The sequence below is a fragment of the Telmatherina bonti genome (assembly GCF_933228915.1).
Source record: "Telmatherina bonti genome assembly, chromosome: 19".
NCBI classification, from domain to species: domain Eukaryota; kingdom Metazoa; phylum Chordata; class Actinopteri; order Atheriniformes; family Telmatherinidae; genus Telmatherina; species Telmatherina bonti.
In genome coordinates this window covers 9,369,832-9,434,013 of record NC_136617.1, presented here as the reverse complement: position 1 = coordinate 9,434,013, position 64,182 = coordinate 9,369,832, and the positions used below count along the sequence as shown (strand labels likewise).

The window sequence follows — 64,182 nt, the reverse complement described above, 5'->3', positions numbered from 1 at the left end:
TTACATTCAGTTTTGCCTTAAATTTTAATTTAGATGAACGCATCAAATTTGTTAGCAGGCTAGATTAATATAAAACCAGCTGCAGCTCAGCTTGTCCTAAAATCTTGGTAGAAATTAATTTTAGAAAGGTCTTCAATTTGAACATATTACCTGTAATAAAAAAAAAAGACTGTTTTTGGAAACAGATAAATATGGACAAGTATTTATTACATGGTACCATTTGGGGAGGAAGACAATGCCCCCTTTGTCTGAAGTATCCACAAATCATTTCCGTCCAACCTTTGCAGGGACAATGAGACGACTCTTGCAGTTGGTACCTTTGAAGGCCAGTTTCTAAAATACACACGCTGAAATTCAGTTTAGGTTAATGCAAAGTTATTTTTAATGTGTGTTTCCTTGATTTAGACAGAAACATGCTGCTATATGGATATTTAAGGTTCTTTATAGATTTTTTTTTAGCATTTACTATCAGCATGTACCTTCTGTACAATTTTTTTTTTATTTACTTTATATTGAGAAATCTTTAGTCAGGCTAAGAAAGAAATTATACATTTATATTTACATTGTATTGGTAAGAAAAGTCTTCAAATATAACGTATCCAAGAGGAGCTGATAATCATGAGGTGATCACAATTTGGTTCTTTAGTTGCATAAATACACCGGAATGACAGATTGAGTCAGGTCATGATGAGGTTAAAAAATGTTTTTCCAGTCACTTAAGTTCATTCAACACAGCTGCTTTTTCCCTCCCAAGTGTGAAATTACTTAAAACAGAGTAAGTGTGTATTGAGCCCACATAATCTTGCAGTGCTAATAAACAGCCACTAGATGGAGCAATATGTGCATGATTGTAGAACATGGTGTCTGAAAAGTCTGGAGGAAACGAGAGGAAATTAATTTAGACAATAAACGGTTCATAAAACTAATATTAAAAACAAGTGCTGTCAAAATGTTATTCTCTTTTCACTGTCAGTATATACACACTACTGTTTAGTGCTTTTTATTCTTTACATGTATGATACCCAATGTACATATATGGCATGTACCTCTGTGAACTTCCAGTGTGCAGCTACTTTTCCTGATTTATGGGTCTGCCAAATTAATATCCAGGCAAAACACTGGGAATGACATTTTTACAAGTGATTTTCTCTACATTTACAAGCTCCAGTGGAAGTTAGGTTGGTGACTTTAGCTCATGTAAATGTCAAAAATCATGTTTAATAGACATGTATTACACTGTTGAGGTTAAATCTGCTTAACCACACAGATAAACCTGGCTATTACACTCATTTTTATGTGTCAGAATATATATTGCAGCGGGGTCCTGTATAATTACACCCTACACAAGCTGTAAGCAAGCCAAGAAATTATGTCATTGTGCTTTGATTAAAAACACTGTTCGGAAAATTAGAACCATTGCAGACGAGTAAAAAAAACAAAACATGCAAAGTGTGAGAAAATGATATTTTTATACAAAACTGTGCTATAAATAAATATCTAGATGCTTTCTAAAAGTAAAAACAACCCCATTTTACAAATCACACAATAGTTTAATAGGAAAAGACAAAAATAAAGATGTGTCACACCATAAACGACCAAATTTATACCCACATATAGTTTGCATAACTACTACGAGGAAGTAAACACGATCTTTAATCGATCCTTCAGAAGTCAAAACAATAAACAAACGTCCCAATTGGCCTCTCACGCGGCAATTGCATGGGGAAGCCTGTGGGCGGAGACTATGACCTAATTTAGACCAATAGGAGGCCGAGAACGAGGGAGAGTGACCTATATTGAGCCAATCGCAGCGCAGCTCAGTTGCCGGTAGGCAACGGACGGCGCGTGCAGCGGACATGTGCCGCACAGAGCTCGAGAGGCGAGTGGAATAGTGTGTAGGGCGATCTGCAGTTTTTTTCAGCAGCTTTTGTGTGATTAAACCGAATTTAAAGACATTTTGTGCCTTTCAGCTGCACATTTATAGGCAACACTCTTAGGGTGTATAAGTAAAAATACTAAGAAAAGGTTCAGTTCTGTAGTTTTTATCAGCCGTTCATTAAAAATTAGCCAAATAAACTGTATGCAGTCATGTGAGCGCGTGAAGTCTGTCTGTTTGAGTCTTTGTGGATAAATATATTCACACCCCCTTTGCTTTGATGATTTAGAGGAAGTAAAGCAGTAGCTGGCATCCGGATATCTCGATACCGTGAATTGTATTTAATTCTTTGCCTCGCCTTTGGTCTTTTAATGTTTACATGACAGCGTGAGAGAAGACAAGAGGGCGGGGTGTGTTCAAGGTCCATCCAGGAAGGAGATAAGATTGGAGGACTGTGATTTGCTGCGCAAACATCCCAGCATTTACTTGCTATTGGCTAAAACGGTTGAGAGGCGTGGCTTCTTATGTTAATAACGTTATGTTCATGGAAACGTCGGAGAAAACCTTAGATAATATTTCATACAAGCAAGTGAGCTTTTAGTATGTAATAAGTTTCCCATTTTTTGTAGACGGAAGTTTAAGATAATTTCTTGTGTAAGAAGAATTTAGAAATATTAAGTTATATGATGTTAATGAAAGACTTAATTCTGACAATATGTTAATGTTAATTAACATGACAATGTTAATATAATGGGTGGGCAACTCCATTCCACATGGACCGAAGTCCTGCAAGCGTCCTGCTGCTTCAACACACCTGACACACATCACACTTAATTAGCAGACTTGTGCAGAGCTTGACATCAAACTGCACTAGTTTGCTAATTATCCATTGTTTTTAGTCAGCAATATTGCTGCAGGGAAACTCCTAACACTTGCAGGACTGCAGCCTATGAGGACTGGAGTTTCCTACCCCTGTTGTACGTTTTTATTAACAATTTTGTTTTTACTTTTTCTTTTACCAAACCTTCTTCCTTTCCGTAATATTTTACATGTGTGAAAATTACTTTAAAGATTTCAAAGATTAGCAAACAAGTCTTGTTGTCTAGAAAACATGTTGATATTTTTATTTTATGTTGTGATATATTAATCAGAAAATGCAAAATACTGTAAATCTGCAACTAAGCTTAACATGAAACATTTCCAAAGTTTGTATACACAGATAAAGAGTGGTCCAAGTAGTCCTCCTCCTCAAACTTATTATTTATTTTATATATTTATTTATTTATGAAATTACATTAAATGAAAAATACTTTATTAATCTCCAAAGGGAAATTCAGTATTGTAGCATATAATTAACTTGAGGAGGTCTTGTTCCAGAGGCTGATGGCTGCTGGTAGGAATGATCTTCTGTATCTTTCAGTCTTACATCAGACCTGCACAAGCCTCTCACTGAACACACTTTGTTGTTTCTTCACTGTGTTGTGGAGAGGGTGTGAAGAATCCTCCATCATATCATATATATATATATATATATATATATATATATATATATATATATATATATATATATATATATATAAATATATGTATGTATATATATATGTATGTATATATACACATATACATACATATATATATATGTATATATGTATGTATATATATATATATATATATATATATATATATATATATATATACATATACATACATATATATATATGTATATATGTATGTATATATGTATGTATATATATATATATATATATATATATATATATATATTTATATATATGTATGTACATATATATGTATAAGACACACAATATATTATATTGTGATATTATATATTATATATTATATATTTTATTTCGATGATTTATATATTTATTTATATTATATATTATATACAATGTAATTATACGTCTTGTTCTAAAACCAATTTAAATTGTCCGAAGAAAAGTTAGAATTAGGTAAAAGTTAAATAGATTTGTTGTCCTTCCAGGATGAAAGCTCACATTTACCACAATTTCCATGTACCATGAAAGTAACAACGTCGATGTGGGACTGGAAGGGGGCGTGTTCGTGTTGAATAATGGGCGTGGTCGCCTATGCAAATACTCACGCCCCAAGCGCCTTTCCCCCGTGAGTGGTGACGTCACGCGAGCGGCCCGTGTTGGTTCCAGCTGACAGGCAGGGAGAGAGAAACAGAGAGCAACGAAAATAGAGAGCAGTGTGTGAGTTTGCGTGTGCGCGCGTGTGTGTGTGAAGGAGCGAGAGAGGGAGGGAGAGCGAGAGAGGGAGGAAAATAAGAGCCATTATCTATCTGACTCTCATACCACTGGATTTTATTATTTTTTCAGGGGGAATCTCTTTTTTTCTTCTTTCATCTGCTATCATTTCACTCTTATTCAGCCTCTGTTTTTTCGGTCTTGGAGACTTCCCACCGCCGCCTCTCGACTCTCTTCTGCTCTCTCTAATCCTCTTCATTTTTTCTCCCCCATCAGACTCCTGACAGTCGCCTTTATTTCTGCATTGATTGCCATTGATTTGGTTTGTTGCTCCCCCTGGAGTGACATCCTCGCCTGAACAAGCGACCGCCAGACCTGACCCGACGGTGAACCATCGTTTCATTCCCACGATCTCAAGCGATTGATTCGGTTCCTAATTGTCCTCCTGTTCGTGTTGCATTAAGTGCAGAGTTGAGTTTGTTTAGAGAGGGAAGCGGTGACAACAACTCCTGAAGGCTCAGACTGTCTGAAAGGATGAATTAGACCCAGTCAACATGCTGACATTTCGGAGATAAATCCCCCTCCCAGCCCTTTCTTTTTGCTTTTTTCCCCCCCTTTGGTTTAGTTCTTAGTTCATTTTCCTGCATGGGACGAGTGGAAAGCGGACCATCAGGTGGAGATCTCGAGCTCACGCACGCGTCACCTGTCCGCGCACCTTTTGACGGCGCGCCTGTCTGCTACCATCACTAAGTGGATTATTTTGATCTTGAACTTGCACTCTGCAGGTTGTTCCACTCCACCTCCCCTCACCTCCCCCTTTCCTCCTTCCTAGAAGTTATGTCAAGGCCTCTCACCCAGCTCCTGCCGCCGGATCTCCCTGCCGGGGCCACCAGCCCGCAATTTGGGGCCAGCAACCCAGCTGGAACCGGGCCCCAAAGTGGACATTTGACCTCTATGACCAACTTGAAGTCTCTGCTACAGCTGCCAATCAAGGCCGACCAGAGAAGCCCCAAGGACTGTTGCGAGATGAAGGGTGAGTGTGTGCACGTGTGCATGTGTCCATGTGTGTGTGAGAGAGAGAGAGAAAGGGGGGGGGGGGGGGGGGGGGGGGGGGGGGGATCCTGTTGAAACTTCTTAAAGGGAAACACCTCATTCAGGGAGTTACTGCTTGGATCTCAGGCAGAAATACTTTGAGTGCATCACACAAACATCTAAACAAGTTGTCTGTGTGATGCATTTTACTTTGGATTACATTAAAAAACACAATGCAAACACTGAAGTTCACCTTATTTCATTTAAACCATAGTTTTATGATACATTTTGCAGAAAAGCTTGACAGGCAGTTCTAACCCCGCTTGCACAGGATTGCTGCTATTCTTTTTAAAAATCAAACATTAACTAAGCATATTTGGGATGCGGGTGTATTACCTGGGTGTTTTGTGGGTTTAAGTGGGCATTTCTGATTACATTTAAAGATTTTAAACAGGGTAAAGATCCAGATTATGAGAGCAATCAGCAGTTTTAGCCTTTAGCTGAAAGACAAACAAGCAGTAATCATTACAGAGCCGTGTGTCTCACAGGAATATTACAGGGATTATTTTTGGTGTGTGTGTGTGCATGTGACTGAGTGGGTATGTGTGATTGTAAAATACAGAGAAGCTGCTTACCCAACACACTCACATGCAATGTTTTCACCTCGCTACTCCCTCCTTCCTGCATGCTGGATTATTACATTTAACACTTCCTTTTTGGATTCGGTGATGAAATAGAATAATTCTAGTGGAGAGAGAGGAAGGGAGAAGGAAAGAGTGTGTTTTTTGGGGTTTGGATGCTGGTAAAATCCAGCAGCAGCAGCAGCAGCAGCAGCAGCAGCAGCAGCAGCAGCAGCAGCAGTTGTTTATGTTGAATGTGATTCTTTGGACCGTTTCAGTAAAGGTTACTGAGTGGGATTGAATTGTTTCCCATCCACCAGCTGCCATGACAAATATTAACCAGGCTGCTTCTCCTTCCTCTCTGGCTGTGGGGATGTCATAACTCCTAGTCAGCTGCTGTCACACACACACACACACACACACACACACACACACACACACACACACACACACACACACACACACACACACACACACACACACACACACACACACACACACACACCTCAGTTCTGGTGAGATCATGAGGACACTGCATTGATTTGCATTGATTCTCTTGCAGATCTGTTTCACTTTTTTCTGTTTAAACTGTAAGACTGTCTTTTATTAAAACTATAAACCTGCCTGTAGTTAAAAATGTCCTTATAAGAAGAGTCGTCTGTCAAGAATTAGTCCTCGCAAAGGTGGATAAATTCAGCACGTACACATTCACACAGAGAAAAACAAAAGCAGTGGACAGTCCAGTTGCTCCCTGCTGGTTGGCGGCCCCTTGTGGTTTCTCAGTGACACTGCAGCTCCTTCCTTCAGCCTTTTTGAATTGTCCTTTGCGTGAGGAAGGGAAGAAAATGACGGGGAGAGCAGCTAACAGGCTCTTCAAGGAGTCAGAAAGGCTCTCAAAGGTGTCGACCAGCCTTGTTAGCACATGCGGTATTTTCCAGCTGATGGGTGAGGCATTCAGGAGGAGGACAAGATGTTTGTGTGTGATTTTCTTTGGTTTGCCTCTGGTTCTCCTTGTCTGTTCCCTTTCACTGTGCAGAGTGGATGATTCTCCCTCACTCCCCTGCTTTCTTTTTTCCTTTTCCTGGCTAGCTTTGTTTGACGCCTTCGCAAACACCCACTCCATCTCGCACATCTTTCTCTCACACATCTGAGTTTTTCCTCTCACACTTTCCTGTCTTGCTCTCTTCTTGTCAGATCACTCTGCCTCAGTCCCTCTGCTCATTTACATTTTCTAAGGCTTTTGCCTCTCTATTCTCTGTCTTCTACTGTACACTGTCATCTCTCCGGCTTCCTTCTCCAAGGCTTCATTTTTTCCCTTCTATTCTTGCATCTTTGCTTCCTAAATTTGCATGGATCATCTTTATTCCCCCGTCTCTTCTCTCTGCAACATTTCCACTTCTTTCTGCTGTGCAGCTTGCAGACACACTTTAATTAGTTGTCCACTTTAGCTGAAAGTGTCCCCATCGCTTAATTAAGCTGCATCAGCCTCGATGTATACCTGCGAATCACCCTTCCTCATTGCTTCTTTCAGTCTTCATCTGATATTGTACGATGTCGCTTGTGGTAATGCTGTCACTTTTCTTTGTAAATTGATGCTCCTGAATTGCTGCCATTCTGTTTGTCTGCAGAAGACCCCCTGCAGCTGCTTGTGGAGGTGTTTGCAACATACAACAAACTGTGTTTTGGCACTCATGTGCCAACAAAGCATTTACTGATCACAACCTCTGAGGACCACGTTATGGGCTTCTAAAGCAGATTCTATGAGGAGTGATTCATGCTCCTCATACTGTACCTTCACGCTTTGCTGCACTTTTTAAAGGGAAAAAAAAATGAGTGTGTATTATTTAAAAACCAATATATTATGCATTTATGGTAACCGTGGGAACAGCATTAAGGCTCATTTAAGCTTCAGTTGTTGGCCGTTTCCAGGTTGTTAGCCAATAAACCCACTAGAGTTCAGAGTTCATCTCAGAGTTCATATTTTAGTTTAAGACAATAACAAACAAGGAGATGATGGAGGAGATCGCTGTGGTGTACTTTCTCATACTTTGCATAGTAGGTGGTGTTCTGTGGAGACATTTAAAAGAAAAAAAATCCCCTGTCGTTTCTTTTTCTTTCTTCTTCTTGCTGGTTGAAACATCAGCTAAACTGCTCAACACTGCCCCCCACAGTTTCCAGTGGTACTACTCAGATTACTCTGTCAGAGTACTCATCCACAGTGGCCCCATAAATAGACTAAAATACGCATGTAAAACATGCAGAAGATGGACATCGTATCCATCTTTAGCTTGGAGCATACATACAGTTGTGCTCCAGAGCAGTGGTCCCCAACCTTTTCTGTACCGCGGACCGGTTTAATGTCTGACAATATTTTCACGGCCCAATCTAATGGTGAAGCTTATAAAAACTAAATAAAATGACAAGATCGGCATTAAAAACTGTTGTATTTTCTCTGTAGTAATAATAATGAACGTAAATCCACTGTGGTATCATGTGCAACTTTATTAGCGGTGTCCTCGTAACGTCACACCAACAACGAAACATCACATGAGCAACATCGTTTCTACCTGACACAATGCAACACACTCTGGTCGCTATGATGATGTTTCAACATACCTGCAAAATGAGACACAACACAAAAACAAACTTCATGATTTCGCTCGCTGTGACGTGCATAGAGTGAGACGGAGAAAAACCGAGAAAAACCCGTCACTTTTCAAAATAAAACATCATTTGCGTAAAAATAAAATATAATAATGGAAATTATTTTTTCTTTCTTTGTGGCCCGGTACCAAATGACCCACGGCCCGGTGACCTTAAAACTCCACGTTCCAGATGTGTTCGACAGTGACACCTATCAGGTGCATTTCTGGAGCCGCTGCTTCCCAGCAGCGTTCCGAGGCTGAGAAACCAATATTATACAACTTTTTCATCCAGAAAACTGCATGACGTTGCAGCAAAGTTCACATCTGAGAAAACAAATATAAACACACTGGTTGTTTTGAATGTGCACTGATTCAGCAAAGAAATGCAGTAGATAAGATAGTTTTTTGCTGGCAGGAGAGAGCTAACAGGTCAGGTAGGATGCACGCTGGATGCTGAATTAGCCTTTGTAAGGGGGCGCGTGATGGAAAATGCAGAAGTTCTGTTGTGTGGCTTTAAAGAAAAGGCAAAATTTACAATAATCACTCAAATAACTGGAGACAGAAAATAGTCATAATAAATTAAAAGTTATCAAATGATAATTTAATGAAAAGAGATGCTGCTGTGGTTGAAAGGAATGATGAAAAACATAAACTGTCCCAGACAGTTAGGAGCACTTTCCTGATGAGTGTTGGGTTATAAAACCTGCCAACAGGAGCGGAGGTGTGAATAAGAGTCACACTGACTGCAGTGATTCCCTCAAAGGGTTCCACAAAATATTAATTTCCATCATGATTATTTTAAAAAAATATTTCTGTTTAATCACAAGTCAAAAACATTGTGAATTTTTATTTATTTTCAGTGAAAGATGTATTTTGTTCCTTATTTATTTACATGACTTTACAGTCAAACCATGTCTGTGTGACGCAATGCCGGTGTGTCCAAGTTTGGTCCTCGAGATCTACTGTCCTGCAACTTTTAGATGCATCCCTTCTCCAACACACCGGAGACTGGCTCGTCCCCAGACCTCTGCAGAGCTGAATGACATGCAGACGAGGGACTTCAGCGTTGATTCTGGTGTGTTGGTAGGGCTGCAGGATGGTAGATGTTTAGAACCAGACTCGGGCGCTGCTGATGTAATGCAACATAACTGTTAATACCTGCATTGGACTTGTTTTAGTTGCTACAGTCTTCATCCTAAACAGTTTCACTGCTGAGAAAATAATGTCTCAAAACCACAAGAATAACACAAAAATGTGTAAAACAGGAATACAGAACACAACAACAACCACTCATTTTCAACTCATCTTCTTTCCTTTTTGACAGTTTTTAAGTAACTTGACTGTTTTGGTTTGTAAGGATTGTGTAGATTCGTGTAGAGATGGAAGATTTTAAACACTTTTCATCACAGTTTTCTACTGATGATAAACCCAAAGTGGAAAAAAAGAAATAGAACATAAATAACATCAGTCAGCGGGTCGGATGTCAGTCGTGATGCGTAACATCATGAGGTTGAAAATGGCGATCGCAAACCCAAGTCAAGGGTCTCAGGGTCTTCTCCACTCTGTCTAAATTCCTCTTCTAGCTTTTCCCTCGTAGAATTATTTCCTTCTGTCTTAAGAAGACAAATAACTAAATAATGTTTGTCTCGGAACAGAATGAAACCACCGATCAAAGGCTGGACATTCATGAGGATCATTCAGGCTATGGAGGACACTTTTAGCCTCCTAAATGCTTTATTTTTCTATCTCTGTGAGGACCTGAACTCCTGTAGACATGGTATCCAATAGAAAAGCACATCAGTTATTTGGTTTGTCGTGGTGGATACAGCTTTGCCTCTCAGTTGAACTGTGTTTCAACCCCTCATGTTGCCAGAAAGCTGGAGCAAGAGCCCAGCTGAGCACGTTACATTCTGTTTCTGACTGGTTCGTTTAGGGACAGATAATGGTTTGGGTCGTCTGGCACAACTGGGAACATGATGATTGAACTTGAATTTAGCAGTACTTTAAATGTACTATATAATACTGTTGTCTAATATCAACATTAACCAGAATTTTTAAGAAATTTGCTTTGTTTTATCTAAAATCTGCGACTACGAAACTCAGCTGGCAGGTGAAAATGATGCTGCTGGAGAGCGATTACCACACGCATGAATTCATGGCGCTCCTTTCCACTCCACTCTGCTCCTCCCTCCCCTGACCCCTCTCTGTATCCCACCACAGCTGGTTTCCTGCTGTAATCTCTCATGTGTTTATATTCTTTACTTTCAGGCCTCTCTGATAATCTTCCAGTCTCTTTAGCTTGCTCCATCACTCTCAAGCTGCCATTCAGTCAGATATTCTCTTTCATTACTCAGCGTGCTGTTGATTTGCCACTCGCTTTTGGCACGGTAATTTTTCAGAATAATATCACCGACCGACCGACCGACCAGGGTGTGAAACAGTCGCTGCAGCTCTTTCCTGTTTAATCTGCTTAGTTTTTGTGGGGATGCTTTATTGATGCCACAGGTCCATATCTATCTTTCCATTGGACTTGCTGCCTTGCTGTGAGGTCAGAGTAGGTCAACTTAACTTTATTTATAGATGCTTTTCAATGATTACAGCTAAGCACTTCACAGAAAGATAAAGACACATGTGACCAGAGAGCAGCACAGACCGCAACTTGGATTTAGCTTTATCGCTTTAGATTTTCTCTCAAAGTACTTCGCCATTGTAATCTAAGTCACCATTTGAGCTCATTGGAATAACATTTATAACATGCAAATATATGCAAGAAAACATTAAAGATCTTGATGATATCCATCAGATATGAACCCAATTTAACCTCTTTCAGACTTTTAGAAAAACTGATTAAAGTTCCTTAAAAATCTTGTGCCGTGTTTCCAGGCTTATTTCTGCTTGGCAGTATTAAATACTGGTGTAATGCTTGATGTTCAACCTTTAAATGCCTTTGGAAAGCAGTCATGGTGCAAAAGTCTGCAAGTGTTACCTTTAGGTGCATGCTCAGGCTTCACTAAACCAGGCAAATTCACATGTTGGCAAAGTCTGACCTGTTTTAGAGCAGCGGGACCCAAGCCCTGATCTGCCATCCTGCAACTTGGAGACCCATTTCTTCTCCAACACACCTGAACCAAATGGCTGAAATGACTCATCAGCATGCCATTCAGGTCTGCAGAGGCCTGGAGAAGAGCTTCTCATTTGATTCAGGCGTGTTGGAGAAGCATTGCATCAAAAAGATCTCAATCCGCTCGGAGGAAATAAATCCTTCAGCTTTTAGGAAGGGAGGACTTTGATGCAACTTTGCATCTATGCATCAGAACAGTAGTTCATATTCTGATATAATCTCATTTGGTAATCCTTAATCTCATATTGGGTAAGGCATTTTTTTTTTTTACGACATTTCGTAAACAAGACCATTTAAAGTGCTTTACGTGCATTACAGTGGCGCGCAGGAAGTTTTAAAACAAACTTTTAAAAGACACTAACTATGAAAATATATTTCCTGGCAAACATTGAATGGAAGCTTTAATTTAAACGATTCATTTGCGCTCAAAATTGCAATATTTATCATAAAAATCACAATCAGTTATTATTTCCAAAATCATTGAGTCCTAGTTTGAAAGGTCATACATCCTGCAGAGAAGAGCTAGCTAACACTTTTCCTTCCAGCCTTTTGGTTTTTCACACTCACCGCTCATGCAGAGGACAACAGGTTGCAGCCAAAACACCAAACAAACTGTTTTGGTTAAGGTTGAGATCCGCGATCACAAACCTGAGTCTAGAGTCTCAGGGTCTGCTCCACTTCATCCAAATTTCTGCGCTTCTTTTTCCAGTAAACCTCGCAAATTAGCAAGTCTTCCATGAAAGGAGTGTTTTGGGGGTTGATGTGAACTAGTAATGTGTAGTTAGTAGTTGTGTTTGCATTACAGTTTTTCGCAAAATAAAAGTTATATTTGTAAGTTTTGACAACAATTTGAGATTTGCAGGTGTTTCCATTGAACGGTATTTCGCACATTAGTCTCAATTCTTATAAAATCTCATCTGGTTGATGAGATATTATGAGAATTGTGGTGTATGAAAGGCAGCCACGTAGTGTTATTTTGGGGATTTCGACTTGTCGTGGAGAATTTGCCACAGCTTTTCAAAGCTTTTCTCCCTCATTTCCTTTTCTAATTCAATGCTAAACTCTGAAAATCGCTGTTTGCTTCATACGGCAACACCTACAGGAACTGAACTGGTCACATGACCTCTGGGGATACGTAAATGCAAAAACAGTGTTTCCATGACACTTTTGTGATATACTTTTATATGAAAACATCTAAAAAAAATGCATGAGAGTGTCAAAACCTTTTAAGTAATATTTGAGGTTTTTTAAGATAGGTGTTTCAAGTTGTTTTTTTTTAAAAATGGTGACAATTGGGTTTTGCGCGAAAAGTGTAATGGGAACACAGTTGGTGTCTTACCTGCAGCAGATACACGTCAGAATCAGAAAGGAATTCTGTTAAGATTTATTATTATCATTGAAAACAAGTTTTTCATTAGCTTATATACTCTTTAACTTAATTTTCTTAATTATAGAGACTATTATTTTATATATAATAATTAAAGGTTAGTAATAGCCATATAGTAATTATGTATCATTATTACTTTAGTTGTTAGTACAATTATTATTATTATTATATAAATCTACATGAAGAACATATTGATGTAAATACTGAACATTATTAGATTTTCATTATAAGAAGATGTAACAACATCAAACAGGTCAAGAAAAGAAAAACTCCACAATGCAGCTTTCATCTAAATCTTCTATCAGGTTGTTTCAGATGGAAACTTTTGCTCTTCTATTGTCCCGGTTTTGCTAGGACTCCCCCCTGATTAGCCTGAAACTTCCTCTTTAAATCTCCATCTGAAACAAAGAGAACATCCCATTTTGAAGCTCTCTGAACTCAGATATGACTGAATAATTTCAGTAATGACCAAAACAGTCCAACAAGCGGTCACAAACATGTAGCTCTACGGATGATGCGTTCAGGTTACTTACTAACAACCGGTTAATTTTTATCTTTGGACTTGATGTTCAGTTTAACCACACTTCTGGTTTTTTAATGTTTCAGGACCATGGAGAGGGTAAATAAGTGACGTGATAAGTTATTGTGTTATCTGAAATCATATTAAATCACAAACAAGAGGAACATGAACTTAAACCGACCTCTTGGCCAGCTATCATTGCATCCTGTGAATCTAAACCTGTTGGAGTCTGAAACTCTTCTTAGTTTTTACCTGATGAAGCTTATTGTCATTCAGAGTCTCACATCACAAACAGGCGTACTGATATGTTTTGGTACGTCAGGTGACATTACACGCTTGGTTTTTCCAGTAGTCTTATTTATTATCATGAAGAATTTCTAATGCTAATAGGAGCTTCCCTGCAGTGCCGCCTCTTTAAAACAGCTATTGTTGTTTTATTAAGGGCAAGATTTGTGCGTCACAATGGAAAAGCACAATCTGGTCCCATCTGGTTCCCATAGTTTGTTTATTTATCTTTATTACAAAGATGTTGAAATGCTGAGGATGTAAATGTGGAAATCTTGCTGTGTTACTTGCAAAATGAAAAAAATCCTCCTTGAATGATTGTTTACATACTTAAATGCATCATCGGTGCATATGTTAGAGAGTCATGAAGTCGTCGAGTTGAGCGAGTATGGACAGATACTGTCCATAACATCTACATTACATTACATCTACATTAGCTCGTGTTGGCTAGCACCTGCTAGCTGTTATTGGATCTAATGGAAATTAGGGATGTCTTTTTGAATAAAGGTTTTTCTTTTGCGGCACGAGGAGAGAAATTCCAGTCATGGTTTTTAAGGGTTAGTGTCCTGCAGCTTTTAATATTTCCCTTCACATCAGGCTGTTGAAGATTCATTTAATTTGAATCAGGTGTGTTGCAGCAGGGAAACATCTAAAACCTGCTGGTTACGCACCATGGAGGACTGCATTTGGAAGGTCTACATCCTTGTTGTTTTGACTTCCTCTAAGTCAGGGATCCTTAATCTTGGTCCTCAGGGTCCTGCAGGTTTTAGAAGTTTTCCTGCTGCTATGCACCTGACTCAGGCAGAGGAAAGCTCATTAGTTTTTCACAAAATAAACACAGTATTTCTGAAATTTTTACAAAGTGCATTTGATATTCACAGGTGTTTCCACTGAATCGTGTTTAGCAAATCAGCTGCAGGTTCAATTTCGGCTTGTGTCAGGAATCCATGAAGCAAAGTTTCAGGGTTTCCCGCTTCCTCTGAAGGATTTACCACAACTTTTCAAAGCCCTTCTCACACATTTCCCTTTTTAAAACTCTGGATTTTGCTGTTTGCTTCCATTATGGTGGTTATATTTTTCTTTTTAATCACTTGTGAAAAGATTAAAGTTTCTTCCTTCCAATCAATCCCATCCCTAACCAATAAATAAATGTGAAAAAGGTGTTTCCATTACACTTTTGCAAAATACTTCCATATCAAAAAGTCTGCAAAACTCATCTCATGAGGGCGTAAAAACATTTTGAGAGATTTTAATAAATGAATGTGCTTCCATCACAATTTTATTTGTTGTGACGTTTAAGTTTTGCACAATTTTACCGGTAAAAGAAACGGCTATTGGTTTGAGTCAGGTGGGTTGCAGCAGGGAAACTTCTAAAGCCTGCAGGACTTAGCTCTTGAAGTCCAAGATTAAGGATCCATGCTTTAGGCTTTCCTTATGCATGAACAGGATAATCTGTCAAATATGGCTAATCTTGAATGTGATTGATATGAATTGATCAAAATTTTGACTACATAAAGCAGAGGTGTCCAGCTCTGGTCCATGAGGACCTGGAGGTTTTATGTCTCCCTGTTCCAACACACCAGACTAAAATTAATGAGTCATGCAAAGATCACCATAGGCTGATGGATCCATTTATGTATTTATTTATTTATTTATTTTTTTCAATGGATCCATTTAATGTGAGTCAGGTGTATTGGAGCAGGGATAAATTGAAAACTTGCAGGATTGTGGCCCTTGAGGAACAGATTTGGGCACCCCTAAAGAGTAATTTAACAGGCTGAGTGATACCATTGCTTATGTACAGCAGAAATATTTATTTTGTCAGTCAAAAGGGTAAAAGTTTCCGTTTAACTTGCAGTGAAAGCATCAAACTGAGCAGCGCTGTGTGGTGGTGTGAATGTGTTGATGGTTGTGAATGATGTTGTTAACACAGATCAGCAAAACTGATGAAGAAAGTCCTATAATGTGTCCTCACTGTGTCTGTGTCTCTCCTTTTGCCTTCCAACGCAAATACGTCTGAAAGAGCCTGAACCAGTTTCATTTAGCACATTTAACATCAAAAGCATTTCCAGCATCATCACGTAGGATCTGTGTTTCTCTTCTGCATTTCTAGACAAAGATAAGCCCCTGGATTCAGATGAAGACTCCTTAGGTGTCAACGCTGGAGGGCCGGGCGGGGTTGGAGGAACCCCAGGCTCTGGCTCGATGCGACCCAACTCCCAGTCAGCCTTCTTGGGCCCACTGCTGTGGGAAAGGACCCTGCCATGTGATGGAGGCCTGTTCCAGCTGCAGTACATGGACCTGGAGGAGTTTCTGACTGAGAATGGGATGGGGATGCACAGCAACGGACCCAGCTCAGCCAGTGCCCAGATCCCCTCCCAGGTACTGCTGCTTGAAACCGAAACTCACTGTTTTATAAACTTAGTCTACATTGAAAGTTGAAATAATTCTTGTTTGACATGTTAGTTTGAAACACAGATTAAATCAGATGATTTTTTGGTATATTTATATACAAAAATGTTTACAAGAAAAACAATTGTTAGACATATTTTTTTTTATTATGTCAGGTTTATATTTTATCCTTTCAGTCATTTGCATGTGCCTGTTTCTTAAAATTAATTCAATTTCATGTTAAAACTACATTTTTGTATAAGCAACTCACATTCACACCTTTTTATGTTTGTTAAAACATAACAAACAACAATAATAAGCTTGAAATTGTGACTAAAAGTGTCTCATTCAGACTACATGTTAACCCACAAGTAACTATGGAGGCATTCACAGGCTGCTGCTCTGACAATACCACAATGTCATACCCGCATTATCATTTGACAAAATTCTCTGAAAACAACCTACAAGCCATGAGTCCGGCTTTATTTACAGGCACAACAATCAGTGTTCAGCTTATGCAGGGCTTATTGTGTCCGGCGTTTTCATTTGCACGGAGCACAGCAAAGTGCACGGTTGCAAAAATGTTGCTGAATTTTTCCCACAAGAAGCTTTACTCATAAACATTCGTCTGAAAATTCACCAATCTCTGCAACCAAGTTCCAAATTCATGGTAATTCCAAGTAAAGGTGCTCCGATGTGCGCTAACTACTAGCAAGCCGCTAACTAGCTTACCTCAAGCCTTTAGCAGCATAAAATGTAGAAGTTTATATTCACAATCTTTCTGTGATTAAAACAGCAGCTAGCTACAAAGCAAGTTACATAAAGTGTTTCATTCTCACACTCTCTGCTATTATTGGAGAATTTTAAAAAAAATTTTTTTTTTAAATTTTTATTATTATTTGCTCATTTCTTTTAGCATAAAACTGTTTTGGAAGATTGTTAGCATTTCACTGTTTTTTTCACACAACTAAAGGAAAATTATCACTGAATATGTCTTTAAATGATTGAAAATCTCATATTTAATTAAGAGTAAGATGTGGATTTAACTCGCATTTTAATATACCTATCAGTGTGAAGTTTGTGTGAAAGTGAAGCTATTATGTTGGCTCTACTAAATTCCTGTGGTATTGGAGGCACAGCTGTCATATCTAAAGCACAGCAGGTTCAAATCCCATGTGGCATAATAATGTTTCCATATCACTGCTACAGCTTCCCTCAGCACATTCAGGCCGAGCAGCTGTTCACAGACAACATCCTCTGTAGCGCCACATCATCATACCTTTCTGCTGTTTTTCCAGAGCATTCAGCTAAACCTGCAGCAGTGTTTTAACTGGACTGCGCTCCACTTCCACTTCTAAGATATATAAAATATTTTGAGCTTTTACAAGCACCACATAAGTCGAATTGTTAAGCACAGAAATATGTTATATAATTAAGCTTCTTTCAGCTGCATAATAACATCAATAACCCAGAGGCTATCACAGCATGGATTGATGGCTAGCTAATTTGTGGGCCAACATTGTTTACAAACTGGAGATTTCAGGATTGATAGATGACATTAAACTGTTTCCAACTAGCTCTTCTGTTGACGCTCTGTTATACAGGGAAGATTTGTTTTTAATTAATTATATATATTTCTATATATACTCCTAAAAAGATGCAACATCCATGTTTGTCTTATAAGTTTCCATGGTCAGCTGCTGTACTGAAGTGTGTCAACGCTGTGATCTAAAGTGGGATTTAAATACGATGTTTTTGCTAATTAAATGTAAATGAATTTTCTTGGTTAATATAGATCTGTAGATGGGGTTAAATTGTTTTTTCTATCTTGTTTTTCTTCAGAGTTCTCAGTCTGCTGTTCCCAACCAGAGTTCCCAGTGTCCTCCTGCATCACCTCCACCCTGTTCCTCCTCTTCATCCTCCATGTCCTCTTCGTCCTCCTCTTCTTCGCTTCTCGGATTGGAGACCGTCCAGCCCCCGCCACCTCAACAGCAGCAGAACATGATGGGAGGACCCGAGTGTCTACATGGTGAGTGATTGTGGCTAATTTGCCATCATTTTTGTATAATTTTAGTCATTTACTTAGTTTGTCTGGATTTTATTTTTTTACATTGATGGTAAACAACAGAATTTATAGCCAGACAATGTTTTTAGTCCAAGAGTCTGCTCTGGTTTTCAGGAAGAAATATTTGCTGATGTGCTGATGCGCCACTGAAAGAACAATGAAATAACAGACATAATCGTTCTATCTCTTTGTGCAGTTATTTTATTTATTTTCTCCCATTAAAAGGATTGAGTTCACTGACCAGACCTTTATGCAGCAGTTATTGTCTCTTTCAGCTGTTTTATTTGTGGCCAGCGGTGGCCTGGCCCCGGTCCTCAGGAGCCGCAGTCCTGCACGTGTTAGTAGTTTCAACACGGCTGACTCAGATCAATGGCTAATTAGCAGACTAGTGCAGAGCTTGACGTCAGACTCTGCACTAGTCTGCTAATTAAGTCTGATGTGTGTCAGGTGTGTTGCAGCAGGGAAACTCTCAACACGTGCAGGACTGCGGCTCCTGAGAACCGGAGGTGGCCGCCCCTGCTCACCTCGGGGTCCCCCAGTTGGGGAACTATTGGGAGCAAATGGCTAAACTGACAAAATGGCTTTTTGTGGAGCTTACCTGAAGCATCTGTACTGAAACCTCTATTATTTAGTTTCTCTTGACTTTATCCAAATTGATTTTTGCGGAGATAAGCCTGCTCCATCCTCCACGAGAAGCAGGAATTTATTCTTGTTCTCAAGGCCCAGAGAACAAAAATTACATCATTTTGTTCTCGCGGACGTGGTTAAAGACGGTTCTTGACACATTGGTTTGGCAGAACTCTCTTCTTGTTAGGCTTTGAGAAGTACCGTGTGACTGGTGGGACATCTGAGGTGTGCATGGTTAACACGGAAAAGCATGAAGCGAACATTTTTGCTGAATTAGATTAAAAGGATAGTTTCAATAAAACAGATCAAGGTGATGAGAAAGAAAGAAAAAGTTGTAGCATTTAAACACATGGACCCAGCTGTGTGCACAACCCGCACTGCCACAGATAAAGTTTCTCATTAAATATGAAATAACCAACTTTATTGCACATGAAAGCACAGATTTCACCGCCATGTTGCAGGTGAAGCTTCTTATGGAGAATGAATTGACCAGAAGAAAAAGAAAGCCAGAACAAAGTTCTTTCGTCTCGTGGGGGATGTAGCATCCTATAATGTTCACACATTGTGCTATAATTAAAGGTTTAGAGCTACCTAAAAGTGTTTTCTATACGAGCCTGAGACTTTTTTTTACTTGTGCTATGTGCCATCTTCAGTTTTTCTTCACCAGTAACACATGGACTGATGTTTACACATCTTCACGTGTTTCCTTTGGTGCTCCAAAAGCATTCAAATGAACCTTGTGACTGCAGAAATATCCTCATTTCATTTCATTATGATTGTGCAATCTTCAAGCAGAGGTCTAAAAAAAATAGACACAAGGCTCAAAAGGTTGAAGACGGAAAGGATTTTTCTTTGTAGCTTCTCAGAGATTAACGGTAAGATTAAATGTGATGCATTCGTGTTGGACCAGAACGTTTCTTCATTAGCTGAACGTGCAGAGGGCATGATGCGATCTGGCACTAATGAGGACTCAGACCCATGATGCATTATATGAACTAATGCAATTCAACCATTCAGTGCCTCTAACAATAACCAGGCTAGGATTTTCTCTAATTATATCTCTGTGTGATAAATGGCTAACACCCTGTCCTCCGACCCTCCTCGACTCTCATTAACATGCTGTTTTCAGTCATTATTTATTCATAATTTACTGTTTCCTCTCTGCTGCTCATGAAACAAACCAGAACATCTGAAAGCTTTTCTTTTTCACTTCCTTTTATTTATTTATTTTGTCTTAAAACAGATTTCACAAATCTGAAAACCTCCAGTTCTGACGAACAGAAAGCAAGAAGCCATTCTTTGTTTTTGCTTGTTCTTTCCTCTGTGAGGCACAACGTAACTCATCATCGCTCATGTCATGATGCTTTTGTTTGCTGTTGATAGATTGTCGTGTGCATTTTTTAATGACTGGTGGATGTTTACACGGTTAAAAATAAGCTGAGTGGATGAATGCATAAAGTGAATGAATGAAATGTTTGGAATTTGAATTGTTTTAACATTTTTGACTGTTCTGGCTTTTTTGGGGAGCCAGCAAAGAGTCCATGCATCAATTTTAAAGCATTTGAAGTCATTCCCTTTGAAACATGGACAAGAGTCTTTCCTTGTTATTTATTAACTTCATGAAAGGCCGTGGAGTTATTGTAGGGAAGTGAAACAAGCTATAAACACAACTGTCACTTGTTATTAACTTAATAATAACATTTTTTCTTTTTATATTTAGGACTTATTTAGAGAATTGCCGTTAATTTGAAGCCGTTTTTGTGGCTTTTGATGAATGTAATTCCAGTTTCAGCTAAATGTGTAATAACTGGGAACAACACATGAGCGGGTATCATGACAAATAGTTAAACGTAGAGGTAAATGTTAAGAAAAGAGATCATGTGACCCAAAAATATGATCGTTTCCCGAACTGGACAAGTTGTTGAAGCGTCGATAATGACGAGTAAATGCAGAATAGTTTTAGAATCGCCTCCAACCTCTGCTGGGTGAAAGTCAAGCGTCTCTCTCCTCCACTCTGCAGGATGTTTTTTTTTCTTTATTCCAATGATAAAATATGTATGTTAAAATATAAATGCAAGGTTCTTCTGTACCGACTTGCTGACTCTGGTGAGTCTTTCCAGAACCAGAATTTGCAGGTTTTCCATGCTCTGCATTTGTGCGATGGTTTCGTTAAACGTTTTCAAGCTGTGTTTTTTTTTTTTTCAGCTCCTATCTTGTAGGTAGATTTAGAAAATGTAACAAAATGACTGAAAATGAGCCTCATAATATATATTAAACACTAGATAACGAGACGAAGGTGCAACGGTCTCATTCAGGAACTGAACCAGGTCTTGTGTTTCCGCTGTAATACAACCGCTCACCGACCTTCCATTTTGCCCTGTTTCCATGGTGATACTACCTTAAGTGGTAATTTCCCTTATTATCAGGGAGTTTTTTCTGTTTCAGAGAAGGTAACTTGATTTTTATGTCGTGTAAATGCAGTCCAGATGAAAACATTAGCGTGGTATTTCTGGTTTGTGTTGCGAAGCAGCTCTGCTGGAACAGCGACAACAAAAGAAAAGCTCTGAACAGAAAAGAGAAAAACGTTACTATATATTGAAAGAGTAAATGAAATTAAGTGCAGCAGGAACAGTTTGGGTCAAAGTTGAATGAAAAAACTCTTCAAAAATAATCTCCATTTCCATAGTTCACTGTGCTCTTTGTCACCAGACTCAGAGCACTTTTCATTTGTTCAAGGTTTGTTTCCCTTCATTTTCGTCTCTTTTAGTGATATTATCTTGTTGCTCCGTCTTTTTTTACAGTTCTGGCTGGAGAATTGCTGCCACCTGCTTATCTCACTGAACCAGATTTTAATAACAGTCGACAAATGGATTGAAAACGAGAAAATGTTTCCTGCATTTTTATATTTTCCAAAGATTCTGACAGTTTTTTAGACACTTTGATATAAACTGAGGTGTTTTGAGAGTAATCTGTTTCATTTTGGCATTTTCCTACAGAGGAAATATCTGCCTGCTACACTTCGCTCTCTGAACCAAGTCTTTCAGAGTTTCCTTGCTATTATAAAAACAGGAATGATAACTGGATCAGTCTTGCTGGAAAACCAAAACAAGAAGTTGAAAGTTTCTAAAACCCCTGCAAGCAATAAACAATCCACATGATCAACATCTTTTTGTATCAAACACAGTACATTGATTTGTGCAGATGGAAAACACTTGCTAGCTAATCATGCACATCAGTAGATGTAAGACATGACAGAGGTGGGGGGGAAAATCTGCTTATGTGTGCTGAAGTTTGAGAACCACTAAGACAGATGTATTGCTGTTTCTTGCATATTATTGTGATAGCTGAACACATGAGGCATCATGAGGTGTGATGTGAAAGTGTCCAAACAAGCAAACTGGCTCGATGCTTTGCATGAAACACACAGATCAGGCAGTGCTCGGTGCAAACATCAGTACGTCTGCTTCATCTGATGGAGGCAAATCTGGCAGCTCGTTGCACAGATTCCCCAAACATTGTGATTGTCCCAGCTCTTTAAGAATTAAAAAGTATTGAATTTGTGATGATGGATCCGTCCATGAGCACTGAGTTGTGTAGAGACGGTTGGTTTGTCAAACCTTTGAGTGTGTACCATGTGAAGGTCTGGAGACAGAGAGCGAGTGAGAGAGAAAGGAGAAGGAGAGTTGTGCCCAACAGGATCAGATTTTGAGAAACCTGGCTCGGACAATGTGTTTGTCTTTTAATTCTGAGTCATAAATGAGGAAAAACAACCGGAAAGTTGTGTTAAGATGAACACATTAGTAAAGAGATACAGAGAAAGAGAGATGCATGGAAGAAAGCAGCAGAGGTTCTGTCAGGATAGAGCTGCTGCAACTCTACAAGGAGAGTCTATGAATATACTCCATCAGTGTGTGTTTGTGTGCATGCATGCCTTTATGAATACTTGTTAGTGATTTTTGTCTGTGTGTGTGTGTGTGTGTGTGTGTTTGTGTGCACCGTGTAGAAGTTTGTGCATATGAGTGTCCTCTTTGTTTCGGCATTTGCATGCAACCATGTAGGCTTTAATGGGAACATGCTTTCATCTTTCTGTGTGTGTGTTTGTGTGTGTGCGTGTGCGCTTTTTATTCTGAATTATAAACACGTGACTGGGTTGAGCTTGATGCATCCAGCCAGAAATCCCTCAGGTCGTTGTGGAGCTGAAGTGTTACTACAGAGCTGCAGAGAGAGAGAGAGAGAGATTCAACCAGAGAAATAGATGGAAAATAGACTGGAAATAATAATCTCATCCACATGCACATGTCTTACTTTGATTTTAATTTATGCTTGGCAAAATAGAGAGCAGCTCAGAGGGAGGGAAAGCACAAAAAACAAGGATGCAGCTGTGGTTTTATAAAGAGCTCGGCTGATATTTTTAAGAAATAGTCGCATTTGCAAAGACAGAAACTGGGGTTTGGATTGCAAACGGAGGGATATTTTACATGGTGATCTGGTGATAAATGCCCTTCTGTTTATGCCAAATCCACACTAAACACCACAATATCCATTTTTGCCACGAGATGCAAGGCCGACAAACATCCAAAGAGAATCAGCTGAGCCTCAGAAATAGAAGCCAGCATGGCTCAAATGTCTCTTATTGTCTCTGAAACCAATAAAACCTTTTGGAAAAAAAACCATCATGTTGAGATTAACCGTCTTTTATGCCCCCATAAATCCCCTCTGCTGCACCAATCCTCATCCCCACACTTCACAATAAATGCAATCAGCAGTTAGAGAGAAATTATCCAGTCCCCAACGTAGTATCATGTGTTCCACAAATGGAGAATAAATTTCAGTTTCTGTGTTTAAAAATCACAGTTCAAGTTTTTATACGAAACACAGTTTTTCTGATGGCGGAGCACATTTCTTGGATCAGGATTGTTCAATTTTCCTAAAATTGTGCACTTAAGTTATTTCTATAAAAGAATAATGTTCATGTCTTTCATTATTCACTGACATGGAAAGGAGTCCTTTGAATATTTTAATCTGACACATTTCAAATCTCTGCTTGCCATCAAATGGGAAGTTACTGTAGGGGCAAAAGATAGCTGTGAGGAAGCCAGTGGGAGCAACCCATGTGGAGAATCATGTGGGCAGAATCATGATGGATAGCTCCAACTAGCTCCATTTTGCTCCATCCGACTGACTTTCACACAGTACTCACTCATTCAGCCAAGAGAGCAGACAAAGTCTACATCTGATGCAGTGTTCACTAGTAGATGCTAATTAACTAGCTTGAAAATGCTAAGCTGTGAAAGTGGCTTCCAATGAATGAAGCTAAATAAAAAGTCATGCATTTCCATTTTTACCATTTTCATTTTGATGCCACTTGCTTAACCTGTATTACCCCCATAGCTCTTCCATAACTGGCAGTGTTACAGAAGCTGCTGAGCATGACATGACTTTTACTGCAAAAGCTGGAAAAAATTCCACCAAAATGGCTGTTTTTTTTTTTTTTTGTTGTTTTTTTTTTAGATTTGTTTATCATCTTATTCTCTGTTATTTTAAATCACAGAAATTTATGTGCATGCTTTATATGAATGCTTTATGTCTTATTCAGATTTTAGCTGTGTGTTTGTTGTGGCATTCTACAGTGTTTTCATTGGTTTTGTGTAACATAAACATTTAGTGAAATGGTTCCATCTTTTTTTTTTTTTTTTTTGGACTGAAAATCTTCCAGTTTCCAGTTATTAGTCAGCACTATCTAGTTTGTGGTAACTATTTCATGCAGTGTATGCAAATTAGTTGCACAACTCTATGCTTGTAGCACAGTTAATCCCTCCAGTGTCCTACGTGGAAACTTAAGGTTATCCAGCGTGTTTTAGAGTAGAAGTGGAGATCTTCTGCCATAGTAATGACAGCTGATTTTGCACGATATGACTTGTAACCCTTGTAACAAATGATGGTCGTGTTAATAATGTTAAAAACGTGAGTTTTAAAGGAATAACTGAGTAGAAGTCGGAAATAAACAGCATGTAACATTTTCTCTGCAAGAAACTGAGGAGCTACAGCAAATAAGATGGTAGTTGTTTCCTTAACCTCAGAACTTTATCATTAATCACATCTACACAAAGGCTGCAGCTAATATACATCCTGGTCATGTAATTTAGTCTGAAACATCCCAAATGAAAAACTGATTTTTATCATCAGATTTCCCCTGAGCAGCATGCTGGAGAATGCATGCACTCATTAAACTGCCATGAGACAACATGCGCTGCTCAGATATTTCTGTTATTACCAAGACATTCTTCAGTCATGACAAAATGTGAAACCAGAGGACGCAAACATGCTAACTCACTGACAAAAAATAACATGTAATCTACTCAGTTGTTGTCATTTTGTCACACCTGACAGTTTGACAGGTGAAACGAGGTACTTGAGGCTCCTGGGAAGAATTCTGAAATCCAAATCTGAATAAAAAAACAAAAACTGTATTTATTCAGCTGTTGTTTCGCTTGAGGCTGATCTGTTCAGCAACCTCCATGGGAATTTATTTCATTTTAAAACGTGCTGACAAGACATGCTGAGGCCTTCAGACAGCTTGACAGAGTGGTGACACTCCAGTCAGGGAGCAGCTAAAACAAACATTAGAATTTGCCTCTTATAATTATATTTGAAAACCAAACAGGCAAATAGAATAGTTTCACTCCAGGGTAAAGGGAATGGTTTACAAACAGATCCTTTGTCTGCAGCGTTAGGACATAGTCACAGCAGCCTTTTCGATTCTAACCCTGGTCGGTAAGTCTGCTGCGTTTGAGTTTGTGTATTCACATTTCCCCAATCTGATTCAGATCCAGAAAGTGAACTCAGGTCTGTTTCAAGTGGACCAAATGCAGGAAGCAGACTACACAACAATGTGATTTATGTATATATAATATATAAACATCACTGAAACCAATGAGCTGATATACAGTGCGGCAACAGTGATCCTGGAGAAGCTTGGCCAACATAACATCAAGGGCAAGAAGGAGGCACCATGGAAGAGCAGGTTAGAAACCAAGATCAAGGCAAGTCGAAGAGAAGTTAGTCAACTGTCAGAACTCCAGAAGAGTATAACAATGAAAAGGGTGCAAGAGAAGTTCAGCCAGATGTCCATATCTGAGGCCCTGGAAACTGCCAAACAAAGACTCCAAGCATTGGCTGTGCGACTGAAGAGATACACAAGAGAAGTTGAGGCCAGAAGATTAAACTGACTCTTCTCAACTAACCCAGCTAAACCCAGTGGCAGGGTAATACTACACAAGCTGACTCACCAAGGCTTGAGAAGGAACAATACTGGATAGGCATATGGGAGAAGAAAGCATCACATAACCAGCACAGACTCTCAGGTATAAAGAACTGGTCAGCGCCTGACCCTGACATGTTCCATGCCTACTGACTTCACTTCATGAACGCTTGACAGCACAAATGAACCAACTCCTGAGGGATGGGACTCACCCTGAATGACTGACCAAGAGACAAACAGTCCTGATGCTCAAAGACCCCCATAAGGGATCAGTACCATCCAACTACCGGCCAATAACCTGCCTCTCCACGACATGAAAGCTCCTGTCAGGCATCATAGCGGTTAAGGTAAGTGGGCGGAGACACAGAAAGGCATTGGCAAAGGAGGAGCCAAACACCAACTGCTGGTTGACAGAACAGTCACCCGAGACTGCAAAACCAGACAGACAAACCTGTGCACTGCCTGGATAGAATACCGGAAAGCCTACAACTCAATGCCATACACATGGATCCTGAAGCTGTACAAGATCAACAGCAATAGCACAATTCTCCATTAAATGTGGCATATATCAAGGAGATGCCCTATGCCTGCTGCTGTTCTGTATAGGCCTGAACCCCCTCAGCCAACTAATCAACAAGACTGCTTATGGATACTGACTTAAGAATGGGACCACCATCAGTTAACTCCTGTACATGGAAGACATCAAGCTGTACGCTAAGAGTGAGTGGGACATCGACTTACTGGTCTACACCACCAGGCTCTACAGCAGAAATGTGGAGAAACAAAGAGAGGGAAGGTAATCCATATGGAGGGCATTGCACTACCGGAGGGCAGGATAACAGATGTAGAGGAAAGCTACAAGTACCTGTGCATACCACAGGCGAATGGATAACAAGAAGAAGCCACAAGGAAAGCTGCCACAGCTAAATACTTGCAACTATTGAGGCAAGTACCGAGAAGTCAGCTAAATAACAAGAAAAGAGATCGCCCTGCCAGTGATGAGATACCCTGCTGGGATAATAAGTTGGCCAAAGGAGGAAGCTCAGACTACGGACGTCAAAACACGGAAGCTGCTCACCATGCATGGAGGGTTGCACCCCAAGTCCAGTGTCCCGCGACTATACACTAAGTGCAAAGAAGGAGGCCGGGGACTAGTGAGCATCAAGGCCACTATCCAAGATGAAAAGTCCAAGCTCCACAAATACATCAGGAAGAGGGCACCGAGAGATGAAGCACTTTGTGAATGTCTCAGACAATGGAATCTGGAGGAACACAAGATGGAAGAACCATCATGGGAGGAAAAGCCCCTGCATGGGATGTACTACCGGCAGATCACCAAAGTGGCCAATATAAACAAGTCCTATCAATGGCTGGAGAGAGCTGGACTGAAGGACAGGACAGAGGCACTAATCATGGCAGCACAGGAGCGACCCTGAGTACCAAAGTGATCGAGGCCCACATCTACCATGCCAGGCAGGATCCCAGGTGCAGACTATCCAAAGGAGCCTTGAAACAATTCAGCACCTCACAGTAGAGTGCAAGATACTGGCAGGCAAAGAATACGTTGAGCGCCATAACCGAGTTATAGTGTACAGGAACATCTGTGCAGAATATGGACTGGAGACCGCTAAGTCCCAGTGGGAAACTCCCTACAAGGTGGTGGAGAATGAGAGGGCCAAGATCCTCTGGGACTTCCAGAACCAGACAGATAAGATGGTGGTGGCCAACCAACTGGACATAGTTGGCCACCACCATTTGCAGCATGGATAAGCAGCAGAGGAAAGCCGTAGTGATTGATGTATCCATCCCCAATGATGGAATTATCAGGATAAAGGAGCATGAGAAACTGGAGAAGTACCAAGGCCTCAAGGAAGAACTGGAGAAGGCCTTGAGGGTGAAAGCAATAGTAGTACCCATAGGGATCGGAGCACTAGGGGCCGTGTCCCCCACACTGGAGAAGTGGCTCCAACCGATATCTGGTGAAACATCAGACATCTCTATCCAGAAAGGCGCAGTCCTAGGAACACCTAAGATACTTCTTAGGACCCTCAAGCTCCTAGGACTCTGGTAGAGAACCTGAGCTTGAGAGACGAACAGCCACCCGCCCTACCCTGGGGAGATGAGAGGGGTGGGTGATAGAGGAGTTTTCATATACATACATACATATATATATACATCAGGATAATATATATATATATATATATATATATATGTATATATATATATGTATATATATATATATATATATATATATATATATATTATATATATATATATATATATATATATATGTATATGTATATATATGTATATGTATATGTATATGTGTATATATATATATATATGTATATATATATATATATATATATATATATATATATATATATATATGCATATATATATATGTGTATATATATATATATATATATATATATATATATATATATATGCATATATATATATATGCATATATATATATGTGTATATATATATATATATATATATATATATATATATATATGCATATATATATATGCGTATATATATATATGCATATATATATATATATATATATATATATATATATATATATATATATATATATATATATATATATATATATGTATATATATATATATATATATATATATATATATATATATATATATATATATAAAAATATATATGTTTGTTTTTTTAGTATAAGATGACCACTTCAGCTGTAATAAACAACTAATTATTTCTGAAAATATGGATTCTTTTTCTTTAAAAAGGGTTTTTTTTTTCATGAATTATCTATTATCCTGATGTACAGCTCCCACATAAAAAAATACTAGACTCACCTGACCTTGGTTCTGCTGCGTGTTGCTTTAATAAAAATGTAAAAAAGGTAAATATTTGTTGTCAAGCCTGTTTCAAGTCCTCATCCAGTTGAGCAAAAAAAAAAATCCAAACCATGATGGCACCACTGCCATGTTTAGATGGGAAAACTTTTTCCTGCCTCCAAAAAAAATTATCTTTTAACTAAACTCATATATGAGTATTGGATTAATTCATCCACACAACAGGGTTTATATGCTTTCTGGTTTTTCCCTAATGATTATTACCAAACTGCAGACAGGAAGTAATGTTTTTTGTGGGGAGCGATGGCTTTCTTCTTGCAGCCCCTCCATTATCAGTATCATCCTGATGATGGAGTAGAGTTGTTTAGCCATAGACCATGTTTCCTTTGCAGGAATCCGCCAGATTTGCACATAATTCTTTTCAATTTCCTCCATTTGTATACACCATTTGTCAGCGTGGCTTAGACTGGTGGAATTCAACCACTTCAGGGAGGATTTTGTAACCTCAGAAGTTTCTGAAGTTCCTGAAGCTCTTCTGCAGGATTTATTTGAAAAGATGTAACAGCAGTAGATTCAGAGGCATTTACGCAGTTTTCTGGTCTAAGTCTGTGAGTTGGGAAGCTTTCTTTCATATGGCAACTGAATTTATATGCATAAGTGAACAAAAACATCAAAGTGTCTGATATATGCATGAAATAAATGTAAAAAAAAAAACCTTAATCTGTTGTATTTTTTGTACTAACTACGATCCTGCAAATGTTAGAAAAGGTTAGCAATCCAGATTAAGTAATTTATATGGTAGAATAACTTTCTCCTGCAGATAACCAAGCTAAGCACTGATTAGATCGCTGGCTTTAGGATGATACCAAGCAGTGGGAGCTGGACTGTAAAGCATTTAGCTGCTCCACCTTAACAGATTTGATTGCTGGAATAAGAGACAAACTCAACCAGGAATTATAAAGCATACAAATGAGATATATAATAATTCAGTCCGATCTGTTTATAATAAAAGATAAATGCCGCTGGTGTGGTTGGGCAGTGAAGGAGCTGGTCTGTGTCTTTAAAAGAGGGGAGAGCAGGAAAACGCTGCTCTGAAGCATTTAACATTCAGCACTGTGATTAATCCTGGAGAGGGAAGGGTTAAACAAGACACTGACTCTGCACTCTGTAACAGCACAGACAGGGAGAGCAGCGCTGGAGGGGGGGAGATGGAGAGAGAAGGAGAGAGAGAGTAAGCTTTACATGTTTGGAAATCTCACTCGCTCACTCTCTCTCTGTCTCTCACACGCTCGGGCCATGTGCGGGCGCCACGTCACGTGCCGCTGCAGAGATCATCCGAGCGGCAAGGCAGCATGCGAGAGAGAGAGATGGAGGGGAAGGGAGGGGCTGGGGGAGGAAGAGGAAGATGGAGAGGGAAAGGAAACAGTGGAGATTACAGAACGAATAAACACTGAGCACAAAGAGAAAAGAGGAGAGAAGGGGAGCTTTAAAGGGAGATTTCAAGAAATACAGACTGATTCATTAATAATGATTATTCTTATCGGCATCTTCAAAAATAATAACTGAATTCTTCCTAGCAAAAGCTTTTAATAAAATTATTCACATGACCTTTTTATTACCACTTATGTGGTCACCCACTCTCCCCCCTTTAACAGCTATTGTTTTAGATAATTACCAAGCAGAGCTGAAGTGAGCTTGTGAAATGTTATGAAAGAGGGAGGAGAAAAAAAAGCTAGTAAACGTTTGCACTACCTGCTTTATAATGAATACATGTCTTCTCTCCGGGAGAATACAAAAGCTTGTGTACATCAGTGATACATGCTACGGGAAGGTTTGAGTGGTTTATGTAGAAGTGCGTTGTCATCACGAACCAACACGTTGAAGGAAACAGAAAAATAAAACCAGTTTTTATGAGAGAAAAAGGAAAAAAGTCTTCAGGACTTTGTCAGACTGTTTTTGTGTTGTAGCTTAATAACTTTTGTTGCAGTCTTTGTTTCTTTGTTCCGTGTTGTCCTTGTCATTTGAATTTCTGTCTTCTGTATCTTAATTTTACCTTATTTCGTTTTTTTAGACATTTTTCTTCTCCACCTGTGTTTAATTCACAGCTTTGTTCATTTTTTAGACAAAGTTTTTCCAGCTGCCACACAGCTGTGTCACATTAGTCACAACCTTCTCCAGTACATGTACCACTGCCTGATTCATTCCTGCAGTCTTCTACCTACCTACTTGTGTTTTTCATTGTTTTAATTTGTCTGCTCCCCTTAGTTTGCATTTTTTGAACAGTTTTGGTATCCTTGCCTGCCTCTAACCTGCCATCTATGTTTTTATAAATAAGTAAGTCCACCTTTATTTACACAATACCTTTTAAAGCTAAAAAAAAAAAACAACCCACAGCGCTTCACAATTAAACAAAATGAACATGGGGAAAAACCAAGTAAAATTTAGAAAAAGGCAAGTTTTTAACTGTTTTTTTCTACAGAGAACAAGTCGACGTTGTACAGCAGGGATCCTCGATCCTGGAACTGAAGGACTGGTGTCCTGCAGGTTTTTAAAGTGTCCCTTATGCAACACACCTGACTCAAACAAGCCCTGTTCTGGTAATTACACATTGATTTTAATCAAGTGTGTTGCAGCCTGCAGGACACCAGCCCTCGAGGACCAGGGTTGAGAATACCTGGTCTAGACGAAGGGAGTAGCTCTGTCACCCCTGCTTTTTAACCAATATGCTGCACAGCCAGCAGGCCCTGATCACATGTCCTCAGGGATCTGTTTAAGACATAGCTGCAAAAGTTCACTGATATATCGGGCTTAAAGAAGCAGTTTTATATGTTAAAACCATAAATCTGCAGTGTACTCTAGTGGATCGGGAGTCGGTTTAGCTGAGCTAACAGGGAGACATGAGTATTTTGAAGTTTTAGTTTGGAGCTTTGCAGCAGCGTTAATATTTCCTATTGAGGAAATATTAACGCTGGAAATAGTGATCAGAGTTTGAAGATATTAAAACATATTTGATCAATAGGAACTAGCTTAGCAATATTTTTTAAATGATAAATGAAAAGATGATGTGTAATAAATGATTAAATATCCTCCCTTATCCTCAGCATCATCACACTTCCTTTCTAGCTGGAAAATAGCTGACTTTATGGCATTCATGTGAGGTTAATGTTCTAAAAAAGGTTTCCCATTTCTGTTTACACACATTAACAAGCGACAGTTCCCGTTTCATGTGGGAAAAAAAACGTATTTATGGAATAAAGAAGCTCTTTCCATCAACCTGTTCAAAACCAATTACTCAAAATGTGGTTAAAATGAAGACAGGAATGGTACTAATGGGACCACTGAATGCTCAACCAGTTCTCAGGAAATGTCCAAAACCTCAATGAGAAGCGAATTTATGTTGACAGGTTTGATGCTTCACGTCAGCGCAGGTTGTTTCAGAGCGTTCTGACAGCTAGATGCTTCCAGAATCAGGTGTGTCAGAAAAGCACAGTTGACAGAAAACCCAAAGGCAAAACTCATCCTTTTGTTTCCACTGGACTTGACAGCATCACGTTCAGACCCTCACTGGGAATTCTTCAGAAATAACACTTCATCCAGCGTAGTATACTTCTATATCTCATCATTAACCCTTAAAACCAACCAGCGGATTGATTTCTGGTTTTATGCTGTGTATTCGGTCTGTGTGATCACATGATAAACAATCCAAAGTGTGTTTTATAAATGGTCTGATTTCTCTTTGGCTATCCCGTGTCTGACTTCCAGTCCAACTCGTCTACTTTGCATTGCATTTGTCACAACGGAAAAGCTGCAAACTTTGATCAGAGCGACGAGCTGAGCTGCTTCCTGGATACCTCTGAAATGCTCTGCATCTGGTAAAAACATAGTCGTTGACCAAAGTTGTCACGATAACCTCCGGATGCATCGGTTGGTGCCAGATCAGATCCAGTTGATGGCTCACCAGCGGCATCGCGGTGGTTTACTGTGTTTCCAATCCACAATCATTGCATTTACATGGGAGTTTTAGTTCCTGTTTAATTCCGAATAAAAGTTAATTCTGCTTTAAACTGATAAAAAAAAAACAACCATGTGAACACTTAATTCCTAATGCTATTCCTAATTTTTTTTGGAATTAAACTTAATTCCGATGTAAGCGGCTCGTTTATTTGAATTTTAATTCCGAACTATTTAATTCCTCTGTCAGGTGAACCTTAATTCCGCTCTAAGTCAATTCCGGTCGTTCTGAGCATGCTCGTTACCTTGTCCTGTCCCGATCAGGCGCGTTGTTTTGCCTCCCGTGTTCGGTGGTCTATCTTTCTTCTCCTTCTCAGTTCCTACCAAAAGTGACGTAGTATGCTCGTGTTGAGCTGGTACTTCAAAATTTTTAATGAAAATAGCGGCAAAACTGGTACTTATTATGTAGTTTTTACAAGTTACGACTGAAAAGACGAGAAGCGGGGAGCCAACTTATTTTCCGGTATACGTCATACGTCACGTCAGAACCCTTCCCAACCCACCGCTCTAAAGAGGAAGTAAGTAAGAATGTGTTTAAACATTTATTCGGAATTATTATCTTTATGTAAACTCGTAAGAGAATTAAGTTAATTCCGAATTATTTAATTCCGAATTAAAAAAAACACCATGTAACTCTACCCACTGTGTCATCATTGTCTTTATCCTATATTCCTCCCTGTTAGAGGACTGTAGCCCTCAATACAAACCAAGATTTTTGTCTTAACAAAGTTCTTTCTGGATTTTTAGTGTTATGAAGCTGTTTCGCTTCTTGTGTCACCATGGCAACATATGCTGGATCCATGATAAAAAGCTCCGCCTCCAAACCAATAAACTCTCTTAGAAATTGGAAATAAAGAGTGTGGACAGCCAGTGAACTTCTGGAAATCTCTGATTCTGACTGGAATCCTTTCAGATATTCACTCAGAGCGATTTTTACATGTGTCAGCAGGACGTTAGTATCGCTGAGTACTTTAAAGAAAGGAGGGATTACGCTCTTGTTTCCGTTCACTTTTAAGATTTGGTTCTAATAATATTAACGGATTTCATGCATCAAAGTCTTCACTGAAGTATGAAAGATTTCCTTGCTTTGTTCTAAAACAGTTAAACCATTCAGCACATCAAGTTTGCTAAAAGACAAAACCCTATTTTTTTTTTCCTAGTTTTTCCATTTAGATGACAGAAAATGATCTCAGACATTTAAAATAAACCCAGGTAATGGTTTTAATGGTTTCTCGTCCCGTTCTTAAAAAGGGAATTTAGACCAGCCAGTGTGTTTTATGACTAAATTAGACTTAATACTTCTGATGTGTTTAAGGTTTCACCAGCATTGCATGCATCTTTAGATTTTCTCGGGCTTTGATGGTATGATGATATAAATCAGCTTATTATCTGATCCATTCACATTGACTGGAGCAGACTTTGTAAAAAAGGAATGCTAACTGCATACCTTTTCCTTTTGTCATCTTTTCTTCCTGCTTTGGCTGTGCAGCTCTTTCAGCCTGTAAAGAATCTCTGGTTGTGATTCGCCTTCTGATGCTGAATTCACTCATCTTACCTAAATGCACACATTTGTAGAACAAGAAAAACTGTGTTGTTAACCAGCATCATTGTCCCGCTTAGCAAGATTTACATTGTTATGATTCACTCAGCCAGATTACCCAAAGAGTCCCCGGATATGTTGAACTTGCTTCATGAAGCAGACTCCTGGAGGGGAGTTAAATGTTGCACGGTCACAACGTAGCTTCAAAATGCTTGGCAGCTTTATTTGACTTCATGTACAAGACAACTCAAAGCGTGTTACATAAAGCATTAAAACATTTCTGCTTGGTGAGAAAAAATTAAATTAAAATCTACAAAAAGAAAATGGAAACAGAGTAAGAGGAACAGACTCCGTGTTTAGTTTTAACTCTCAGGGATATAAAGCAAACTTGACCCAGATGACATGAGAAGTCTCCATGGCTCATATGGCATCAGCAAAACTTTATTATGAATTATTTGGCACACAGGAAGCCAGAATAAAGATCTGAGAACTGGAGTGGGACTCTCCCAGCTTTTGGTCTCTGTGAGGACATGAGCAGCAACACTGTGGATAAATAAAAGTTGACTACAAATGACACCAAGATTTCTGGCTTTATGTTGTTTTTATTGCTGACTAAAGCTTTGCACTAATCTTGTTTTGTTTTTTATCTTTATTCTTCTGAAGAAAATTGTGACACCTCGATGTATTGATTAGAACGAGACACAAACCAGAATCGCCTGGTGAGACGGTAACAAAGAGCTGAGTGCTGTCAGGATAAATACAAGACATTTTGTTTGTTTCCATGATTTGAGCTTGTGGAAAATATAAATATAAATATATAAATATATATATACACATACATACATTCTGAACAACAAGGGGCCATCAATTGAACCTTGGGGAACTCCACTGGTTAGTTTAAGTAGATCCATAGTAACCAGTTGATTCATAGTTCTGGCCTTTCAAGAAGGATTCAAACCAATTCAGAACCTGAAAGTGATTCTGCTTCTGGTAAAAACAAACAAACATCAACTGTAAGGATGGTAGGATACAAACAGCAACTTCCCATTTTCACTTTAAAGATCTTTAATAGTCTTAAAGAATGTCAACTTGTTTATTATAGCGAACAGTCAGTATTTGCACAACCACCTTCTGAATATTATAGCTGTCTACAAGTACAGTCATACCTAATATATTTTTCCTTCATCTCACAGCTACATATTTACTCCACGTTCAGATGAATAAAGCACTTTAAAGTTTAGCTGACATGGGGATAGCATAAAATATATACTCCCCAGCTTGCTTCTTTTGATGCATCTGTTGTCATTGTGATTTATATATCGGCTGTATCAGAATGTGTTAGCTTTGAATAAAAGATTTGTAGTAAAAATCTTTGATCAGGAATGTGAAAAAACAACATCGTCAGAAGAAAAAGGAGGAAAAGATGCTGGTTAGAATCACCAGCAGGACTTTACGGTTACAGTAAACCCGCCACGTGGTGTCTTTTTACGCATCGAGTCATGTGGTGCGTTCAGGGGCCCAGTCAGTGTGTCATAATCTGATCCAACCACTGGCAGGGCCTCAGCGATTTGGAAAGACAGCAGTGACAGAAGGAGGGGGAGGAGGGTCACTACGATTTCCATAATGCTGTGACATAACTCGCAGTGAGTGTGTTGACTTTAGATGCACCACTCCTGGGGTGTGTCACCTGGACTGAATTGTTTCTGGTGGGTGTGTATGTGTGTGTTTAATGTGCGTGCTTCACACACTCGTGAGCATGCACGTGCTGGCTCATTTGTTTGAGTGTGCAAAGGCGAGTCAGAGCCTGCTTGGGTGTGCACATGGGAGGGTGTGTGTGTGTGTGTGTTTGGTATCTGACAGCAGCGTGAGATTACATCAAGACAGAAACCAGATGTGAGAGATTCTGTAAACTGGGATCAGATTATATCTTGATTTAATTTGAAATAACCAGGTTCTCTCATGAAAGCTCATGAAGTTTTTTGTTGTTTCTGTACAAATCTGATTGAATTCTTGTTTTTATTGAACTAAATTGTTATTTAGAAATATTTTTACAGATTTCTGGTTGTTTGAATGAATTTTATGTTTTTTTTCAGTCTCACATTTAGTTAATTAGAACAACTTTTAAACTATTCCCAAACAAATTTTAAAGCATAAATTCAGAAAAAATGGAAAAAATCTGATTTTTTTTAGAAATTTATTACAAGAAAAAGAAATTAAAGGTACACGTGTGAGAATTACTGATGTCTAGTAGTAAAGATGAGCATAGAAATGACCAAATTCTTCCTGACATAAAAATATTTTGATCTGCGAGAGGATCCAGTGTTTTCAGGTGCAGTGATGACTGCACTTCAGGTACCTACTTCCTCATTGTCTGCATTTGTACCGTCTTCTTCTGTGGTCCTTTTAAAGCCTCATTTATGCTCCCTTTATGGCTGGGGAGTCAAGCTCCAGTCCTCGAGGGGCCGGTATGAAAGCGTGACTTATCCCAAACACCCGTTGCATTAAACTGGTGCTGCAGTTTGAAAGCTCAAACAGCTGCCTGTCCGTTCAAAGACACCAGTATAAATGATGGCACAAATATGGCGGTTACAATCAGGGCTGGGCGATATGACCGAAATTTCATTTCCCAATATAGATCATTTTATTTTCCACTTAACGATACACATAACAACATAAAACTGTTTCTGTAATTTTGTGTCAGTCATCAGTTGTGTCAGATGTTGCTTGGCAACGGCAGCAGTGATCTCCTTCCATCTGGGGGAACCATAGCTGTATGACGTTTCACGCGTAAATACCTGTTTCAGCGTTTGGTCTGGAGTTTATTATGAGCTTTCGCCTCCACTTGACGCTACTTTTGCAGCTTTTGCTCATTGACTCTATTCTTTATTCTGTATTCTTTATCCTGATTCCTGCGCAGGTGATAAAATGAGTTAGTTGTGTAAGAGTCCGTTGATGGGACTATGAGCTAGTCTGTTGTCGGTTCCATGTCGGTATTTTTATATCCAAACCACATCTATGCAACAGAAATTTCCCCTTCTTTATGAACAAGCTCATCATTTTAATTGGCTGGTCATCTTTTAGTGAATTATCCTGCTCTGAAACACATCTGATACCGTCTTCCTCCATGTTTGTATAGAAATTGCAGTGTGCATGCTGTAAAGCACATCTTGACGTAAAATACTGCAGTAAAGCACCTTATTGTGGCGTAAACAATAGACCCTCATATGAAACTATAGACATTTTATATTGTCCAAACAATATATATATATCATCATATTACTCAAACCTAGTTGCAACGATGACTACCATGTGTATTTAGACCCATAAGTGGCAAGTAGATATTAATAGCTCATACTAAGCAATTAAAAAAAAAAAAACATGAGTTATTTTTCTGTCATTGAACTTTAAAGTGATCACATTTAGAAACAGAAAATGTTAAATAATCTGACATTTCTCCATAAAAACACCTAATTTATTCAGTTGTTAGAATAATTAATGCTTCATTTTGTCTTAATCAAGTTGATTTGTAAAAGAAAATGTTGTTTTCTGTGTTTTGTTGGGTTTTTATTTAAACATTTTTGGTCCTGGTATGTAGTGATGTTTCAGTTTTTTCATGTTTCAGTTCAACAAGCCAATAACTCACTAAGTGATAAACATATTCGTTAGTCTCTGCGTGTATGACTAATCCCCTCTGAATTGAGGATCTGATTCGCTTGACGTCCCAGACGTTAAACTTGGCAGCAGACACGGAGGAGGAGGGGGGGGTGCACGCCTCGAGTGTTTACGTTACAGGGAGGCGAGTCGTCTTTATGTAACTCACTTCCCATATCGCATTCCACGTCTGTATTGTATTTCCAGCTTGTGTTTGTGAATGAAAAAAACAGCTGCTGGCAGAGAACACAGTTCATCTCCATGTCATCCGTAACAGGAACAACTGAGAATCTGAGAATCTTCATCTGATTACAACTGCTGACTCTGCTGTTAATACAGCTGTTGCCACCACTGCTTATGATTCTTTTAATCCCACTCGCTGCTTCTGCCATGCTTGCTTCTGCTAGTAATCAACAAAATGATGATGACAAATCATTATAATGCCATCTCTGTAAACTTCTAAACTCCAATTTGTTCTATCTATGTTTTTTCTTTCAATTAAACTGATCACAGAGACAAATATATTACATGACACCGATAATCACGCAACTATTCTCATTATTTAGTATTTCCATGTCTACATGAACAAACAATAGAGTCTGCTGCTTTTGCTACACACCTGTTTTGCGTTCTGTGAATTACACAACGGCTCTGCTTCACCAGACGCAGCTGCTACTATCCATCATTACTCCACCAGCGTATAAATACACCCTGGTTTCTTTTCTTCTCTGCCACATAACCATGTTTCAAACCTTTCTGAAATAATTTCTTGTCACACTGAAAGCCAGAAAAGCAGTGTGAGTGTTGCTGCTGCGGTTTAAATGAAGTCCCTGAGGATAAAAAGTGCAAAAAAATCACCTCAGTTACTGTAATTTCAAGTTATGTTAATGGTTACGTCTTTCACTTGTGATTTGCATCATTACTATTCTCCTGTTAATTTATTAGCTTTCCTGTGTTGCATAGAAAAAACTGCTGAATCAAGGGAAAAAAAGGAGGAAAACTGGGTTAAGTAAAGCAGGGGAGGGTGTTAATGATGGTCTGTAATGTTAGAATATACAGAGCTGTGCAGGGAAAACTGGTGCAGTCATTTATTACAGCATGTGCAAATGGAAATAATTCAGCAGAAATGCAGCATATAAGGAAAAAAACAGTTTGAAACTCAGTGAGCAGCTTCATACTTAAACCAGTGCTGCCTTCAGGAACTGCGGGGTTTTTGTTAGGATTTTTAGGGCACGTTCACATCAGCCTTTTTGATTCAAATCTGAGTCCATTTGCTCGGAAAGTCCGCTTCGTTTGGGGGAATGTGAATGCGTCAAACTAATTCTGATTTAGACCAAAGAAGCGGACTCGGTTTGCCCACAAACACAGGTCTCGGTCCTTTTCAAGCGAACTAATACAGGAAGCGAACAACAAAAACAAAAACACTTCCATCATTTGACATAGCATTGCATTGTGGGTAAATACATAGTGATGGCGTTAAAGGTCCTCTGCCTGGTCTGGTGTTCATACTTCGTCTATTGTTGCAGTGTATTTCTGCAGGATTCTTCTTCACTTGTTCTCTCTTTAGCTAGATACCAGTGCAGCGCCACCTTCAGTGAGAATGGGGATATATTATTCTAATGGTTTGGCTTGTAGTGCAGCATGAACACGATCTCGGTCTGCATGGATACATCCCCCTACAGCTGAGCCGAGTTCCCAACCAGACCGAGTCTAGCGAACTATCTTGATGTGAATGCACCCTTAAAACCCTTTCCAAAGCTCTTTTTTTGTGGATGATGGCTGCCTTTTGCTCTGTTTTCTGTTAAGATGATCTCAGTGCTGCAGTAATGTGGAGTTCTGGGCCCTGGACCTGGATTCATCCCCCCCAACAAACCTGTTGAGATTTTCTCTGGGTCTTGTGTCATGTGGCAGACCTCAACCTTTTCCCCGCTTGTTTCCCTTCCTTAAGAAAGACAGAAAATCTTCATGGAGAGCATTTCTGATTTAAGGTGGTCTGAATCTTCTAGAAAGCTCCTATTTAAGTGTCCAGTTTCCTGAAAATGTAAGGACAAACTGCAGACCCTGCTGAGATATGCCAAGTCAGATATCAGGACTGCACTCAAAATGAGGGCGAAAAAAAGCTGCTAATATCCAAAAATAAACTTTAAAAAACCACCTGACCACCGACTTTTAAAGTTTATAAGAAAGTCTGGCTGAGTGGAAGCTGCATGAAGAAGTGCTGACTGGAGACTTTTTCCCAGGACTGCATGTATTTAAGGATGATGTGCTGTAAAATTTCATCTTACCTGCTCCACCAACTCCCACTTCAGTTTTCTTTCCAGCGCACGTTCCCCGCAACCCCTCCAGCAGCTGTGAGTTCCAGCTTGACATGTAGGTGGATCACGTGAGACTATAGTTAGATCAAACAAGAGATTAGTCAAGAGGAAGAGTTGCTCACCTGACTCTCAACCTGCCTGTTTTCTGCTGCTGTGGGCGTCTCTGCCCACGACGGCTGATTTCTCTCTCTGTGATTGGTGAAGATCAGAGCAAACTGTCAAGAGAAAAGACCGCGGTCCGATATTTGACCAAAGAAATAAAAGCTAAATGAAAGTTTTTCATCATTTCAAAGTTCCAATCAGTCAGTCGCAGTCATCAATATGGATCCTTCAGCTCCTGAGGCGAAAACCGCGACTTTAAATGATGAAGAGGTTTATTTAAGATGAAGAATTTAATTTAAAAAATCTCAGAACTTGACAGAAAAATAAACCTTTAATGTCAAGACTTCAGTCAGTCTGGAGTGCGTCGGAGTTTCAGATTTGGTGAAAAAATAACTGGATTTGATCAGATTTTTTGTCAAAATAGATTTTAAATCAAACATCGTTAAGTTTCTGTCTTTCGTTTGAGTTTACATTCATGGAAATGCTGAGGAAGATGGAGCGCTTGACAGGCAGCTTGACAAGCAGGAGGAGAAAACCGCATAATCCCAGCGAAATTAATGAAAGCAGGGGGAGAATCAGCGACTGCTTACTCCAAATGTCTCCTGCTCTCAGACAGGAAATGAAGCCAGACGAGGCCGCGTTTGGCAGCTGTTTACCCGTTAGCAGCGGAAGCCATGTTCTTGGATCACTTTCAACTTTTTGCCCAAAATGGCTGTTATTAGGATGGAGCTTTGGGTTGATTTATCCAGATCAGCCTCATCCAGACGGCATCAGATCAAAAGCATTTGGTCTGATGGAATTGCAAATGGACCACATGATGCATGAATGGATAAGGAAAGGGATTTTTGGTCGGTTTAAAGTGACCTATCATTAATGTAGATGTGTGCAGGAACATCCACGGCTTATATATAAAAAAAACCTGAGGATTAAATGCAGGACTATGATTAGATACTGATGCTATTTCTCAATATTGATGGTTGGTTCTGATTATTTATATAAACAAATGATAAAGGATCAGACCCTAAAGACCTAAAGTCAAGATTATGATTTTAGGTGGGTTTTTATTTTATGTTTTATGTTTTATTTTTTATTAAAGCAACTGCTTAAAGTGATGTGGATGAAGGAGGAGAATAAAGTTAGAATTATCAGAGGTACTGTACTTCATTTTAATGTTTTCAGTTATTCAAACATCAAGTTACTTGTCACAATAACCAGTCCTCATCCTCAACTATAGACCTGAATAATAAATATGTTTTAAATAAATGAACAAAATAAAAAAGGGAATATTTGGAATGCATTAAATAGTAAAAAATCCTTTAGATAATTATAAAGAAGATTTATTTGATTTCATACAACACAATAATGATGGAGCTTGATGTTTTATTAAAATATTAACCACTATAAATACCATGGGAACAGTTTAACAAGTTTAGCATTAGCTTAGGCCTGTAGCATTCACTACGTTTCCAACCCCAAAATTAGTTTTAATGGCAAATTGACATTCATTAGTGATGCAAAGACAAACGGAAAAGTGATCTTACTGACTTTTACTGGTCAGAGAGAGCTCAGAGAAGAGACAGGATGAAGAATTAGCTTCGTTACAGGGCAGGAAAGTGCAAAACTCTGACTAAGATCAGCAGTGCCGCTGCTGGATTTAAATAAACACAGTAAACATTAATATTAGTTTTAAATCCCCTTCAGAGTAAAAATAAAATCTTCTTTAAAATTTTTTTTTTTTTTTTTTTAAATGACCTTGTAACACTTATAACTGAATGAAAAATAACCTTATTTAATTAAATTTAAACAAATAGAGGCTGGTTTCTTTTCATTTTAAATCTGAATGAAAGAATTCTTCATTTATGTATATGTTTAATCCACTTTAAATTAATTCAGTCATTCTGTGCATTTGTTGCCTTTTCCTGTTACACATGTACCAAACTGGTCCTTCTCCAGTCCTCTTATCTCCCTTTTTTCTCCTCCTCAGTTGAAGCAAGGGAGGCAGTATGCTTGTGTTGAGCTGCTGTTTCAAACCTTTAAGTAAACCCAGAGTGACGATGGTACATATTATGTGTTTTTCCATTATTTAGCCGAGAATAAAAGTCGCTCTTTTTCCTTTTTATTTAAAATTATGCTTCTTATTTGCTAACGTTTCAGTGTCTCTGTACAGCACGTTGCATCACCCTGTTGTTGAACGGTGCCACACAAATAAACCAGCCTTGTCTTAAATGCACCATCTAACATCGTCAGATCATTCATTAAAAAGGCAAATAAAAACAAAGCCACAATATCTACAATCTCGCTAGAATCATTGGTACGTTTATGTGGAAGTACACACACTGATGCACATGTGTTGTAGGAGCAGGAAGATTTAAAACTTCTGTCTGGTGGTTTTGACTGAAAAACAAATAAAACGCCTGGCTGTTTGATGGGTTTTGTGTTTCCTTCCATGTTTGGACAAATACGCATGCTTGACGATGCATGTAAACACAAAAACCTCACAATTCAATTCAATTCAACTTTATTTATATAGCGTCAAATCACGGCAATGCCATCTCAAGACGCTTTACAGACAGAGGGGAAAACATAATGAAGGCCAATTCATAACAGCCTATATAAGGAAACCAACAGATTGAGTTGAGTCCAACTCAATCTCCCATCCTGAGCAAGCACACTGGCAACAGTGGGAAGGAAAAAACTCCCTTTTAACAGGAAGGAAACCTCCGGCAGAACCCGGCTCAGGACAGGCAGCCATCTGCCTCTGCTGTGTGGGGGGAAGAGGACAGAAAGACAACAGACAACAGGAACTGCTACTCCCGGCCAGGGAGACCTGCTGAGACAGGAGACATACATGTTAATGATGCAACACTGTTATGGGGGGGGTAAAAGAAAGAGATAAAGAGAAAAAGAAAGAAGCTCAGTGTATCAGGAAATGTCCCTCAGCAGTCTAAACCTATAGCAGCATAACTAAGGGATGCTAACCATCCCTAGCTATAGGACTTATCAAAAAGATAAGTCTTCAGCCTAGTCTTAAAGGTGGGGAGGGTGTCTGCTTCCCTAACACTAACTGGGAGCTTATTCCATAAGAGAGGGGCCTGATAACCAAAGGCTCTGCCTCCTGCTCGGCTCTTTGAGACTCTAGGAACCACAAGTAAGCCTGCAGTCTGCGAACAAAGTACTCTGCTTGGTATATAAGGAACAATGAGGTCTTTGATATATAGTGGTGCCTGGTTGTGGAGGGTTTTATATGTAAGGAGAAGGATTTTAAATTCTATTCTAGATTCAACAGGCAGCCAATGAAGAGAGGCTAAAACTGGAGAAATATGATCTCTCATGCTGGTTCTGGTCAGGACTCTGGCTGCAGAATTCTGGATCAGCTGAAGGCTTTTCAGGGCATATTTAGGACAGCCCAGTAATAGAGAGTTACAGTAATCTAGTCTCGAAGTAACAAAAGCGTGAACCAGTTTTTCTGCATCACTCTGAGACTGAACGTCCCTAATTTTGGCTATATTACGTAAATGAAAGAAGGCTGTTTTAGTAACCTGCTTAATATGTGGGCCAAAGGACAGGTCAGGGTCAAATATTACTCCAAGGTTTCTCACTGTAGCACTGGAAGCTAAAGTAATGCCATCCAGGTTCATTACAAAACGGGAAAATTTAGCTCTGAGTTTTTCAGATCCAACGAGAATTACTTCAGTCTTATCTGAGTTTAAGAGGAGAAAATTTCTAGACATCCAAGTCTTTATGTCTATGAGACAATTTTGTAGCCTATTGGGCTGATTTGTTTCATCTGGTTTAAAGGATAAGTATAGTTGAGTATCATCTGCATAACAATGAAAGTTTATTCCATGCTGTCTAATAATTTTGCCTAAAGGGAGCATATATAGCGTGAAGAGTATTGGTCCAAGTACAGAACCTTGAGGAACTCCATGACTTACTGTAGTTTGTGAGGAGGACTTGTCATTTACATGAACGAACTGAAGTCTATCAGATAAATATGATTTAAACCAGCTTAACGCTGTACCTGTAATTCCAATCACCTGTTCTAGTCTTTGTAACAGAATGTTATGATCGACTGTATCAAATGCAGCACTAAGATCAAGCAAGATAAGTACGGACACAAGTCCTTTGTCTGAGGCCATAAGAAGGTCATTAGTAACTTTCACCAATGCCGTCTCAGTGCTATGATGAGCTCTAAATCCTGACTGAAACTCCTCGCATAAATTATTTCTGCTCAGGTGGGCATGTAGCTGAGCTGAAACTATTTTCTCCAGAATTTTGGACATAAATGGGAGGTTAGATATAGGTCTATAATTTGCTATCACCTCTGGATCCAGAGATTGCTTTTTAAGTAAAGGCTTGATTACAGCAGTTTTAAATGATTGTGGTACATATCCTGTCACTAAAGACATATTGATAAGATTTAGTAGTGATGTATTAATTAAAGGGAAAATGTCCTTAAAGAGGCTCGTTGGGAGAGGGTCTAAGATACAGGTGGATGGTTTAGATGAAGCTATTATTTTAGTTAATTCAGAGGGTTGGACAGGACAGAAACTATTTAGACACAAGTCAGATCCTGGTTCTAAGGATGCTTCGGAGACCACAACAGGCTCAACATTATAGGTAGAAGGAAGAGTATTGTGAATTTGATCTCTAATAGTGTCAATTTTATTCCTGAAAAAATACATGAAATCATCACAGCTAAGTGAGAAAGGAATACATGGCTCCACAGCGCTCCGGCTCCTAGTAAGCCTAGCTACAGTGCTGAAAAGAAACCGAGGGTTGTTTTTGTTTTCCTCTATCAATGATGAATAATAAGCTGTTCTTGCCGTACGTAAGGCTTTTTTGTATACGATTAAACTTTCTTTCCAGGTTAAGTGAGACTCCTCTAGTCCTGATGAACGCCATCTGTTTTCCAAACGCCTTGATGCCTGTTTTAGAGCTCGAAGCTGGGAATTAAACCAGGGAGCCTTCATAATCTTACCTAATTTCTTCTTCTTTAGGGGAGCAACATTATCCAAGGTTGTACGCATTGAAGCTGTTATAGTATCAGCATGTTGATCAATCTGAGCAGGAGTAAGGCTTAAAGGGGGACTCTCAGTCATGCTAACACATGGTAGATGTGAAAAAATTGATTCAATTGATTGTTTAAATTTTGTAATATTATTGTCTGATAAACATCTACTATAGTAGAATTTATTTTTGGTCAGTGAGTAATCAAATAAAGTGAATTCAAAGGTTAACAAGAAGTGATCGGACAAGACAGGGTTTTGAGGAAATACTTTGAGCTTATCAGTCTCAATACCATATGTTAGAACAAGATCAAGAGTGTGGCCATGAGAGTGAGTGGCTCCATTGACATTTTGTGAAAACCCAATTGAGTTTAGAATAGAGCTAAAGGAAATGTTTAAACTATCATTTTCAACGTCAACATGAATATTAAAATCACCTAGTACAATGACCTTATCAGTAGTCAGCACTAACTCAGACAAGAGATCAGAGAATTCGGTCAGAAACTCGGAGTAAGGTCCAGGTGCACAGCAATCAATGAATGAATACATGAAAACTAATTAAAGTAAAGTAGATATATGTTGTTTTTGCAAATCTTTGGGTGGTTATTTCAGGTTTCCAGTCCTCTAAAGGAAGAGCCATCCTTCCTCTGCCGCCCGGTTAGCTGGCCGTCCGGTCGTTGATGAATCATGCTGGGTAGAGTTGTGCTTCGTATTGTGTTCTGGGAATTGTTTTCCAACACTCCACCTACCTCACTGCATTGCTCATTTGCTTAAGTCAGCTTCCAGATGGTAACAAACCATTGTATATTCCACTTTCTAGAAGCTTCAAGCAGATTCTCAGATCTGCGTAATATGAGTAAATCTGTGCATCCAGCCTGGACAGACAGAAGACACTGTCCTCTGCAATGATCTGCAGCTTTTAACTGTGATAGTACAACCTGAAGCGGGTTAAATATTCACATTAGTCACTTTTGAAAAAGATTTTTTTTTGTCTTTAAGAACTTCACAGCCGCTGTTAGAGACATTTATTTGCTGTTTGCAGAGGTCAGTTATATTGGTTTGGATACAACATTGCATTTTTTACCAAAAGATCAATTTTAATCAGGTTTTGCCCTCTGTGCCCAAATGTCAAACATTCATGCTGACAGGTCACCAAAACTCTGTTGCGCAAACACGCCAGAGTAGCTGTGGGTCCATGTGACTTTTGTTTACAAGCCCGAGAATGATTGCAACTGGGAGGGCACCATAGGCACACACACTTACCGAGTCAAGTTTTCCACTGAAGTTTGGAGCAGATTGAACAAGCTGCAAAGCAGAATAACTGTAGAGGAGCGGCGTGGTGCACGCATGTCACTGTGGGCATGAAATCCTACGTAGAAGTGTAGGCAGACGTCGAGCTTTTTGCTTTTTAAGGACCAAAACTGAGCGCAAACAGTCACAAGATTTTAAAGAGTTTCAATCCGAGAACAACCACCATTCACAAAGTTTACATATCCACTCAGGGGGTAAAGTGTTTTCAGCTGGATTCGACCTCAGTCGTCCCACCCCCTGCCTGCCAGCAGTGTCAGCCTGATTTCTGAGTCGGTGGAGGGTTTTGGTTGTGGTATTGTGGTCGACGTGCATAATAAAATGACTGACAGTGCACAGCAGCGGGCGAATAGCAACTCTGTGTCAGCTGCACTGCTCTGACTGACATTTCTAGGTTTGAAAAATGCCTCAGATGCACAAAAGACCCTCATGTCTAAAAATGTGTAGAATTTGACAGACCGTAAAGTCCTCATTTTATTTGACATAGTAAAAACAAAAACTTCAAAAGATTTACAGTCTTTAAATTCTGTTAATATTTGGAAAATATTTATGAAAATTACATTAAAATCACTATTAATATTTGCTGTTAAAATGTCATTTAAAAGCTAAAATATTTACAGTAAGGACGGCTCTTTTCTGTTGAATTTTCCAAAGATCTTTCCTGAACTGCTTTTGTTGATATTTTTCACCAGCTTTGCAGCTATTTTTAATCCGTGGCAGAGAGCCTAGAGCTCTGAAGTGTCTTACAAACGCTGCCACAATACATGTCTTACTGGTACTGGATGATTGCTCAACTAACATTTTGATTTCACTATTCCATGGGGAAAAATGTAGAAAAGGTCTAACCAGCTGGTGCAGGGATTTGGCTGAGAGTGGGCTTTCTATTTTTGCTTCCATCATGTTACACTGGAAAAAAAAAACAACAAAGCAGTGCTAATGCAGAATAGCTGCAGGGTAAAACCTTCATGGAAGAATTTTATTAGCGTTGAGTTTACTGTCAATATCCAGCCTGGGGTTTTGCTTTTCTCTGTCTTCTCATTTCTGCTTTTATTTCATGTTCAGAAGGTGTTTTTTCAGCACTGAACATTGATGTCTAAATATTTTTTTATTTGCAAATACATAAAAATATCACATTAATGAAGTCTCCTTATTAAAAGAGCATTTTTACACAAAACTAATAAAATATTCTGTATATGTACTCAGTAATAAAACATGGCTTTTTTTCTTTAATCTCCACAAAGGGTTAAAGGAAAAGCTCATCTTTCCGGATTGTAAATTCTGCTCTGCTGCTCTGCCAAGTGTTTCTGGCTCAACACTGACACATGGTGGTGAAACTGTGTCACTACATGGACAACAGCAAAAGAAAAAGAAGAGCAGAATACACCGTTTATAAGAAATAAATTAAAGGCAAATATGTATGTTTAGGCTGCTGCCCCCGCGACCCGACCCCGGATAAGCGGCTGAAGATGAAGAAGATGAAGATATGAAAGTTTAAGCCTGTAAATAAATGGTAAAAGTAACAGAAGTGGGTGAATAAATGTACTGGTTAAAAAAGAGGGTGAACACCCAGTATTTCCCCTCTAGTCCATTAGGAATTAAATGTGAACATATTGTCCATGGCCTATAGGATAATCCTCTTGATGGTCATCTCATCTCAGTGGGCCTCATTCTGGCTCGATGCTCCCTGGTTGATCTGGGAGCGAGAGAAAGAGAGAGAGAGAAAGAGAGAGAGAGAGAGAGAGAAAGTGAGTTCAGCACACGTGACTCTGCAGCCGTTCAACTCTGCATGGATTCAGCTGCAAACACTGAAGCTGAAGACTTTCACCTGCAAGGGATTTAAACACCACATCAGTCTGCTTTTTTATCCATGCAGAATGGTTTTTTTCTTGTAATAAAATAAGCGGAAATGTTTTTTCCACAATTGGAAGAAGTATAAATTAAAGGAACCTGCTTACTTGGCAGCTTTAGGAACCTACTTATTTTGCTGCTTTAAAGCACTCGATGGTGAAGCACAGACTTTTAATAACATGTGAAACCAAAAGCAGGCAAATTTAGATTTTTAAGAGTTTAAGAATTTCAATGTTTTTTTTCTCAGAAATGAATTTAAACAAATAAAACTGTGTGCAATGAAATAGGTTGTTTATGTAAAGACTAATGTAATTTGAAGAATGAAAACAACTCTGGATGTTTGGGTATCTAATTTAATTTATAATCAATTTATAAAAGCACAAAGACAGGAAAAATGTGGAAAATAAATAAAGTTGGCAAACTACTGGTTTATACCTTTAATATCCTGAGATGATGGATTTAAAAAAAAAAAAAAAAACTAAATAAAATCCAGAATGCAGTTTCTGGTGCTGAACTATGTCCTCTACTGGGATGTTTGTTGGTCTCTGCTGCTGCTCTCTGACATGTGCCTCCTCAGTGAAGGCAGATGGGCTCTAATCTGCAGTTGAACTAAAACTAGCTGATGATGATGACGATGATGATGATTGGACAGCCAGACCAGTAATTAAGTTGCTGATTGTGTGTTTATTTCATCTGTATGGAGTTTAAAGCAGATTAAACTTCAGTGAAGGAATAAAGACGATGAACAAGATTTCTTTTTTCTCTTCACTCTGTTTTTACAAAACTGCCACTAATTTTCTGTGCAAACAAAGTATAACAGAGCTTTTTGATGGTTAATGTTTGCATTTAGAATTGCAAAAAGTGGCAGCTGATTGGTTCATTCTCTGTCCTTCTACCTCTCAGGTGGACAGGCGGTGCCTCAAGACCCATTACCTTCCTCAACCTGCCCTCCAGGGCCTCCTGGACCTCCTGCGGTCGCCAACGGCAGCAGTGACATCATGGTGAACTTTGATCCGGACCCAGCAGACCTGGCGTTGTCCAGCGTGCCAGGACAGGAAGCATTTGATCCACGACGGCATCGCTTCTCCGAGGAGGAGCTGAAACCTCAACCGATGATCAAGAAGGCTCGCAAGATGCTGGTCCCCAATGAGCAGAAGGTACTACATCTCCCACAAGCCATGTCTACTCGTCATTCATGTCTTAAGGCAGAAAAGGGATTTGTACCTTTAAGCTGCTTCAGGAAAATGATTTCATTGTTTTCAAAACTATGAAAAGTCACAGACAATTTTTTTAAACATATTCTGAGTTTAAAAAAAAAAAAAAAAAAAAAAAAAATCTCTTTTATTGGGTAGGTCAATTTGATTTGCAATACATCTCCAAACAAGGATTTTCTCAAAGCAGCAGAAAGAAAAGGAGCATGAATTATTCAATTTAATTCAATTTAATTCAATTCAATTCAATTCAATTCAATTCAGTTCAGTTTTCAAAGTAGTAAACAATACATATACTTACACATAAATATTGTTGATAATAACAACAACAACAATAATAATAATAATAATAATAATAATAATAATAATAATAATAATAATAATAATAATAATAATATTAATAATAATAATAAAAATAGACACAAACCATAACAAGTCAAAACAAAATTCACATAAAAAGGTTATAAAGTCATGATCAAATATCCACGTTTGCATTTGATATGCCAAAATAGGTGTTCTTAAATACCCATAACAATGACAATGATGATTTAGGAGAAGGATAAATAAATAAATAAATAAATAAATGAATAAATAAATATGCTATAATAATATGCTGGAATTATTCTCTTGGAACTCTTGGAAGTTTAAAATATTTGGGTTTGACTCATGAAAATTGTATCAATATTCAAAGTTTTTTGTGGATAAATTGCAAATGAAAAAACAAAGTAGAAAAAAGTTTATTTAAAAAGTGATTTAGGAACATTTTTAAAGATGAACTCATGAAAATTCACGTCTTCCTTTAGAGTCCAGCTCAGACAGAGGCTGCAGCAGCACTCTTGAGCTTTTAGCCTTGACTTTACTCATTAGACAGACAGCATCTTTCTTCCAGCCTCTGTACAGATGTGGAAAAACGTGAGGAGCATGGCGCCCACTGGTACTGATGATCTCTTAAGAGAGTCCTAAAATATTTTGTGCTCAGCTTGTTGCACAATAGGAAAGGCTGTGATCAATGGCTCATGCTTTCACAGTTCTGTGCAGAGCAGCTGCAGCTCCTGAGGCATTTATAATTTATGAAGCAACGAAAGTCACCTCGCTGTTTTCAGCTGTTTGGTTTGGTAAATCGTTTCTACGCAGCTTTGGAAAAATTACCTCTGGCCACAGCAAAGATGAAGATCTGATCTGCTCAGCAGCTCCTCACAAACAAGCATTTTGGTTCTGGTCTGCGTGCGGCATCAGGCTGAATAAAATCTGGCTCTGATTAGAAGACAAAAACTATTCAAGCTTCACAACATAAATCAGATTATTGTTTTCGCATAAACCAACAAGAGCATTCAGAGACCGAAGACCTCCATCAGCAACATGTTTATAAGCAGCTCTTCTTCTTTTAAGCTATGTGGTAGTTTTTTGTTTGTTTTTACAGAAATATAGCTTTTAAGCCCTTTTTAGCGCTGCTAATCAAGTACACTTGTAAGATTAAGCAGATACCTCAGGGTAATATGTTAAGTTATTAAGTGAATTTTGGGGTGAATCCTACTTTTTAAACAAGCTGCATTACATGTTGAACTTATTACAGCTAATCAGTATAAATAAAACATAGTATAACAAGCTTCTGCTTGTACAGACATAGTGTCACATATGTTTTATTAGTTCTGCGTGACGTGAACTGGTGGTTAACGTAGCGGGGCTGCAGGAGTGTGGTGAACGTGTTCTGGGTCAAAGGAAAATATCTTCCGTTTTGGTTGTTTCTGGCTGTTTTATTTGTAAAAAAATGTGAAACTATGAGTTTACTAAAGCAAATCTTTGACTTAAAGACATTAAAAAAGGTGGCTTGGAAACCTTGTTGGTGTAAAAAGAGGCTCTAGTTTGCAACAATCACTTTATAATAAGTTGCTGCTTTGTTGTAGCTGCTGATCAAAAAGCCGAGAACACATGAGCACAGCTAATTTTAACTTGAGGCAACGTTTCATTCACCAGGATGGCTTCATTTTAACACCTAACCAGCAGGGCTCAGACTCAAGCAGGTTTTATGTATTTATTAATACAAAATCTTTTACCATCTGTTAGACGTTTCATATTTCAATACTGCCAAGTCCGCCTGTAGTATTGAAATATGGAATCAAAGCAATGATATGGGATCAATTAATGATTTTCTCATATAATAATATTTATTATCTGTATCTGTTTATTATCCACAACGGCTGTAAAAGACCTATTCTGGACCTATTCTACAGTCATTTAGCAGACACTTTCATCCAAAGCAACTTACCTCTCTTCTGGGATTTTAAAACACACACAAAAAAAAAAGAAAAAAAAAAAGATTGTCATAATCTTCTAAACAGCCCAGGGACAGGCCGCGATGGTTAAAGGATTAAGATGAAAATGACATAGATTGGGCGTGTTCGATGAATCATGGCCATGATGGAGTGAAATGGTCGTTTGGCAGACGTTTTTTGACTTTTAGACTAAAAGAGATTTACATGTTAGAAGCGAGAAATGAACCTAAAACACATTTGTCAGTAGTTTGTTTCCAACAAACACATGAAGCAACAAGGCTGTAAGAATGGGAGCAGAAGCCAAGCAGTGGAAGTCTGATAGTTTCAGACTTCCACTGTTAGAGCAGTTCGTTTGGAGCAGCGACGACAGTTAAATATTTTCTGGTGTCAAATGTAGAAGTGAAATCCGTCTGCTGTAAATCTGGAGGTCTTGGTTCAGTTGGAAGTGAACCCAGGTGCAGTTGGCCAACAGCAGGGATCATCAGCCCTGGTCCTTGAGAGCTGGATTTCTAGGTGTCCGTGCTGCAACACACCTGACTCAGGCGTGAATCAGGTGTGTTGGAATGGGAACACTTTAAAAGCCGGAAGGACACCAGCCTCCATGGACCAGGATTTAGGATCCCAGTGTGAAAGCAAACGGACCATCCAGTGAAGCCTGTGGAGGAAGTGACATGGAGCTCGTCGTAAAGCAACATGCCGGATACCTCGCTGCATCTCCTCCTTCTCAGAGTCTTGTTAAAATGATGTTGGACAAAACCTTCTTGACTGCAGAAACTGCTTGCTTCAATGTTTACTTGTGCTGAACAAGCTGTTTTAGAACCAGGTTTACTTCTCCTTCCTGCTGTTTTTTTCTTCTGCTTCAGAGCTTGTTTTGTGGAATATCGCCCCCTAGTGCGCAGCTGTTGTATCTGGCAGTTTGCTCTGCCTGATAAAGTGTAGCGTGAAAGCAAACCAGATCACCTAATTATTTAGAGTTCCCTGGACCACTGGAGTTCCTGATGTAAATTTAATCGATTAGGCTACATTCAGACTGCAGGGCTTGCTGCTCATATCAGATGTTTTTGTGAAATCCGAATTTTTTAAAAAGTCCGTTCACTTTTCCGATCAAATGTGACTTATATGTGTTCTCCTGTATGAACCATGCGCACCAGAAGCGTCCCGCATGCGTAGAAGACATAGCAAGATGCAGTGAGCGTGCGTGTGATGTCTTTGTGTTTGCGAAAGTAAATATGGACGGCAGCAGAGCATTTGCTATTTTAAAAGTTTTGTCCAATCGTTTTAAGGAGACGTTTACGGAAGAGGAAAGTAAAAAGTTTTGTTCAAGGCCTCTTGTGGAGCTGTAGCAGCAACAACTGTAGAGAGAAACGTTTGGGTACAGAGTCGCAGTCAGGATGTGAGCGTATTTACCGATAAAGAGTTCATAAACATCAAACGCAGAATAATGACGTTTGTCACATGTCAGTGACGCGTCGGTCGGATTAATGCGACCTGACCGTCACATGGCAAAAGATCAGATACATATCGGATTTAGGACCACATATCCAAGCGGCCTGGGTCGCATTTGAAAATATCAGATCTGTGTCGTTCAGACTGTTAAGAAAAGATCGGTTACAGGTCGCATCGGGGCAAAAACATCGAATTTGAGTCACTTCAGCCTGTAGTGTGAACGTAGCCTTAGATATTTTGGTTTGTTTGACCACCACCTCGTTTGTTTAGGATAAGTGAGCCTCCCAAAGTTACACGACTAAATACGAGCAGTTTTCAAGTTATGCCGACATGACAAAGAGTCAGAAGTTTTGTCCCAGTGGTAAATCAAAGTTTACGACCAGCCAGTCGTAAAGGCGCTGACATGGTATTTTAGTTTGGTAGTTTTGTTGAGTGTTTTTGTGTTCTGTGGTTACAACTATTCAGCTGTTGCTGCTTTTTTCTCGCCATCCTTTCTTTCATCACATGGCTGACCCTTCTCATCCCACTGTCTCCTCTTTTTTTTATTTTTCTCTCTCCTCCCCTCACCTTCTCCCCCACACACCCCAACATACCACACCGCCGCCGATGACAGGATGAAAAGTACTGGAGCCGGCGTGTGAAGAACAACGAGGCGGCCAAGCGCTCGCGGGACGCCCGGCGGCTGAAGGAAAACCAGATCTCGGTGCGCGCCGCCTTCCTGGAGCGGGAGAACGCCGCTCTTCGCCAGGAGGTGGCCGACATGAGGAAAGAGCTGGGCCGCTGCAGGAACATCATCAACAAGTACGAGAGCCGGCACGGAGACTTGTGAAGCGGACGGAGACGAAAGAAGACGGAGGAGGAAGGGGAGGGCGGGGAAGAGGAGATGAGAAAAGGGTACAAGGCAACCCAACATCAGGAGCACTTTAGTTGAAGTGGTGAGGGAGGAGGCTGGAGTAGATCCGCAGTAAGCACTGTGTGACAACGGGCGCAAACACAAGCGTGTTCAGAGTGTTTTCGTGCGTGCACTGTGCTTCAGGATGTCATGACAGGAAAGCACTGTGGCGCCACCTTTTTTTTTTTTCCCCTAGTTTGACTCTCTTTGTACCTGCTGCTTTTGCTGAATCCACACGACGTACTGTATCATCACCTCGCGACACCTCGGCAGCTGCCGTCACCCTCGGTGCTGTGCTTACGCCCGATGCCGCACAGCGTTTTTTGCAGGTAGTGCGTTCCGGCCGCTGCTCTGGCCAGTTTAAACAGGGTGTTGAATTCACAATATACCAGTGAAATCTCACTTTTTAAGCTCAAGACATGGACACAAGCCAGGAGAGGTCAGATATGGGATTTCTTTTCTATGACTAGGACAAAAAAAAAAACAACACATGTATATTTTTGAACTTGGCAGGAAGGCAAGACTAGTCCAGCAAAGAGGAGGAGGAAGTAGGGTTTTCATCCATACTGCAAAGAGATTTTGACAAAGGATTATTGTATATTTTTCTATTAGCAAATATATTTAGGAGGAGGATTTTGGAGATAATCTTTTGTATATTTTATATAAGGGGTTCGGGAGGGGCTGTTAGCTGGACAGTCACGGGGCCACATGATAAAGCGCTTTTTCTCTTAGCTGTTTAATGCTACAAAACAATCTATTTTCAATGTTACAGAGCTGGTTAGTGGGAGCTGGGGTGTAACAGAGAATGTATAATGGTTGAATCAGGTATTTCACACAGTGCGAGACAAGGCGAGGTATCTTAGTAACGATTGTTTTTCTGTGTCGAAGGGAGTGGAGGCGCGATGGAAAGATGAAACAAAAACTGTATAGTTTTATGAAATTTCTTTGTGTTTGTTTGCTTTCCTTGTGAGCTCGTTTAAGCACTTCAGTTCTTATTCTTCTATTTGATTCCTTGTCTGACTTTAACTATTAACAGAGCTTTTGTTTTATGAAGGTGATGATGATGGCAGAGAAAAACAGGAAGTAATTAGCCATGAGAACAGCTGGAAATGAGCAGATGTTGGAGAAATAAAAAGCAAAGAGGAAAGCAGCAGCATTCGCTGGAAGATTCGGTGAATGTGTCTCGCTCACACGTACTCTCTATTTACTCCTCGATCCGTTCCAGGAAGTGCAAAACTGTGACACTAACTGGCTTTAGAGTTGATATGCTGAGATCGAACTGTGACTGAAACCTTCAGCATGCAGACGCAAACACACACACACACACACACACACAGTCCTCTCCATGGTTTTAACCCTTATTGTTGTTGTTGATGTTGTTATGGACTTTTATGGTGCTGATCTGATCTGATCCTCCACCTGACACACAAACTCACAGACAAGCAGACAAAAAATCAAACACACACATGCAAACTTTCACCTCAAAAACAGTACTGAACTGCCTATACCCTTTCTTTGTCTTTTATTCCTTTTTTTTGTTGTTTATTTTCCTTTATTTTGTTGCATATTGTATTGATGAATCATAAATAGATTTACACAAAAACACTTGTCTATACCTCTCCTTCAAACTTTACCCACAGTGAGAAAGAGAAATGCACCCTACTGCTACTGTACCATACAACTGTTGAATATTAAAGTATTCTCTCACTATATATATATATATATATATATATATATATATATATATATATATATATATATATATATATATATATATATATATATATATATATACATACACACATATATTATACATATATATATATATATATATATATATATATATATATATGTATATATGTGTGTGTGTGTGTGTAAATGATATATGCTTGAAATATGTGATTATAGTTGTAACATACATAATTGAATATATTCCTGAAAAACCCGCTGAAATCATTTTGTCAGTTTTCTCTCAGGTGTTTTTGTCTGAGGTATTAAATATGCATATTAATAATAATAATAAAAAAAACAAAAAAAAAAAAACAAACATGCACAGAAAAACTTTGATCCAATTCCAGAATTTGTGCTTTTATCTGATTTTGTTTTCTGATGTCGGATCTGATGTCTGTTTTTATTAGATGGAAGTTTGTTTGAGTTTTTTTACTAACTCACCAGCAGGGGGCGCACAACTCGCTCCGCTGACCAGCTGACTCACTAAGCTCCGCCCCCCTCAGTCACTGTTGCTAAGCTTTCCAGCTCTGCACTCCAAAACTTTATCCGTATGCTGCTTCTCAAAGTCAAAGAACTGTTTTCACAGATGCATTTTCTTGAACACCTCGAGATTAAATCTGATGTTGAGGATAACATTGCAAGGATTTAGTCCTTTTTTTGTGAAATATTGATTTGTAAATTTGTGTTCATGCTAATCTAGAAGAACCCAAGTTCCTTTGTAAATACCAGTAATGTCTCAGATGGAAGGTAAAACATTACTAAAACTTTAAATGTGTAAGAAAATCAAAGATTAGTGACAGGAAAATATATTAAAAACTGTATCTAATTGTTGTACTAAAATGTATCGTTTTTAGTCTCTTCGAATAAGCCATTTATATCTACCTGCTGTGGGTCCAGAAACATTGCCACTGTCGTGTTTATGTCAATATCTTTACTACAGTATCCCTGAACAAACAAACAACTCTGGAGCGTGACGTGAGAACAGTCTATGCTTTATAATTGCAGAACCATAGAAGAAGACGGTACAGAGATGTAGTGCTGTCTTGACTGAACAGGAACACTTGAACTGCTTGCAAATGAAAACATGTTTATGTCTGGAAGTATTTTGGCCACTGAGAGCCACCATACATTTACAACTGTACATGGCATCTGAAGTATTTTCTTTGGCCATCTTTACCACAGGATATCGGTAATACTTAAACATAGTACCTTTAAAATTGTTTCCATTTTAACATTTTATATGAAAAGATTGCCAGGTAACAGCTAGCAGCTATTTACAGACACACTCCACAACTTTTTCATATTTCCCAGTTATTGACGACTAATTCAGCATCCATCATGCATCCTATCTGTACTGTTAGCTCTCTCCAGCCTGCAAAAGACAATCTTACATTGACTCTTGTTTTTTTCCCTTTCTCTCTTTTAATTTGCCATGACCCATACCAACTTGTCAGTAAGGTTTCATTATGTCTTTTCTAGATGTTAGCAGGAATTTTTCCTCCCCTAGGAAAGATCCAACCTGGAAAATGCCATTCTAGCATTGAAACATCCTTGACTTTGAGAAGCACAGTTAGTTCTGCATTCATTCATCCCAACATGAGGCTGACATTGAAGTGCCTTAAAGTGCAACACTGATGGCTGCTAGATGCTGCCTCCAAAACATGACGAGCCTCTGACAGGCTCCCATTTAAAAAACATAAAATTCACACAAATCCAGTTAGACTCATTACCTCCAATCAATGTAATGGTTTATGTTACTTAAATATTTGTTTTTTTGATACTTTATAACCAAAAATACATCCTCACCACCTTTGTGTTCACATGGCCTATTTTTTCCACCAGAAATCTCACAAATTAATAGTTAAATTCCCAAGTGGAGGCTGTATACACCAGTGGATTGTGTGAAAGCAGCTCTACTTGCCATTAGCCTGTTTATACTTTATTTATCCAAGCATACTCTTAGCATGGCAACAGCAGCTATTTTACCTTTGTGGAATTTAAATATTCATTACCCATGAGACATGTAGATATCTTCCTTGCCTTACATCAGGCTCATTTCACTCTGTTTCCAATTACCCAAACACTGCCTCCATTTTTGTAGATTTCTGCTGAGTAAGGCTTTCATTTTTTCCCCAACCAGTTACAAGAGACTTTGTATCTGTTGCCGTATCCTCATAGTGTTAAGGAGGAAAAACAAAGAGAGCCAGTGCTGCTAAATTAAAATATTCCTGCTTATGTGCCCTGTCTGGAAAAGCTTAACAACATTGACAAGCATGCTAGTCCCACTTTTATTGCTAACAGACTGTAATCGTTCCTGCGACATTATTCAAACTTAATTTTTAATCCGAGAAACTATTTCAATTCACAATGCCTGGAGAATCAGTCATTCCAGTGGAGCAGAGTAGGTGATCCAGACCTATAGAGGGGAAATTTTGACTGAACCCAAAGTTTCCAGCTGATTTGGCTGAGTAAACATAATTTAGCAGAAGCTTTGTTTCAAAAAATTAGAATAAAATAATTTTCCTTTGACCATGTCTTTAGAAATATCTCTTTATTAGACCATTGCTTTGCATTGTTTTTTGTTATTGTTTTGAATTTTGTGATAGATGCTTAAAATCTACAAATTATTCAAAAGCAACGCCTGTCATGTCATTACAGTTGTCAAGCTCTGATTGGACGGTCACTAAAAGGGGGAGGAGTTTTGTGAACATTTATAACTGTCAAGTGATTATTTACACATGGAAACGATACCTTTTACTTTTTGTTTCATACTATACAGTCACAGTTCCAAGCATTCATGTTTCTTGAACACTGAATTTCTTTTCAGATGTTTCATGAAGCTTATTTTCTTCAGTCGAAGCCGTGAATTGATTTTCACACGAATCTCCTTTGGTTCGCATGACCAACTTTAATTTTATTTCCCATAAGCTTATATAATCCTTTTCTGTTTTGGGTCTACTTTTTTTGGAAATATATTCAAGCCTGAGACACAAACTTTTGAATCTAAATCCCTGTAAGACAAGTGTCAGACTTTCTTACGCTTTCACGTGGAAATGGAACAACAAAGTTGTGCGCTTTCTTATGATATCTGGGATTTGAGAATTTCTTCACACGTTTCAGAAACTTTTTTGACAGTGCTATTTTTCTATGTAACTGTGTTGTTGAGCGTGATGCAACTTTTTTCTGGCGGGCGTTTGAGGCCCTCCCTCTTCATGTGGTGGCAGTGACAGTAAAACGGCATTGCGGGTTATAATGACAACAGTAATAATGAGAACAATAATGTACACAGCCTTGTTATTTCTTCTTCAACTTTGTGGATTCTCAGCTAACTTCTCCTTGTTGTGACTGTTATGAACTACAAGTTCCATGAACGCACCACTACCTGGACTTCTTACTAGTATTGTGTGCTGTCCACAGGGATGATGGCAGATGTGATCTTTCTTTTCCCGCCAAACACCAATAAAAGCTAATCTTGATTCACTGACCGAGCTTTTCCAGTGTCTTGCTGTGTGATCTGAAGGTAACAATTGAAAGTGCTTTTCTGAAGGCCCTTTAGTGGACAAAAGGACAAAAAAGGTGCTGAAAAAAATCTTTAAAAAGTCAAATGTATGTTTTAATGGTTTAAAATGTATATAATGGAAATGTATTATGTTTTTTTCTTGATAACAAATGTCATAAAACGTTTCAACCAACCATTTTTATTTATTTATTTTCCTCTGGTTGTATGCGAGTCTGGGAGCAGAAGTTGCTGTATGAAGACGTCTGCAGTGTTTGTAAGTCCACTGGACTTTCTTCCTGTTTGAAACCGTTGTGTTTTTTTACTTTGTATTACCCTGGAGGACATTCTTTCACTTTTTGCTTAAGTTCCTCTGTGTATAACCAAAAAAATCATGGCTCAGCAAGGGTAAAGAAAAGGCTGTCCTGTATCAAAATATGTTTTTTTTTACAGTGTTCCCCCTGAAACCTTGCCAGGTACCCAGCATGTCCTGACAAAGCAGCACAATGACGCATTTTTAAAAAGCCCAAACTTGCCACAGTGTCGTGTTGCTGCCCACTATTTCTGCCTGGTTTTTTTTTGTTTTTGTTTTTTTTTTTTTAATAATCTTTATATGTACTTGACTCATTCCATAAATAGACCATCCCACAGCGGGAAATCCTCACTGAGGGACCAAACGTGTCTAAAAGTAACCTGTCCCAATCAGAATTTATAAAAAAATTATTTTGATTCAATTTGACTATGAAATATGAAACAATATCACATAATAATTTAATTCATATTTCTATTAATATCACAATCAACAAACCAACTCAAATACTGAAAAAAATTAAGCTGAAGTGCAATTAGAAATGAGTAATCTAAATGCAAAAAAATTTCTTCCTGCAACAATGTTGGAATACAAAGTGCCACATTCAGCATATTGAGATTCACAATTTTCACATAATTTAAAAGAAAACTGAAAAATAAATGTCTTTTTAGTTTTTATATTAAACAGAATGTGTAAGCCTTAGTCAGATACAGATTTTCTAAGAAAATATCTACAGAACCTAGTTATAATTACAGTCTGGAAAAATGCAGTTAAATTAAATAAACAGGTAAAAAAAAAAAACACATAATAGTGCCAGAAGAATTTTAAAGTAAAAAAACAGGCCTAATTGCATGGACATCTTATGGATTTTTCCCCTCCAATGCCACTGACTCTGATCATAAAATTGATTAATTGTTAAATGGATGTCTAATTCTAACATTTTATCATATTACATGGAATTGTTACATACAACATGGAACCACCACATTTGAAAATCAATTTATTTATCAGAAATTGATGCAGTTCAAGTCCCCAGACTGGAAACAAAGATGCCACTGGGGCCATGAATACGGCCAATAACACCCCCAACATAGCGCTGAACATGTCTGCCCACTAACTGGTTATAGGTTGAAGGCTGAAGCTAATTTCAAGGAGAATTCACGGTTTTTATATCAGGAAAAAGTGTTAATTTGTATTTGTGACTGTCCAGTTAAAACACGTCAAGGTTGAACAAACATTTTCCACCTTTAACTTTGTCTGAAAGAAGAAACAGAATTTTTTTTTCTTTTAAAAAAGAAGACAAACTGAACCTTTCTGAGCTGATTTCAGTGTGTTTCAGAGATTTACACAGGTTTCTTATTCAGATGCAGCAGTTTCATGCAGCGGATTTGTGTTTCTGAACATCTTCAGTTGTGACCAGCAGGTTTGGGCCAACGAGCTTCAGACATGTTGGTGAATTCCCACAAAGTTCAGATTTAGTTCTTGGTATCATGATGTTGGGGTTTTCTAAGCAGCTGATGTTTCTCTTTTGCAGAAATTTATCCTTTTGCTTCAGAGTGTGCCACATTTATCTGCTCAAACTCAACAAAAGGTTTACCAGGGAGCACGATTTGTTGAAATCTAAGTATAATTATGCTAAATCTGATCTGATGCCTCCTTATGACTTAAAACTAAACATTGAAGTAAATCTTTTGTGCAGAATGCAGCAGTGGGATCTTTGGGAGGCGCTTCTCTGAGATAAGATCAGAAATAGACTCTTTGTATCATCCATGTGTCTCATGTGTTCCTTTTCACCGAACACGTGTGTCCATGTGGAAGCATGTCTTCATGTGTCTCCATGACTACTGCTATGATTTGTGGGTGTCTCTCAGCAAAGACCCTCAACTAAAGTTATGTAACACACACCAGTCCAATTCATGTGCGCCGTGTGCATGTGTGTGTGTGGGAGTGGAGCGTGTTGCCGCCTGTGTGCGCCGGGTTGTGTCAGCTGTTGGCCGATGTTGGTGTCACCAGCTTCCCCCTCATCACGCCGCACACCATCTGCCCAAGCTGGTGTCGGTACTCGGAGCCAAAGCGTGCTACGCTGACCCGGTCCAGGCCGACTTGTGACGTCACTGTGCAGCCATGTTTAGTTTTTCTGCTCTTGTTAATTATTATTGATTTTTAGGAGAAACAGGCAAGTGCAAACAAGTTGCTGTGCAGGATGGCGATGCTGTTGTGTAAGGACTCTTCAGAGACCCCCCAGCTTTCTGTTGGAGCGGGCCGCTGTGACGTAATTCTGCAGCGTCCATGTTTCTGAAGGAGCTACGTGTATTTTTATAGATGCAATATCTACAGTAAAAAAAAACAAAACAACAAAATAAAAATAACTAAAGCAAAGAACAGGGAAGGGAGGCATGTCATCCTAAAGCAGTGGTGCTGGTGTTCACAATGAAAACAAACAAGCTAACACACATTTTTTACAGGCCTTATAATCTCCAGTTCCCCATCTCAGAACGTGGTGAGTGTTACACTGAGATGTTCAGACTTTAATGGAATCATGACTCAGTTCAGCATGCAGAATTGTTCATCTCTTTCTCTCTGTAGCAAATATATTCCTCCAACAGCTGTGTTAGTCCTGAGATAAATTACCCGCCTGTCCAGGGTGCACCATGCCTCTCAGCAACTCTGCTGGGATAAACCAGCAGTCCCAGTCCCAGTCCAGAATTAATGGAGAAAATGGACAGATGGACCATTTTTATTACCTCTGCAAAGGCAAAAGTCTTGTATTATGAAGCATTGGTTTGTCTGTCTGTCTGTTTGTCTGTTAGCAACATGACTCAGAAAGTTATGGATCAGTTCTGATTAAATTTTCTGGAAATGTAAGAAAAGGAATAAGGGAGGAGTGATGAGGTTTGGGGTGGGGGATCCAGCTTTTGTTTTAAGTAATCTGTGCTGTGGGGAGACGGGGTTGGCTTCACCATGTGAGGTTAACTCAAAAATGCCCACAATCATTGGCTGAAAAAAAAAAAGATTACAACAGCTTGGTGGAGGTCTGTGTTTTCTGAGTGCTTCTACACACTCAAAAATAGAGGTACCAGCTTGTACCTAAAAAGGTATAAATGCTTGTCGCTGGGGATGTACTCTTTTGAGAGACATTTCTGTACCCTTCAGTTCTGGTCTATTTTTGTACCTTATCAAGTTCAACCTCACCTTATCAAGTCATGTTTTTGATGTTTTTCACAGCATTAGGCCTGGTCCGTTCCACTTAGCAATATTATCTTATCTTTAATCTAGAAATAATCTTCAAAAATTCAAAATACTGACCAGACATACACTTAGTTTGCAGCATCTGACCTTCACTGTCTGGTGTAGTAAATGACTGTTAAGTAGTACTACTGTCATCACTCAACTCTGCTCTAGTTTGTAACATTACAGCCATTAACATTACATTTTTCAATGCTGCAGGTACCCTTATGGTCAAAATGGTACAAATTTGTACTTTATGTCACTTTGAACCCTTTGTCATACTCTGAAGGTGTGCTTCTGGTCTCTCAAAAACCAGTATTGTACTTTTGAGAGAACATTTCTTTAAAATGTACCTATAGGTACAGAAATGTCCTTATCTTGTACCTCTAGTTTTGAGAGTGTAGTTGCTAAACTTTACTTGTTTTTTCCGTCTATCAATTTTTTGCTGCTTATATTTCATTTGGAAGTTTTCTATGTATCTTATCATATTATTTTCTCACAGGTCTGACCCACTTCCATGTTTACCTTGTTTATCCTGCAGTTCTATGATCCTCTGAATTCTTGTTAGAGTGGTACATCTTGGTTTTGGAGTTGACAGGCTGTTTATATACACATTGAAAGCTGTTTTCTGTCCAGCTTTTTAGGAAAAGGAACTTTGAAAATGGTTTTGTGGACACTAATAAACGACAGAGTCAATTTGTTCATGACTGCAAAGGTTAAGTTTAACCAGACAAATGGCTCTCATACAGTGTGTTAATGGAGCCTCTGCAGAACCCAGTCTGATTCCATACAAAGGTTAGTTTAAACCAGGGGTTTCCTAACTTTTCTGCAGGGCCGAAACATTGTCGATAATGTCTCCTTCCATCCCCCTCCTGTCACATAAACCAAAGAATCTTACTAAGAAATGCGT

The 64,182-nt window shown here is 38.9% G+C and overlaps 1 protein-coding gene across 1 annotated transcript; it reads left to right on the top strand.

The window, feature by feature from the left end:
- Positions 1-4,153: 4,153 nt before the first annotated feature.
- On the top strand, positions 4,154-56,204 carry dbpa (D site albumin promoter binding protein a). Its single transcript, XM_079258916.1, has 5 exons — positions 4,154-5,137; positions 15,828-16,096; positions 17,948-18,134; positions 49,589-49,842; positions 54,229-56,204. Exons 1-5 carry the CDS (start codon positions 4,942-4,944, stop codon positions 54,442-54,444), a joined length of 1,122 nt encoding a protein of 373 aa, XP_079115042.1. The 5' UTR covers positions 4,154-4,941; the 3' UTR covers positions 54,445-56,204.
- The last annotated feature ends 7,978 nt before the right edge of the window (positions 56,205-64,182 follow it).

What these genes read in the sequence shown, in the direction of transcription:
- dbpa (XM_079258916.1), top strand. Translation starts at nt 4,942, where the DNA reads ATGTCAAGGCCTCTCACCCAGCTCCTGCCGCCGGATCTCCCTGCCGGG. An exon ending in GGACTGTTGCGAGATGAAGG is followed by an intron (nt 5,138 to 15,827) that starts GTGAGTGTGTGC and finishes CTGCATTTCTAG; the next exon opens with ACAAAGATAAGCCCCTGGAT. An exon ending in TGGTCCCCAATGAGCAGAAG is followed by an intron (nt 49,843 to 54,228) that starts GTACTACATCTC and finishes CGCCGATGACAG; the next exon opens with GATGAAAAGTACTGGAGCCG.